Consider the following 70792-nt stretch of genomic DNA (forward strand, 5'->3'; position numbering starts at 1 on the left):
GGCGGAGCAGCAGCCGTTACTGCGGCACCCGGCGCCCCCCGGCCCGGGACCCGGGCCCGGGCCCGGCGCAGACATGCAGCGCAGCTACGACAGCTACTACTACCCCGCAGCGGGGCCCGGACCGCGGCGCGGGACCTGCGCGCTTGGCGGCAGCCTGGGCAGCCTGCCCGCCAGCCCCTTCCGCATCCCCGAGGACGACGAGTACGAGACCACGCAGGAGTGCGCGCCCCCGCCGCCGCGGCCGCGCGCGCGCGGCGCGTCCCGCAGGACGTCGGCGGGGCCCCGGCGCTGGCGCCGCTCGCGCCTCAACGGGCTGGCGGCGCAGCGCGCAAGGGCGGCGCGGGACTCGCTGTCGCTGAGCAGCGGCTCGGGGGGAGGCTCGGCCTCGGCGTCGGACGACGACGCGGACGACGCGGACGGGGCGCTGGCGGCCGAGAGCACGCCTTTCCTGGGCCTGCGCGCGGCGCACGACGCGCTGCGCTCGGACTCGCCGCCACTGTGCCCGGCGGCCGACAGTAGGACTTACTACTCCCTGGACAGCCACAGCACGCGGGCCAGCAGCAGACACAGCCGCGGGCCGCCCCCGCGGGCCAAGCAGGACTCGGCGCCACTCTAGGGCCCCGCCGCGCGCCCCTCCGCCTCGCCCGCCCCACTGTCTTTAAGGAGACCAGAGACCGCCTACTGGAGAGAAAGGAGGAAAAAATAAATAAAAATATTTTTATTTTCTATAAAAGGAAAAAAGTATAACAAAATGTTTTATTTTCATTTTAGCAAAAATTGTCTTATAATACTAGCTAACGGCAAAGACGTTTTTATAGGGAAACTATTTATATGTAACATCCTGATTTACAGCTTCGGAAAAAAAAAGAAACAACAACAAAAAAAAAGAGAGATGGGCCAATTTTTTGACTCTTTAATAGAAACCTATTTTGTGGTGCCTTTTGCTGTACGCTCATCTGGGGCTCCAGGGGAGAGGTCTTGGTTGCGGGGTGCTGGGAGTGACAGCAGGGAGAGAAGAGGCTGCGGGGTTCTGGTGGGGGCGAGGGTGGGGGGCCGTGAGCGGTTGGCCCTGAGAAAGAACTGAGGACAGAAGTAGCTTTGCTCCCAGGCAAGAGCTGGAGTTCCCGACCCCTGGGAGGAGAGGGCCAGGACCCTAGGCTTGGAGCTGGAGCTGGGGTAACTTCCAGGGGGAGATGAAGACACAGCTACCCGAATGGGGAAGCCCTGGCTACTCACAGCTGTTAGAGGAGGAGGGCAGAGAAAGGTCTCCCCAAGAGCCTGGGCCCAGGGAGGTGGCAGCTCTGCCAGGGGCCCAATGTTGGCGGCTCCTGTCCCCTACAGCCTCCAGGACGCCCCTCCATCCTCTGCAGCACCTTCGTTTACAGGTCGTCTTTTCTATTTTACACCTGCATGTCCTTTGCATTTCAGATTCTTTAGATTGGATGCATGGTCACGCTGGGACCGAGAAGAGCCACTCGACAGTGTATTCCCCTTTTAGCAATAAAGTAACACCATTTCCTTCTCACAGGCTGCCTCCCAGCCCCCAACCCACCTGTGACTTCCACTCGTCTCCGCTGCCCTCCCACCCCCAAAAACTGGGTCCACTGCTAATTTGTCAAAAAGGTAATTGTTTAAAAAAAAATCCCAAACAGAAACAAATGGGAATCCTGTCCTGAAATGTCTGAACACCTGACTGTTGACACTTGAACATTTTTATATTATAAATAAAATCAGAAATAACTCCTGTTTGACTGTGTGTGCCTAGCCCCAGATGAGGAGGGAAGTCAGAGCACGAAGTCCCGTGGTGGATGTGGATGATGCTGGCCTGGAGGTTGGAGGGGGCCAGGGCAGTCCCTGGAAGGAAGTGACCCTCTCTCCAGTCTCTCCGGCCCCAGCTCCCAGGACACACTCCAACCTTCCTCCCACTCCCAAGAATATTTACAAGGTGTCCCCCCAGCTGCTGGGGAACCTGGCCAAGGGACTGACACAAATTGCTCTGCTTCAAACTCAGCGTTGGAACTCTGGCCCAGTTCTTGCCCCGGATCTATGGGCCGGACTGAGACAACAGTTGCCGGCCTAGGTGGGTGAGGAGGGATGGGTTGTGGGGTTGGTACTAGCATAGCCGAGGCAGGGTGACCCCTGGACCCTGAGGCACGTCACAGGCAAAGTCTGGACATGCAGCGTGGCATGACAGGTACCCTCAGCTGCCAGGAGGACCACAGCTGCTGCAGCTCATAAGCCCACAGGGTGTTGCTCTTTCCCCAATTTTATACCCCCTCAGAGCCAGGCCTGTCTAAACCCGCAGCCCTGAGGGAAAGTATATGATTTCAGTATGCAGAAGGCAGATGGAGGCCCAGGGTTCAAAAGCCTTTCCCCTCATCAACTGATTTAGTAAACCAGTGTCCGGCACCGGGAACTATTCGGTTCTAGTCAGACACACGGATGTCTTCCACCCAAACAGCTGAGGTGGTTGGCATGCACACTTGCCTACGCCTGTGTGTTTGTGTGGGTGTGGGTGTGAATCCCCCTAGGATGTGTGTAGTCAGAGACCTACAGGTGGGAGGGACAGAGAGGCTGCGGGTTGACAGGGCTTCGGCATCAACAGGGCCTAAGTTCAAATTCCAGCTCTGAGCCTCCTAGCCGTGTGACGTCTCTAGGCCAGTTTCCTTGCTGGGAAATGGGTGATGTAAATACCTATTCCAAAAGGTTGCTGTGGAGATTATAAAGTACAGTGCTGATGCTGGCACGTGATAGATGCCTATTACATGGCTGATTTGATGGTGGTGATGACAATCTCCTGTGCCTTGCATCCTTGTATCACACAGCCAGAGTGACAGAAACTAGATGAGAGGGAGGCAATGGAGAAAAATAAAGAACAAACTAAAGTTATTGTATTCATTATGGGGGCGCTGGGAAAAAGTACCTGCTACAAAACATTTTAAAAAGGGAAATAATGAACTCAATCCTGCATAAACCTGCAACTCACTGGCCCTTCCCGGCCCCCTTCTGTTGATCTCATCCAGGCCCCGCTGCTGTCTCTGGGTTTGTGGTTGGCTTTAAAATTCTCTGAGAGCCAGTTATTCTTCTATGTGACCTGTGGCTTCTGTAGGATCCCAAATTCACTCCATATGAACTCTTGGGGAACCCACTGACCTTTGTCTGATCCAGCTTATTGTCCTCATGTGACCTTTCCGAGGGCTCTAGGTTGCTGTTGCCTTCTAAATTTTAGAGTCAGAAGCTACCCAATGAGAACATCAATCTCTATGTGGCCCTCAGTTGATTCTGAATGACCTCTTGGTGAACTCACTGACCTTTGCATGAGCATCAGGTATCTTCATTATATGCTCTGAATCCTATAGTACCTGCCATACGTGCCGAGAGTCCAAGGCCAGAACCTAACAGAGTTCTTTCCTCATCTGTCATTCACCCATTCATTTCACAGGTATGATTAGGACCCAGGAACACATGTGGCCAGAGAGGCCCCTTCTCCACTCTGCCTCTCAAACCTCTGCCTTGGGGAGCCTTCCCAGTGGCCTTTCAGGAAGAGTCGCAGTCCTGTCAAGCTACTTCCCTACCACCGCCCCGTCACTGGAACATATAGGATGACATTCAGGCAGCTTCTCAAGTCAGAGGCTTCGTCCCCACTTTCCCAGTTCATTCTTTTCTCTTCCAGGTCATTTTTTGGCTTCTCTTTCCAGGCCCTCCCAGAGACCCAAGTGGTAATGGTAACTGCCTGTTCTCCCCACGAAACTGTGAGCCCCACGAGGACCGGCAGTCAAACTTCCTCCCACCACCATATTCCCATCACCCCGCCCAGTGTGCAGCACACAGTTGGCCCTCGTTGAATGAGAGGATGAAGGCGCAAGAGACACCGTCCTCAAGGGGCAGCCCCCAGAAGTCCCTGAGCCCGAGGCCACTTCCCAGGACCACCAGGTGGCGCAAACCACTTATTGTATGTCACCAGTCCTGGATTTGGACAGTCCTAGAAAATGGGCATGTTGGAGACAGCAGTTGTGCGGGGTGAGGATCCATTCGAATGCAGGAATAAATATTAGAACTTTGACTTAGATTTATTTTCATCTCATCTTTTTTAAATTTCTATTTTTGTGTATGTTTTATAATGTACATGATATTTTAGTACAGTAGTACATGTATATAATTTACAAATAAATAATTATACAATTAAGGAAGTGAACTAAACATTTTTTTACTGATGGGAGGCACAACCCGTGCTCAGGAAGCACATCTGTCCACAGCTGCCAGAGCTCCTGGCTCTGCTGTCCACTCACCCACCCTCGGGAAGTGAAGAGTGGGGCACTGACCCCGAAAATCACAGGACTTCTGAGGCAGCGTGGAGAAAGTACAGAGAGCTCTTTTGTAGTGCCACATTGCGTTTTCAATTTCATTTAAGTGAACATTTACTTCCTCTGAGCAAAACGAAGGGGCCAGATGGTTTGGTTCTAAAACACACTTCAGCTGATCCAACTTAAATAATCTCAATTTAAATCACTACATCTCTCCACATAATCAAAAGCCCCTTGCCTCAAATATGAGTGGGCCTGTAAAGTTAGATACTTAGTTGCAAGCCTGGCTTATTTTATTAACTAAGTATGTTACCACTGACGCCAAATTGCTGGCCAAACTACAGTAATCTATTTAAACAATAGAGAGGATTCGCTCTTCATAGCCGCACTGAATGTGCCATCACCCCCACCCACTTGTCAGTTGGAAAAATGCAGGGCTTAAAGGTGCTAGCTAATCCGTGATCGTCAAGTGGCAAATTTCTCCACTCTTCCCAGATGCGGCCTTGGCTAAGCCTTTCTGATTCACTAGACAAATGAAAGAAATAGCAACAGAAAAACGATCAGTAACTTGTCATTCCACCTTTTCCCACGACCAAGAATTAATGGCTTCGATAACTGTCCTCCAACAAGCATCTTTGGGCTTGTTGACAAGCGGCCATTTGTGAGGCAGAGTGTCTTTTATTCCTATAGCAGTAGATCTGTCCAAGAGGCCACCTCTGGAGCTCAGAGACCTGGCAGCACCAACATAAAGACCCAAATATAAACAGGGCTGTGGTTCCATCCCACTCACACCCCAGGATATCCATGGGACAAATGGGGCGGTGCATACATGTTCTATTTTTTCCAAAAGTATCAACTGTAAGAGCAGTGTAAGTCACAGGTCAGCTGGAAGAGGGAAAAACAGGGCAAGGGAGACCAGCATTGCCTCCCCCTTCCCTCCCAGGGTGTCAGGAATGCCAGGGGGCCAGGTGCAGCCATCCTTCCTAACAGGGGAAGCTCCAAAATAGGCTTTTCCTTTATCTGATTTCATCCTCTAACTGATTTCAGTTCCGAAACCATCTTTCAGGGTTTCCTTATGTATATATTATTCTTATAGATGTACATTTGTGTCTGTATAAAAAGGAGACAGTGTGATCTCAATGGATGAAAAGAGGTGGACGCACATGTGAGTGGAGTCAACTTGACACTGAAAGGGCACAAGCCTGGGTCCCAGATTATTGTGATGTGAGGCAGGAGACCTGGGCATGGTTCTGGAGGCTGCTGGGAGGAGGGAGGAGAGGATGGTGCTGGTGGTCTGCAGACCTGCTGCTGGTCAACTCAGAGGAAGGAAGAGGAGAAAGGGTGGGGTTCCAGCTGAGACCTGGAGTCAAGACCTGCCCTCACACACAAGAAGATGAGGAGAGGAGCTTGATGAGAAGAGAAAGACCTGGGAAGACAACAGCCCTTCCAGCTTCTCCAGCGAGGTGGTGTCTAGAGCATGCACACAACTGGCCTACAAAATGAGGCTCCATGGTGGAGAGGAAAACAAAGGCCGGGGAGAGGGTCTGATGCCCAGAGATGCCCAAGGACACAAGGAGATCAACGCCACAAACGGCATCTCCATCTCCTGGGCCCACAGGTTTTCTGCACCCCTCTGGCTGCCCATCAACTGACTGGAGCTTGGTCCGAGTGGCCCCTGGCTGGAATTGTGCTCACCAACCCCACTGGGGACATCTGCCCATCCTGGGGTCTGCACATCCATGTCAGCTAAGTATCAGGCCCAGTGGCATCTTTTGTGGTTTTGCTGCCAGTCACATGGCCCTGGCTGAGGGCAGGACTTGAGTGTGTCTTCCGGAGAGAAGGGTCATCCCCTTCCAGAGTGGCCAGCCGGGCCTCAATCCGCTCCAGATCATCTGAGCCCACTTTGATTTTCACAGCCAGGAGGTGGATATAGGTCTCATAACGGCTTTTCTGGGGAAAGGCCAAACACAAGGTCAAAAGACAACAAAAGAGGAGAAAAGTATGTGCACCTTGTATGACAAAAGACTGATTTCCTCAATATGCAGAGAGCTTTCACAAATCGTTAAAAAGAAGATGAACAGTCCAATTAAAAAATAAACATGGGACATGCACATAAACTTCATTCATAATTTGAAAAATCCAAATAATTGGCAATGATTTCTTGGATATGACACAAAAAACCCAATCAACAAAAGTAAAAATACACAGATGGGACTACACCAAAATGTAAAACTTCTGTACATGAGAGGATACAGTCAACAGAATGAAAAGGCAACCTACAGAATGAGAGAAAAATGTTTGCAAGTCATATATCTGATAAGGGTCTTGTATCCAGAATATATAAAGAACTCTCAGAATGCAACAAGAGAAGACAGACAACCCAAATTTTTTAAATGGGCTTGAATCTACATTTCTCCAAAGAAAGCATACAAATGGCCAACAAGCACACGAAAAGGTGCTCAACATCATTAGTCATTAGAGAAATGCAAGTCAAAACCACAATGAGATATCAATTCACACTCTTACTACTATCAAAAGAGCAGAAAATACGTGTTGGTGAGGATACGGAGAAATAGACAGAACCCTTGTGCTCTGCTGGTGACAATGTAAATGGAGCAGCTATTATGGAAAGCTGGTGGTTTATCAAAAAGTTAAAAATAAAATTACCACATGATCCAGCAAGACCATTTCTAACTATAAACCCAAATGAGTTGAAAGCAGGGTCTTGAAGGGATATTTGTATACCCATTTTCATAGCAGCATTTTTCACAATAGCCAAAAGATGGAAGTAAGCCAAGTGTTCACTGATGGATAAACGGGTAAACAAAATATGGTGTATACATACAATGGAATATTATTCAGCCTTATCCCATTTATGCCTAGTGTTCCATTATTGGAACGTGGGAGTTATTTATATCATACTGCCCAAGGTCATCTCCAAGGTCTGATTTTTCACCAAAAAAAAAATTGCAACCTCTGACATAAATGGGTTAAAAAGAAAGGAAATTCTGACACACACTACAACATGGATGAACCTTAAGGACATTATGCTAAGTAAAATAATTCAATCACAAAAAGACAAATTGTATATGATTCCACTTAGAGCAGTCAAAATCATAGAGGCAGAGAGTAGAATGGTGATTGCCAGGGACTGAAGGGAGGGGAGAGTGGAAAGTTATTATTTAATGTGTACAGAGTTTCAGTTTGGGAAGAGGAAAAAATTCTGGAGACTGGTTACACAACAATGTGAATAGACTTAACACTGCTAACTATACACTTAAAAATGGTGAAGATGGTAAATTTTATATTACATGTCTTACTGTAATTAAAATGTTTTTAAATCCAAATTAAAATAGTAATGAGGCTGGGTGTGGTGGCTCACACCTGTAATCCCAGCACTTTGGGAGGCCAAGGTGGGTGGACCACCTGAAGTCAGGAGTTCAAGACCAGCCTGGCCAACATGGTGAAACCCCATATCTACTAAAAATACAAAAATTAGCCAGGCATAGTGGCACGTGCCTGTAATCCCAACTGTTCAGGAGGCTGAGGCAGGAGAACTGCTTAAACCCGGGAGGCAGAGATTGTAGTGAGCCAAGATTGTGCCACTGTACTCCAGCCTAGATGACAGAGTGAGATTCTATCTCAAAAAAAAAAAAAAAAAAAAGGTAATGAGATACTAATTGTTAAACCTATCAGGTTAGTGAAGTTTAAAACATATTTGCAATGCCCAGTGCTGGTGAGAGCATGGAGAAATAAGTACATTCACAAATTATTAAAGGGGTTAGAAATCAGGGCAAACATTTAAGAGGAAGGTTTGGCAGCATCTGAGGGCCTTCGTCTGAGCTTCAGCCCCTCACCCCTGTCAGGGAAGGCTGGCACCCTGGAAGGACTGGGGACTAAGGGTCAGGGGACCCTGTTCCCTGCTAGCTGCCACGTGAGCAAGCCCCTTTATCAGTAGGCTTCACCTCCCCAGTCTCACATCAGGCCAGGCAGGAAGGAGAAGGAGCAGGGCGCTGGGCTTTGCAATCCAGCCCCCCAAGGCTCACCTCGAAGGTGAGATAGTGCTCCTTCAACCGGTACTCCTCGGCCTCCTTGGACTTGATGCCCCTCTCGACTGGGTGACACCTGTGTTCGGCCAGCTCCGCAGTCAGCTGCCTCAACTTATTCTCATGAGACCGCAGTTGCTCCTCCTGGGAAGGCAAATCGTGGACTGTGACGCCTTATTCTCAGAATGTCACGGAGTGACTCAAATCCTGTTCTACCAGGAGCTGCTCCACCAGAGGGAAATGAAGGCCTAGCCAGGGTCACCAAAATGTGGTGATAGAGCCAGGCTCTGGACCCGAGGGCAGGTTCCTCCTCCCACCTCCCTTCCTCCTCTTGCTGCTCCCATCAGCATCAGCTTTCCTCGATGCCCCCTAGACACCCCACCTCAGGCTCAGGAGACAAGAGATGCTCACGCTTATATGTGGACATAGACAGTCCCTGACACAGAAACACAATGATCCCCACACACAACCCAGCTCACATGCATTCCCATGTGCACACACAAACACCCCGGACCAAGGCCAGCCTGGCCCAGCTATCCCCTGCTCCTTATGATACACGCGTTCTCTTACATTCATGCCCAGACAAACGCAATGGTCGCAGACCCAGGATCACACCTGGTGGAGTGACAGGCGGAGACACTCTCATTGATGGGCAAACGCACACACATCCCACCCACTACAGGACAGCCAGGCCCCCTGGTGCTGTGTGCTCATGCGTACATGTGTATGAGTCACCACCTGTGTGTTTACACACGTGAATGTGTGTGGTGTGTGCACATACATAGTGTACGTGCATTGCATAGGGGTTCTGGGCAGAAGCAGGAGCCCAGGAGCTCAGTGGGGAGACTTGGGACAAGGCCTAGTGGGAAAGACCACTGGCAAAGAGGAAGTGGGGGGCTTCCGCTGCCCTCTACCTCTCAAGCTCTGGGCCACCATTTCTCCTGTCCTCTCCAAAGAAGCCCTGAGAGCCTGCAGCATGGGTGACTTGGGTTTTCTAAGACTACAAATAAAACATTTAAGGATAGGTGAGGGCAGCAAAAGAGCACTGGATGAAGAGTCAGCCAGGTGTCACCTGTGTGAACTCCCTGTGACACAGTCTCTTGCATTTGTGCCCAGGTGCACACAAGGCCACCAACTCTCAGTCACATCCACAGGGATACACTAGCAGAGAGGCAGCTCCATGCCAACTGCCACAGCCACGGCCCCTGTATGACGTTCCTTGGTCTCCCCATCTGGACGTGGGGGTGGGGTGCGTGGGATGGAGAGAAGAGGTGTCCTTCTCTGGTGTCCTTCAGCCCAGAATCACCCAGCCTAGAGACAGAGCCAGGGTGGGTCTGCTGGATGGGGGCCTGGGCTGAGGATGGCAGCCTAGGGAGGCAAAATCTTGACCCAGGAGCATGTACCTGGCAGAGGCGGGTGGTGCAGGAGGGCAGCAGGGGCCGACAGAACTTCTTCATGGAGCTGACAGCAGCTGGGAAGGCCGGGGCAGAGAAGATGGCTGCCACCAGGTTGATCCTGAGGATCCAGGACAGCATTTCTTCCTTGCTCCTGGGGACAGGACGGGGAGAGGGTGCTGGCCTCTCACACAGGACTCCCTGTCCCCTACTCAGCGTCACATACCCAGCACTGGGCCTGGCACTAAGAAGGCACCAGTACCTCTAGATGAGTGGGTAAAGGGGAGAGGGAGGACGCATGGGGGCTGGATGGGCCTGGCCAGAGCTATGCAGGGAGCTCCCTTTCTATCCCAGCTCCCAGGCACACCTGGATTCTCATGTGAAAATCAAACTTCCCAGGTTCACAGCTAGAGGCCCTGGAGTGAATGGGTGGGAATGACCGTGGACTGGGGATCATCAGAGGCAATGGCAACTGGGCGACCCTCACAGTCCTCCTGCCCTCCCCCGCTGCCTGCCCAGCACTGGCACTGTGATCCTGAGGCCTCATCCACCAGCCTGTCTCCTTGCAAGCTCATGTGCACCCCAGTCTCAAGTCATAGGAAGGCGAGAGGTGGTAGAAGGACAGCCTTACAGGTTACCTGGAGGGTGCATCTTTCCCACATTTAAAGCCAAGGATGATTCATAAAGATGCCACCTGCCCCACATTTCAGACTCCAGCGCACTCGGCAGCCCCTGCAGGGCTTGTTAAACACAGTTGCTGGAGCCATCCCAGAATTTCAGGTTCAGTAGGTCTAAGGCAGGGCCAGAGAGACTGCAAGTGATGCTGAGGGGAACCACACACTGAGAACCGCTGCTTTGGGGGTCCCAGCTGTCGGTCTGGGTCATGTGGATACACATGCTCTGTTGCTGACTCACGGGAAGGAGAGGGGTTGTGTGCTGCGTCACTGCGACCCTAGGCCCCAGGTGGGAGTGAGGGGCTCCAGCTCCTACTCACGGTGCCTGGAAAAGGAATACCCTCCAGTCGGCCGTCTTAAGCTTGAGCACGTTGGACTTCTTGCTGTAGTCAGAGGCCCTGGTGGCCAGAGCGTGATGCACGCGAATGGCGTTCTTCAGGTCACCCTCCGATAGAGCTTTGTCAGGCCTGTACTCATCCTGGGTGGGGCGGGATGGGTGAGATAGGGTCACTGACCCACACCTTCCACTCTCCCCTCCCCTCACTCCTCTCTGTCTAACCCTATAGCTCCCTTAATTTTCTGTTCCTGCTGCCTCACCCACCCCAACAAGAATCCAGGCATCCCTCCCCTTACCCCGGTTTGTCCCAGAGGCCTAAACAGGCCTCACACTGAGTGTCCACTGAGCGACTAGGCACCAAGTTCTCCCAAAAACCTCCAAAGCCCTGAGTGGTCCCAAGTCTGGAGAAGGACCCAGCATGTACCTGAGTCCCAGGTCCTGCCTGGGGCCCTTGGGGTGCCACAAGGCTGGGGCGGGATGGGACTGAGCTGGCCCTTTCTGAGTAAGGTCTCTGGGGCAGTCTCTCACCTTCTGCAGGTACAGGATGGTCCCTTTGAGCACTGCGTAGAATTTCTTCCAGCCACGCCTCCCACGGGGTGCTGGGGAGGAGGGCACTAGTAGTGTGGCTGCAGCCACCCTCTGCAATCTCTCCAACCCCACCTCCCACTATATGTCCACCTGTATGTTCATCCCCAAGGAGTGGTCTGGGGCACCCCCCTCTGTGCCAGCCTCCCTCTCATGCCCCTCTTCCAGCCTGACACCCACTCCTCTTGCCATCCATGTCAGCATGAGTCTTCCGGGTCAGGATGCCGTGCTTGTAGGTGGTGGCACTGAGCGCCTGTGGGACATCCAGGAAGGGGTTGCCACCATCCAGGATTCGCGTCACCTTCTTCGTGCCTGTCCCGAACTTGTCATCCACCAGCTCAGACAGGGATTTCCTCAGCTCGTCCTCATCACTAGGGAAGTACTAGGCCTGAGCACCACCTCCAGAGAGGCCTCAGCCGTGCATCATCATGGCCTTCCCCATCAGCCTCCCATCCCGGAGCCAGGGTCACGGAGGAAGAGCAGCCCCAGGAGGCAGAGATGAAGAGATTCCAATTCCAGACCACAGATCCAGATCTCTGACCCCTCCTCTCATTTCCACTTCCGACCTCTGACCTCTGATCTTTGATTTTTGTCCTCCAAGCCCCAAATGTCACCCTTGATCACAAATGTGGAGACTTTACTGTCTCCAGGTCTCCCTCCCAGTCTTCCTTCTCCTCTCTCCATCCCAGGGAGCACTAACCGTGGCCAGACTGAAGCTGCTGCACAAACTGCACCAACATGCTGGAAGAGGGAGGCCAGCTGGTAAGACCCTGAAGTCTGGGCCCCCAGGAGAGCCCTGGCAGAAGAGTGCCAGCTCTTACCCTGTGGGGTTGGAGTTCCTGCCAATCCCTGCCTGAGGCCTCTACATGGACCTGGCTGCCCTGGGGAGCACAGCAGAGCCTTTCACAGTCTCCCCAAACAGCAAGGTCAACATCCCTCTCTCCTGTTGAGACCTACAGGTCTCGCTGCTTTTGCAGGGGAAGAAGTTAGAGGGCACTCTCACCTTCCCACTGTCAGTAACAGTCACCATCTAAACGTGGACATATTCTACAGGTTATAGGGGCCTCATGCCTCTTGTCTGCCTACTTCCCAAAGGGAAAGGAGCAGTCATCAATGGGAATTGGAACACTATCCCCATATAGAAAACCAGCTGTGAACATCATAGAACTAAAGTCACAGTTCAACCTATTCCATAACAATGCAAACATTGCACTCTTTTTCTCAATACAGAAGATGAATCCAAAGAGGAATTCAACACCAGGTGTGAGCCAGCTAGACACAGGTGTCGGGCCCTGGATTGGGAAGGATCAGCACCATGGAGAGTGGTCAGAATGACGGACCTGCACCCCCACACTCCCCCTCCCAGGAATGCAGGCTCCCCATACCTGTGCCCGCAGGCACTACTCACATGGCCCATTCCAGCTTTTCATTCTTGATGGAGTTGTAAAGGGTCTGGGAGAGGGAAAAGAGAGAGGGGGGAATTCAGGTGAAGAGTCAAAGAAACCCCCATCTACCACCAGTAACGTGGGTACAGTGAGAGATCACCTTTTCAGCCAATAGGGCAAAGTGGATGTTTGATTCATACTTATTTGTTAGATGGGTAAGTGAGTGGGTGGGTGGATGCATGGATGGGTGGTATTTAATTATGTGGTCACTTAATGTCAATCTCCCATAGGAGACTGTAAGCTTCACAAGGTCAGAGGCTGTCCATTTGTTCACTACTGAATCTCCAGTGCATAATCCAGAACTTGACATACAGCAAGTGCTCAACAGGGTAGATGAATGGATGGGAGGATGAATGGGAGGATGGGTGAGTGAATGGATGGATGGGGAAGTGGACAGGTGGAAGATGGAAGGATGGGTGGGGAAATAGGCAGGTGGATGGGTGAATGAATAGAAGATGGGTGGGTGGATAGAGGGTACATGAGGAAGATTTAGGGGTGTATGCATGAGGATATGCGTGGGCAAATGAATGTCAGGGTGTTGGGTGGATGACTGAGTAAATGATTGGGTGGATAGATTTGACGATGAATGGGTGGGTGGGTTGGTGAGTAAGTGAATGGGTGGGGAATAGGAGGTAGGGGGATGGGCGAGTAGATGTGGAGATGTTTGTCAAGGTGAGTAGACGAGGGAGTGTTTGAAGAGTACAGGGTGTCTGTGTGGGTGAAAGGTGAATGGGTGAGTGGGATGGGGACTCTCAGCAGATAATACTATGTGGGGAGTGGGAAGGAGAGATTTGGGGATATATATATATGGGTGGTGGGTGAATGGGTGGGTGTATGGGTAGGTGAATGATTGAGTGGCTGGGTGGATGCATGGGAGGATGAGTGGATGGGTGCAGAAGTGGGTAGATAGGTGAATGAGTAGATGGGGAGAAATGGATAGGTGGATAGTGGGACTGGGATTGTTTGATTCACAAATATGTTCTTAACAAATGCTTCTCAGTGGTGAAGAATATAATATAGTAAGAAGAGTGATGGAGACAATGTTCTATGGAACATTGGGGTTTGGATGGAGACCTCCGAACTCATTATTCAACTACCCCTGTAGTATTATCAGATTCTTCAAACCCACTATTTAAAAATGAAGCTGGCTGGGTGTGGTGGCTTATGCCTGTAATTTCAGCACTTTGCGAGGCTGAGGTGCGAGGATTGCTTGAGCCCAGGAGCTTGAGATCAGCCTGGGCAACAGAGTGAGACCCCCAGGCTCTACAAAAAAAAAAGATATATATATATATACACACACACACATATATATATATATATATATATATATATATATATATATATATATCGCCAGGCACAGTGGCATGCACCTATAGTCCCAGCTACTTGGGAGGCTGAGGTGGGAGAATCCTTCAAGGCCAAAAGTTCAAGGCTTCAGTGAGCCTTGATTGCATCACTGCACTCCAGTGTGGGTAACAGAATGAGATCTTGTCTCAAAAATACATACATAATAAAAATGAGCCCATCACCAACCCACCAAAAATCTGCTCCTTTTCCTCAGTTCAGAAATGACCAGACTAGAAAGGCTAGAGTTCCACCCTTCACTTCAGGTTCAAAAGAAAACTGGATTCTCTTAATTCCTGGTGATGTCGAAGGAAAGGGGGGGCTTTTCCTTGGGGTGACAATAATGATGTTTGTGGTAAAGGTGGTGGTGGCAGTTGTGGTGGGTGGCAGCTGTGATAATTGGTAGCAGTGTTGATTATTACTGTGACAGTAATGGTGATAATGGAGTACTAAAAACAAATCTCACAAAGCCTTCCCCTCTGCCTAACTTAGGGAACACAGAACAGCTAAATGTTGAGTTCGGTGGTTTCTAACTTTGTCATCATGGCCCTGCACCCTGTGTTAAGGGCCTGGAATGCCAGGATTTCAGGGGACAGAGACCTCTCTCCTCTCTATCCACACAGGGTGCAGCTAGTGGGATGGGGACTCTCAGCAGATAATACCTTCAGCAGGTCTTTGGCAAAGTCTTGGCCATCATTCAGCTGGTCCAAGTTGGCAATGAATTGTTGACAGGACATCTTCTTGCCAATGTTCTGTAATGGAGAAATGGTTCTGCCTAAGAGTAGGGAAGGAGGCTGGTGTGTTCCCCACACACCCTGCCCTGCCCAGCCAGAGGGATGAGGCAGCGTTAAGGGCAACAATGAAAATTAAATTGCATGAATTTTCTATTGTCTCCAAGAGTTTACAAAACTCTTTCTCACAGTCAGAACTGTGCTTGATTCTCAAGCATCTTGAGAGGTTGGGCTTCTTCTGCAGCCCAGGTGAAGGAGTCGGGCTGGATGAAGAGTTGTAAGAGCTGACATTTGCCAGGTGCCTACTGTGTTCCAGGTCTTGTGCTTGACATGCATTATCTTATTTATTTCTCACCCCAAGGAGAAGGTGAGGTGCCTGTTTTTATTATCCCCATTTGATAGGTAAGGAAACTGAAGTACAGGAAAGTGAAGTGGCATGCCCATGATCAAACGGCAAGGAAGTGAAAGGCCCAAGTGTGTCTGAAACCAAAGCCCGTGCTCTCACCGCTACTCCACGGTTAACTATTCCAAGGTCACTCAGCACCAGGACTTGAACCCCGGCCTCTTGGCTTCTGAAAAGAAGCTCTGCATATTCTGCCACAACTGTCTCACCCTCTCAGCTGCACAGAGGGGCAGCAAGACTTCCAAGACATAGGTGAAGTGAGGGAAAGTTTATGGGAGTCAAAAATCAATTGCCACGGACACACATGAGTGCCCCATGCTAAGCTGAGCTGAGCTGGAACAGAGAACCCAAGCAGATGGTTTCACACTCGGAGGTAGAAACAGGCAAAGAGCTGGAAATGACTAAATCCCCAAGTTCTGCCTTCTTGTTTTAACCAATGAGTAGCAGAGGGGCTCAAACCCTGCAAACCCAACACCTAATATTCATACTTCCAGACTCTCCTTGGAGTCCCCATGTCTGAGAAAACACAAACAGGATGTGAGGATCCTTCATCTTTGTGAGGATGAAGACTCTTGAATAGCAGATACTTATCACTGTAGGATTTTGTGGATTAGAGTTTGCTCTAAAGCAGTGTTTTCCAAGGTTTACCTACAGAACTCTGGTATCCCAGGAGATGGAAATAGGTATTCTCTCAAAAAGAGATTTCATAATAGAACAAGTTTATCTACATGTTTCAGAGTCTTTACCACGCTCATATGTGCTGGTCTCTCCAAGGAGAGGATCCCATGTCATTTCCCAAGTTTACTGACTTTGGCACTATTTTAGCAAAGACACTCTATTAGCATCATATGGGACATTCACACACCATAGAAATCATTCAGAAAACAATGATATAAGGCTTTATAAGTAGCTGACAAGCAAGAACTTTCTATGCTTTTCCAAATCATTCAGGAGAAAAGGTCCTATGTATGCTTTGATAAAAGTGTGTTTTGTATGTTTCTGTGTAAGTTTTACATAGATACGTGTGTGTGTACATAGATAAATATATAGCCGTGTGTGTACATTTGTAATAGATTATAAGGGCAATGTTGATAAGACTGTTGTTGAGTTCCACACAAACTGAACATTCCCCAGCCATTGGTCAGGAGCGCAAAATCAAAAAATAACAAGGCTAAGATTTCTAATCTGAGCAATATCAGACTATCTTCTTGTGAGTGAAACTTCCCAGCAGCATTGGAGGCTTTACAAAAGCAGTGAAGGCTTCAAGGGTGAGGATCCTGCAGGGGAGTGTGGAGAGGTGACCCCAGAAAGAGCAGCGTTCCTCCCTGAAGCAGCTGCTGCCTCCCAGCAGCAGCCAGGGACTGAGCAGCTAAGTGGCCTCTTAGGATTGGAGAAACGAGATTGGAGTTCAGGGTCCACCAAGGACAAGGGTCTTGGGAAGCACCCAGTCACACTTCAACAAAAAAGTTGAAATTAAGAAAGAAAATACTAAAAGAAGAAAAATTATCCCAGATGGAAATGTGGAGAAGCAGAAATGAATGAAATAACAAAAAGAATTGGTAATTCTAAATGAAAATTGACTATGTAGAGCAACAATAAAGTTTTCCAGGGAATAAAATATAGAGAGATACAATAGTTAAAAGCACGACAACAGGAGTATATAAGTTAAGAGAGCAGTAAATGGAACTAAAGTGTTTCAAGGTATTTCATTGCCCAGGAAGTGGTACAAGTACTTTATAAGTCGAGAATGCAAATTGCCAACCATAAAAGGAATTCCGAAAGAATGCACAACTAACAAGCTAACAGAGCAGGGAAATGGAATTCTAAAAAATGCTTAATCCAAAAGCAGGCAAAAGAAGAAGATAAAAGAAACAGAACAGTGGAGTCAAAGAGAAAACAAATAGTCACTTGATATACTTAAACTCAAATATATCATAATTCATTAAATGTTCAAATTAACATTATTACCGGATTTTATTTTTAAGTATATAAGAGACATGCCTTAAATATAAAAGAACAGAAATCTTTGAAAGAAAAAGTCAGAAAAGGATGTAACACATAAACACTAACAAAAGAACTCCAGTATAGCTACACTAACATCTGACAAAATAGATTTGAAGGCAAGAAGCATTACTAGACATAAAGAAGGACATGTTCATAGTGATAAAAGTGTCAATCTGCCAGAAGATATGATCATCCTAAATGTGTATACATCTAGTAGTATAGCTTCAAAATATACAAGACAAAAATTGACAGAACCAAAAGAAGACATATTCACAATCTTGGCTGGAGATTTTAACACTGTTCTCTTAGTAACAGAAAGAACAAGCCAACGAAAAATTGGCAAGAATTCTATGCAAAAAAATTAGATAATCTAGATGAAATGGACAAATTCTTAGAAATACACAAGCTACTAAAACTGGCTCAAGAAGAAATAGAAAATCTGAATAGACCTATAACAAGTAAAGAGATTGAATCAATAACTTAAAAAAAAAAAAAAAAAAGCAAGGCCAGGTGTGGTGGCTCACACCTGTAATCCCAGCACTTTGGGAAGCCAAGGTGGGAGGATCACTTGAACCCAGGAGTTGGAGACCAACCTGGGCAACATAGGGAGACCCTGTCTCTAAAAAAACAATAAAAGAAAGAGAGAAAGAGAGGAAGGAAGGAAGGAAGGAAGGAAGGAAGGAAGGAAGGAAGGAAGGAAGGAAGGAAGGAAGGAAGGGAGGGAAAGAGAAAGAAAGAAAAAAGAAAGAAAGAAAGAAAGAAAGAAAGAAAGAAAGAAAGAAAGAAAGAAAGAAAGAAAGAAAGAAAGAAAGAAAGAGAAGAAAGAAAGAAAGAAAGAAAATTAGCTGGGCATGGTGGCACATGCCTGTGGTCCCAGCTACTCAGGAAGCTGAGGTGCTTGAGCCCAGGAGGTTGAGGCTGCAGTGAGCCAGGATCACACCACTACACTTCAGCCTGGGTGACAGAGAGACCCTGTCTCAAAAGGAAAACAAAACAAAACAAAACAAAAACAAAACAACAACAACAAAAAAAAAACACTATCAAGAGATGAAAAGCAACCCACAGAGTGAGAAAAAAATAGTTGTAAATCAAGTATCTACCAAGGGTCTAGTGTCTAGGATATATAAAGAACTCTAAGAATACAACAACAAAAGACAAACAACCTAATTTTAAAACGAATGAAGGACCTGAATAGACATTTCTCCAAAGAAAATACACAAATGGCCAAAAAGTGCATGAAAAAAATGCTCAACATAACTAATTAGGGAAACACAAATCCAAACCACAATGAGATACCACTTCACATCCACTAGGATGGCTATCTTTTTTTTTTTTAAAGAAAGAAAGAAAGAAAAGGGTTGGTGAGGATGTAAAGAAATTAGAACACCCCAGCACGTTGGTGGTAGAAACGTAAAATGGTTCAGCCACTATGGAAAACAGTTGGGCACTTCCTCAAAAAGTTAAATGTAGAATTATCCTATGACCCAGCAAGTCTATCCTAGGTATATATCCCTAAAATATGAAAACAGATATTCAGACAAAAACTTGTACACGAATGTTCACAGCCGTACTATTCACAATCACTGAAAGATGGAAATGACCCAAATATCCATCAAGAGATGAACAGATAAACAAAATGTGACATATCCATACAATGGAATATTATTAAGCCATGAAAAATGAACCACCAATAGATGCTACGACATGAATGAACCTTGAAAACATGCTAAATGAAAGACGCCAGTCACAACAGGCCACATATTGTGTGATCCTACTCATATGAAACATCTACAATAGGCAAATTCACAGAGACAGAAAGCAAATTAGCATTAGCCAGGGGCCAGGTGGAGGAGGAAATGGGGTATGACTGCTAATGGGTATGGGGTTTCCTTCTGGTGTGATGAAGATGTTCAGAAACTAGACAGTAGTGACGATTGCACGCCATTATGAATGTACTTAGTGCCACTAAATTGTAAGCTTTAAAATAGTTAAAATGGTAAGTTTCATAACAAGAAAATAAATCAGTAAGAATATACATGATTTTTACAACACATATAGGCACCTTATTGGCACATATAGAACATTATAACCAACAACCACAGAATATATTCTTTTCAAGTCCACATGAAACATTCACTAGAATTGACCTTTCTCAGGACCAAAAAGCAAGACTCATGCAAAGAAGTGAAATTATACTGGGTAAGTTATCTGCTTTAAAATATAATACTTATAATGACAGTCAGGCAAAAAGACATGCACCCGGATCATCTGAAAGCCCAAGGGAGGTCCATGATTTGGGGCCTCTGAATTCCCAGTTCCACCCTTCCCTCCCACCCCATTTGGATCTACAGGGCTTCCCAGTCTTTCCTGAGCCCTTGGACTTCTTCCCATAGCCTCTGTCTCTGAGCAGAGGAAAGTCACAGCGGGTACAACCACCGCCCCATCCCAAGGCCTGGATCCTGGCACTCTAGGGCCAGGGCGACCATCTCCTCAAACTCATCTCCTTGCCCAGAGTAGAGGCTGGATGGGTACAGGGTGATGCCCAGGCCATCGTCCAGGTAGTAAAACTGTGTCACTGCCTTTGCCCCAGAGGAGCCAGGCCTTTTCCCACAAGTCTGACTTCCATGCACAGCCCTGAGGTCAGAACAATGCTAGCCTGTCTTTAAGGCTCATTCCAGAAGCAGGATGAGGTGGGCCAAACAGACGTCATCCTTCAGGAGGAGGGGAGGGGCTGACCAAAGGTCCTATGGGCAGAAAAACCCTTGCCACTATTTGCAAATCTAGGCTAAACCTTAATTATACTTGGTATTCCCTTAAGGTTATTGTGTGAGGCTCTGTCACCATCTGAGAATGGGCAGACCCCTGCAGACCTCAGGATAGCATCCAAACCCTGGCCTGTTCCTCCAGCCCTCCACCATCCAGCCCAAACGCACCTTGCCAGAAACTCCCACTGTTGCCACTCTTCAAGCAACACAAGGTTGGAGAGAAATTAAGCTATTCCTGAAAAATAACTAAACTTTGTTTCAGCTTGAGCTCTCCTGGAATGACTTCTCCCACCTACCCCTCCCTCTCTGTTTGCCTCAACCCTGGTGGTTCTCCCTCCCTTACCCCAGCCTTCAGTCAACTCACCAATGCCATAGGCTGTGCAACAAAAATGCCTCTGGAATTTCTCTCCTGGTCTCCATCTCCAATTCTAACCCACATTGCCATCTTCTCATGGCTGGAGCTTGCAAATCACCATTCCCTGACATCCCCCACTCAGTGCATCCCAGACTCATTTGCTGACCAGTCATCACCCATCATCACCAGCACTGGCATCATCTCCAAAACCCCCATTTCAAATACAACTCCTGACCCCCATCTCCTGCTCTTCCACCTCCCCCATTCTTTAAAACCCTCACTCCAACAACCCTTTGATCCTCTGTTGAGATCTGATATAGTTTGGCCCTGTGTCCCCACTCAAATCACATCTTGAACTGTAATCCCCATATGTCAAGGGAGGAAGGTGATTGGATCATGGGGGTGGTTTCCCCCATGCTGTTCTCGTGATAGTGAGTGAGTTCTCAGGAGATCTGATGGTTTTACAAGTGTTTGGAAGTTCCTCCTACATTCTTCTCTCCTGCCACCTCATGAAGAAGATGTCTGCTTTCCCTTCCGCCATGACTGTAAGTTTCCTGAGGCCTCCCCAGCCATGTGGAACTGTGAGTCAATGAAGTCTCTTTCCTTTACAAATTACCCAGTCTCAGGGATGTTCTTTCTAGCAGTGTGAAAATGGACTAATACAAGATCCAAAGGTCCTCACTTTCTTTTGTATCCAGTTTAGATTCCAGGCCCCATTGGTAACCACTTCCCTGCAAACATCTCTCTTGCCCCTTTCTGTTTCTGTCATATTTGCCCAGAAAAAGCCCAGCACTGACTAAACCCAGCTGATTTCCTATACTGTACCTGTATCCAAGTCTAACCAAATACACTTGCAGGACACACAGCTATGCTGGTCCTATTTTACGTCTATGACCACAGCCACATGGGCATGGAGACTCCTGACACTGCCACAGGTCCTGTGTTTGCTCTCCATCCTCCATGAACATGGCACACTTTTCCTTTCCATTAAAAGCCTCAAAGTCTCTGTAGTAGACACTGTGGCTCACTCTCTCCAAAACCCCTTTCCCATTATGTATCAGCAATGAGGTGTGGGTGGGGAAGAATGACCCCACCTTCTAGCCCTGGGCTAGGCCCTGGATCACCTCATTCCTCTTGCCACAGAGATTGATTTGGGTAACCTAGGCTTTTTCCAGTTGTCCCATGGTATTCCCTGGGCCAAAGAGACTAGTTCAGAAAATGGCATATGCCCCATCTGGGGCCAATGGTATTTTATAGCCACTTTCTGGGAGCTTCTGTGGTAGAAGCCCTCCTGACTCCAGCTCCTAAGAAGACACTTCAGATACCAACTCTCTCCAGCAAGCAGAGAAGTACGGCTGTGAGATCTGGAATTGCTGCATCTATCGGGCCTGCGTAGGGGAAGCCAGGCTTGGGATGAGGCTGACATCACTGTCAGAAGAAAATGACAAGAAATTAGATCACCTCTTAACTGGAGGCAAGGCTGAATCTAATCCACCCTGGACCCTGCCTGACTCTACACTTTTCAAACAGTAAGTAGCTGCCATTTTTAAAGCTAGTGGTGTTACATTTCTGTGACCTTAACTAAACCCATCCTGACTGGTCAGCCCCCATCCCATCTTCACTCTGAGCTCAGGACCTCATCTCATGCTTCGTGGTAGAAGTAGAAGCTGTCAGAAGCCCCTCATCTCATCGCCAGAGCTACCAAGCCTACTGCAGCACCTCCACTTTCTGCCTCGCTTTCTTATGAACATGGGAGATGGGTCAACATTCCCCACTCCCATTTAAGGCCACTCCCTACCTGTGCTCTGCTTCTCATCTCGAGGGAAGCTTCCACTGTCCCTTATCTCTCCTGCAGTGGCAGCGTCTTGTCTGCTGGGTTGATCCTGGTGGCACGCGCACAAGGTTGGGCTGTTTTAACATCAGACTTGACTGCTGGCTCCTATCAGTCCCCCACGCAAGGCCAAACATCTTAAGAGCTGTCTATGGCCACCACACCCTCACCTCCTGAACTCATCTTGCCCACTTCAACCTGGCATCTGTCCTCTCCACTCCACCTAAGGTGCTCTTATAAAGGCCTCCAATGACCTTGACCATCCCATCCATGACCGCTCCAATCCCAATGGTCACTCTCGTGCCATCACCTTACTTGACCTCACGGCAGCCTTTTCTACAGTTGGTCACTCACTCCCTTCTCCTCGAAATGCTGTCTTGTCTGGGCTTCAGAGATGCCACACACTCATGGGTTTCCTCCAACCTCCCTGGATGCGTTGCAGTCTCTCCCACTCCTCAGCCTTGCCTCTACATAACGCTGAGCCCCAGGACTTGGCCATCAGTGTGTTCTCTCTGCAGGGACATGGCAATCAGCCATTCCCATAGCTTTGAATTCTACCCCACCCCCATCTCTGTCCAGCCCATGTGTCTGCACCGGGCCCAGACTCATCCATGTCACCGCCTCCTTGGCCTCCTCTCATTGATGTCCAGAGGCATCTCAAACACAGTTCAAAAGTGGGACTCGAGTCCGCCTCTCCCATTCACCACCACCCCCACACAGAAGTTTCTTCCCCATCTCAGGAAACGGCACCCCCAGCTAGCCAGATGCCAAAGCCACCCTTGCTCCTCTCTTTCACTGACCAACCCCATCAGCAAGTCCTGTGAGACTCAGTCCTGAAAGGTCTCCCTTGTCAGTCCCTTCTACCCATGCTACCATCATCTCCCATCTGCACATAAACAAACACCTCTAAGGAAACAGTTCTGCAGCTCCTTAAAAAATTAAACACAGAACAACCAGATATATGAACCAGCAAGTCCACTCCGAGGTAGAAACCCCAAAGAACTGAAAACAGGTGTTCAAACAAAAGCTTGTGCACGAATGTTCACAGCAGCACCATTCCCAACAGCCACAAGACGGCAGCCCTGCTGGCCCCATTGCCTGAAATGCACAGTCCTAGATCTTTCAATGGGTCGGCTTCCACTGATCCAGGTCTCTGCCCAAACCTTGCAGTCTTTCCCTGACCCCTAGTCCGGACCCCATCATGCCTTCCTGTGTATGCCCTTCACAGAGCCAGCACAACTTGTAACCGCTTGTTCACTTCTGTGTTGTCCACTTCCTGTAACAGGTGGGGCTCCCTTTCCTGTCTTGTTCATGGAATACAGAAGGTGCTCAGAAGACAGGGTTGTTGTTGAGCCTCCAACCTCAAGGGTCCCAGCGCCCCTCCTACACAAAGCCTCCCCCGTTCCTCGACCAGACTGCACCCATCTCAGGGGCATGCCTATAGCCTGATACCCCTTTACTGCCTCCTGTTCTGACCAGAACTCTTTCTGTGGGCACTAGCAGGGCCCCTGTTCTCGAGATCCCCACAACCCACCAGGCCTCAGTCCCTACTTGATTAGTGACAGGGGGAGGGGAGGAGGCAAGGGGAAAAGTGCAAAGCGTCAGGTGCTCTGAAGAACTCCCAGTAACTGCAACCGCCAGGCCTTGCCCACGAGCTTTACTTCATATTCTTTATACACTGGCACTTTATCATGGGGAAACTGATGTGCAGTGAAGTAAATAACTTGCCTCAGGCCACACAGCCTTCGTGTGGAGCAACAGAGAACACAGCCTCGGAGCCCACGCTCCTAATCTCTGAGCAGGACCACGCAAAGAGAGAGACGTCTCTACTAAAAATACAAAAGCTTAGCCAGGCGTGGTGGCAGGTGCCTGTAGTCCCAGCTACTCAGGAGGCTGAGGCAGGAGAATGTGTTGAACCCAGGAGGCGGAGCTTGCAGTGAGCTGAGATCGCGCCACTGCACTCCAGCCTGGGCGACAGAGTGAGACTCCGTCTCAAAAAAAAAAAAAAGAGAGAGAAGAAAGCCTCAGTGTCTGTCTGCTGCAAACATGAACAGTCTTCCCAGTCCACTTCTAATCTATGAAGTCCTGACGTTTCTCCTCAGCTGTGGCATCAATGTGGGACCACGCCAGCTAAGGCCCACCAAGCTCCGGGGTGCTCTTGGCCCAGGGTTCACTACACAGTGGCTGCCACCCTCCTTAGCAGCTCTTAGCCATAGGGAGGGGCAACCAGGGCTTGGCCCAGGAGAAACAGCCCTGAGATTGACCACAGGCCCAGCCAGGGGTGGGGACAGGGAGTGAGGGGCCTGTTGAGTGCTCCTTTTAAAGCAGACTAGCAACACCTGCTCTTTGTCAATAAACAAAGGGCACAGTCTGGGGGAACAGCAGCAGGCTCATGGACTTTGGCGCTCAGTGACATTCATGTGGAATGCGTCTTCTCTCTTGTTCCACACTCAGGTTGCAGGCCCAGGTGGACTTAGCAAAAGCTGTCACATATTTGCTCTTCCTGACACAGGGACCGAGGTTCTAGCCCTCCCAGGCCAGGTGCCCCAGTGCACCCATGAGCCCAGGCTGCCAGCAGACTGGGCCTTCACAATCTCACCCTCCAGGGGCCTGCAGGCTGGGTCTTCCAGCTTGCCCTTGGTTCAGTGTTCACAGTAATGAGGAATACTATTGTTCTTTTTATGTAACAAAATTCTACATAATAAAATTCCTACTAGGCGCCAGACCCTGCCCCTTGGTACCATGTATATTACATCTCTCAGTCCTGCCCATGACACTGCAGGGAGATCATTATTCCCACCTCCTGGATGTGAAACCTGAGGCTCAGAGAGGGCCAGTGCTTGCCCAGGGTCACACAGCTACCACGTGGAGGCAAGAGTGGAATCTGAAGTTGGGTCTATCCCAGCTCTTTCTTTCACCCCAAAATCCCCGAGATTTCCTGGTTAACTCACTGACCTGTTGTCCCCATGAGTCACTGAGACATTCTCTACCTAGCAGGGGATTCTGACAACCCTGGGTGAACAATGATGGGGCAGTGATTGGGTGGAGCCAGATGGTGATGGGGGACACAGAAGGACGACATGGTGATGGGGGCCTCAGCACACAGGGCATGCACACCACTAGCTACACTTACCACCTGCGAGGGCAAGAGAGCCCAGAGAGGGGTTCCGGAGCAGACAGAGGAAAGAAGAAGGAGTTATTGAGTCATGAGAAGCGCTGAGACAGCCTGGGGCCTGGACCAGACAGTCTCACAGCCTGGGTGTTCACTGCTTGGCCTGGTCGGGGCTAGGGGGTTGGGAGGGGTTGCCCTGGGCATGGTATTTCAATGCAGCTGCATTCAGACTTGTGGGACAGGGGCAGAAAGGGCACATGATCTCTTAGCATGGACAAGGGGCACATATTTGTGGCTCATCTTAAATTCCCATGACCCAGCTGCTCTCACTGGCATACTTGGGGGTGGGGACTCAGGCAGATCACACGTGGATGAAACTAGGGCGGGGCCAAATCTAGAAGCCAAGCTGCCCAACCCCCAGGCCTTCAAAAAGAAGCCTGGCCACTGAGTGAGAGGTCTCAAGAAGGGACCGGGATCAACACAAGGTGGGTCCCTGAGAGAACATGTGACACCCCCACCTCCACCTCCCCAACTCACGTGGCCGTGCAGGTCCGTGTTGAGCAGCATCAGGGCACAGGTGAGTGTGTGGATCCCATCTGAGTCAGAGACGTGGCATGCTCAGTGCGAGGATCCAACCTCTTCCCACCCCGTCTCCCGACAGAACCCACCAGGAGGCCTTGGACACCGGGTGAAGCCAGCCGCCTGCCAAACGCACCTCAGGGGCCAGGGCCTGCATGATGCTCCTGGTCTGCCCCCATTTGCAGGGCCCAGGTGTCTTGCCTGCCCCAGGAGTCTGACCACCCTGGACCCACTCTGGCCCGGACTTCTGCCTCCTGTGGCCAAATTCACCTTGAACCTCAGACCTAGGAATGGCTCTGAGCCCCCAGCCCTGCCCCTGCATTGACCTGTGTCTCTCCCAATGATGAGCCTCGTCCCCCAGTTCCTGAGATGTGGGCCCATCTATTGGGCAAGTCCTGTCCCTAAGAGGACCCCAACCTAGACCCCCACCACACCGGGACAGCCACCACACCAACAGTCAGCACCATGACAGGGACCACAGAGAAGGGAGAGCCACAGAGCTGAATCCCGAGGCTGGAGGGACTTCCAGGCAGTGGGGAGGAGAACAGGCAAGACTGCGCTTTGCTCAGCAGGCAGACGTATGCCATAGCTTATTCAATTAGCATTCATTGAGCACCTACTGCATGCCAGAGAGGACAAACCATCTGGGCCTGGCAACAGGACCAAAGTGCTGGGTGGACCAGGGTGGGAGGGGGCCAGGGCCTGGCTGAGTGGGTGGGGAGGGTTGGGCAGAGTGGGTGGGGGCCATACCTTCCGAGGTGCTGTCATCAGGGTTGCACTGGCAGTACCGGCGGGAGAAGTGTGTGAGGACTCGCTCACGCTCTTGTGTCTCCCCCATCAGTGGGAAGGCCTTCAAGAATGTTCTGGAAGGCAATTCAAAGCTGCTGAGGGCAGTCTGAGTCCTCACCCAGGGTAAGACCACCGCCCCACACACACCACACACCCACCCTAGGGGGCCAGGGCTCCATTGCCCCATTCTCTGGGTCTGGATGCTCTCTCCAGCCCGGGAGGCCCTGGCTCCCAGGACGGCCACTCTGGAGTGCTGAGGCCAGGGGCCCTGGTAAACTTTAGAGTTTCAGTCCTCATCACCCTCCAGGGACCTTCTGGAAGTAGGCAGAGGACAGATGGTGAAGAACAAAGAAGAGCACCTCAGCACCTGCTCTTCTTCAGGGTGGACGCCCACTCCTTGCTCCTTCCCCTACGGCCAGGCCCTGTCCATGCCTGCCCTTCAGAATGCTCCTCCTCAGTCATCCTCCCTCTTTCATGTGCCACCAGCTGAGCCCAGGCCCAACCCTGATCCCCCCACTCCTCCCTCACCCCAAGAATGAGTTGTCACCAAGTCCTGATGGTTTGTTCTTCAACCTCGACCTTAATCCTCCTCCTCTGCCACCACCCTTATCATGTGCCCAGGTCAACGGGGCCACCCCTGCACCCACTACCTCCTCCCCGCAGACACCAATTTGTCTTTCTAAATACCCACGCAGGCAGGACTTACTGCTGCTTAAAATCCATCACTGGGCCAGGTGCGGTGGCTCGCACCTATAATCCCAGCATTTTGGGAGGCTGAGGTGGGCAGATCACCCAAGGTCAGGAGTTCAAGACCAGCCTGGCCAACATGGTGAAACCCTGTCTCTACTAAAAATACAAAAATTAGCCAGGTATGCTGGCACGTGCCTGTAATCCAAGCTACTCAGGAGGTTGAGGAAAGAGAATCACTTGAACCCAGGAGGCAGAGGTTGCAGTGAGCCAAGGTCATGCCATTGCACTCCAGCCTGGGCAACAATGTAAGATTCCATCTCAAAAAAAAAAAAAAAAAACCCCGTGACTCCTTGGCACCCTCAGAATAGCACCCAGGCTCCTCAGGTCATGGCCACATTCGCTGCCCAGACTACCCTCCTGTGCCTCTAATCTCACACCCACCTGCTACCTTCACACCCTGGACAGAACAGGCATTTCACTAGTCAGTGCCTCAGAGCAGGCCAGGCCTCCGGGACACCCTTCCTTCCTCGGCTGGGCAGCTCTGAATCTCCCTCAAGGCCCAATTCAAAGGTCATTCCCTTGGGAAGGGAGATTGCAGGCTGAGGCCATTGGTGTCTCCATCAGTCTTGGGTTCAGGAGATGGTTTGTTCTTAATTTTGCTATAGTTGATTTCATTTTGGCCCAGAATGACTGCAATGCCCACTTTGTTTTACCCTCTCTCATGCCACCTCCTAAGGCACCCTGGGACCTGCAAGCCGTGTCTTAGCCAGCCCTTACCCTTTGAGGCGCCTCAAGGCATCCAAAACTGCAGAGTATTCTCAAAATCCAATCCCAAGCAACCAACTGCTGCATAATAGCACTGCCCTGTCTGACAGCTCGCTGCCCTTCTCTCCCTATCTCTCTTGCTTCCTGTTCTCTTCTCCCATCTGTCCCCCAGCCTGGCCCCTCCCCTCTTCTCACATTCCTCCAGGACTTTCTCTAAACCTCCCCCATTCCAACCTTAGCCTGTTTTACCTCTGAGCCATCCATCCCAGCTCCTACTCCCCAGCCCAAACTCCCCTTCCCTGGACACTCTGCCTCAAGCCCCAACCAAGTGCCACGACCACCAAACTCTTGGGCTGTCCCTAGGGGCAGCCCCACCACTGCCCACCCTCCCCCACATCTTGGCACCACCAGCCCTTTTACTCTACCCTCTGTGCAACTTCTCACACCGACCTTTCCCCTCTGCCCAACCTCATGCTTGTTCTCTCCCACCTGACCCTCTTCAGAAGCCTACATGCTTGCAGTGCCTGCACAATTGAGCCTCAGTATTGGGCTGGCATACAAGGCACTCAGTCCAACACCTATACCTCTGATCATGAGCTGACCCCACTGAACAACTTCCGCAACCAATCTTCCTCATTCTACTGCAATCTTTACAACTCAGCTCAGGATACAGTAGCCTGCTGAACACTAACACTTCCACTGAAAACAATAAAACCATGGGTTTTCTTAAGCTATTGGAAATATTGCTGAGGCAGCAAAGACCAAAAGGGCCAAGATTCTGGAGAGGAGAGAACTGCGGAAAGGTAGTTTGAGCTTCTGTGGCTGCTTTTTCCCTAGGGGAATTGCTGATTATGGGCACAGGCAAGAGGCAGGGCATTGGGTGGCTTCAAGAGGCTGGAGACTTCAGGGGCTGTAAACACATGGCCACTTTTCCCTTTGAGATAGTTGCTGAATTTCAGAGATATAAAAGATACAGGCCGGGCGCGGTGGCTCATGCCTGTAATCCCAGCACTTCGAGAGGCCGAGGCAGGCGGATCACGAGGTCAGGAGATCGAGACCATCCTGGCTAACATGGTGAAACCCTGGCTCTAATAAAAATACAAAAAATTAGCCAGGCGTGGTGGCAGGTACCTGTAGTCCCATCTACTCTGGAGGCTGAGGCAGGAGAAAGGTGTGAATCCAGGAGGCGGAGCTTGCAGTGAGTGGAGATCATGCCACTGCACTCCAGCCTGGGCAACAGAGCAAGACTCTGTCTCAAAAAAAAAAAGATACAAAAGGCAGGAAGCAAAAAGCCTAAGCAGAAATCCTCTGAGAAGTAGAGGGAATTTTTTTTTTATTGAAGAGGGGGAAGTGTTGCTGCACTGAGAAGACAAAATTAGGCTTCTGAGCCAAGAAAGGGGTTTGCCCAACTGAACACACAAGACTCCCAGTAGAAAACTCTGAGGACCTCTACCCTATGATCAGAGCACACCCTGAGCCATAGCAAACTTCAGTGCAAGGATTAGGACTGCATCCCCACACGCCTTCTAACTGCCTAGCAAAGGACAACGTAAACCCTCACTGGAGGAATATAGAATAATCTAGAAGCACTACAATTCTTTTTTTTTTTTTTTTTTTTTTTTGAGACGGAGTCTCGCTGTGTCTCCCAGACTGGAGTGCAGTGGCACGATCTCAGCTCACCGCAAGCTCCACCTCCCAGGTTGACGCCATTCTCCTGCCCCAGCCTCCCGAGTAGCTGTTCAAAAAAGAGAGGGAAAATAATGGAAAAGATGGATAATTCACCCAGAGAATTAGAATCTATTTTTTAATTTTTTTAATAAAATGGAAATTCTAGAAATGGAAAATATAACATAAATTCAAAACTCAGTAAATGAGTTCGAAACCCATTTATGCCTATTGTGCCATTATCAGAACGTTTAGCGTGTGGGAGTTATTTATATCCTACTGCTTAAGGTCATCACCAAGGTCTGATTTTGTAATTCAGAAAACTGCAACCTCAGGCATAAATGGGTTAATGACACATTAGAAACAGAAAAGGGTAAGCGAAGTGAAGTGAAAACAGGTCAGCCGAAAATATCCCAACAGAAGCAAAGAAAAAAGAATGGAAATTACTTTTTTTGTACGTGGGTTTTGTTTGTTTGTTTGTTTGTTTCTTTGAGATAGGGTTTCACTCTGTCACCCAGGTTGGAGTGCAGTGGTACAGTCATGGCTCACTACAGCCTCAACCTCCCCAGGCTCAGGTGATCTTCCCACCTAAGCCTCCTGAGGAGCCGGGACAACAGGCCTGCACCACCGTGCCTGGCTAGTTTTTCTACTTTTTGTAGAGACTTGGCCTCCCTATGCTGTCCAGGCTGGTCTGGAACTCCTGGCCTCAGGTAATCTTCTGGCCTCGGCCTCCCAAAATGCTGGGACTTCCCAAAGTGCTGGGATTACAGGTATGAGCCACCGTGTCCGGCCAGAAATTACATTTTTTAAAGTGTAAGAGACACGTGGAACACAGTCAAAAGGTCTAACGTGCATGAATCACCCCACCCCTTAGCTCAAAGATGCTTCCATCTCTCCTAGGGCCTGGTCAGTATCTGCCCAGTTGGCCCCTGCCGCCAGAGCCTACTAGATACTACAAGGCTGCAACCATCCATTCTACCCTCCAGCTCCTAGGAACCTGCAATTGGCCCTCCTGAGGTCTACTCCCTAGGTCCTAAACCAATATCGTTGAGATCAAATCCCATTTTACCATCTCCTCCCTCGATGACTGTGAGGAAGTCTCTTTATCCCTCTGGCCCATAGTTTCTTCATGTGAAAAACATGAATGATAGTGCCTACCTTACCGGGGTACGGAGGATGCAGTAAGCAAGGTGAGTAAAGACCTAGAGGATCTGGCAGGCAGGAAGTGCTCAATACAGGCAAGTCCTGAGCCTCCTTTCTTCTCCTAGAGTCACAACTACATTTCCACCCTCACATCCTAACAGCTACTACAAAGTGGGCACTCACTAAACTACTGGGCCGCTGCTGCTCCTGTGGCCCCTTCCCCACAGCCTCACCAGGGGGTCAAAAGACTTGCCCAAGGTTGTACAGCAAGTTTATGGTAGAGCTGGCATAAGCATCCAGATGTGCAGCCTGTACCACTTGTGGGCACTGCCCATCCCAGCCCCACTGACCTGAGTGCTCGGTCCAGAGTCAAGCCCGAGAAGTCGAAGAAACTGAGGTACTCCCCGGCCACCAGTCTGCTAAACTCGTTGCTGCCAGGAGAGTATGGGATGTCTGTTAGAAGCAGGGTCCAGCGCAAGGATGACAGAATCATAGGCATTACTTGGGGAGTGGGGCCCAGGGTACCCGGACCCACTCACCCCCAAGACCTGCTCAACCCCTAGGCTACTGGCCAGTTGGGCCATAACATTCAACCTTGGTCTGGGGGTGTCAGGAAGGCTTCATTCCTTCCTGGGGGAGGTAATGTCTCAGTCAACACAAGCAATTACATGCTAACCAGGCAAAGGAAGTAGGGGTGGGATGATGCAGTGTCCCCAGGGAGGAAACTGTATGGCATGTCCAAGAAGCTACCAGCAGGGCCATGTGGCCAGAACCTAAAGAACAGGAAGTGGGGCAGCAAGTGATGAGGAGGGGACCAGGGGAAGGACCAGGACTTGATTCAGAAGGGTTAAAGCAGGGATGGGCAGTCTGTATTTTGGAATGCACTACTTGCTAAGTGGAGACCAACAGGAGGACTGCCGTAGTTGTCCAGATAGAGATAGATGGGATGGGGAGAAGAGAGATTTAGGGGGCAGAACCCACAAGACACAGAGATGGAATGGACATGGGGCATGACCAAGAAGGTGGTCCCCTGCGGGAGATGTCAGACTTCAGGACCAGGCATCCATGTGAGAGTCATCAATCCACAGCTGTTCAGTAACAGCTCAGGGTGGGGCTGAGCCCATGCAACAGGAGAGGGCACAGACAGGCTGGCTGGCCCAGAGCCCCAAATTGGGTTGGGAACCCAGGAGGGAGCCAGCAAGAAGGCTGAGAAACAGCAGCCAGAGGTGGGGTGTGTTGTCCTGCAGGCCAACCAAGACAGTATTTCAAGAAGACTGGCATGAGGAATTCTTGTCAAAAACTAGAACAAATTTCTACCTGATTCTAATTAAGCCTGGAGCTCACTGCCCATTTGCAGGACCCATGGGAAATAGAGAAACATGTTAAATAACAGCATGTGGATACCACATCTGAACCGTGGAACATTCTTTAGGACAAGTGGCTTGGTTTCTTCAACAAATACTCAGCATTTAAGAAGGGAGGAGCACTGCTGAACTGCTGAACTGTTGTTGATTCAAAGAGACTTAACAGACCAATCAGCCAAGTGCGATGTGTGGACCCTGTTTGAATCTTGATTTCAATAAACCAACATTTTTGAGACAATCAGAGAAAATTAAACACAGTCTGAATGTTGGAGAGATTAAGAATTTTTTGTTCATTTTGTTAGAAATTATAATAGAATCATGATTATGTACAAAAAGATCCTTATCAGTTGGAGATACATACTAAAGTATTTATAAATCAAATGATAGAGTGTCTGAAATATGCATTACAATCTTCCAGCACATGAGAAAAAAGCTGTGGGTCATCGATGAAATGAGAATGAAGAAATAGTAACTTTGAAACCCAGTAATGGGTATATAGAGGTTTGATATTTTTTTCTCTGCTTTTGTGTTTGTTGAAATTTTCATAATAAAAAGTTTAATTAAAGAAAAAGAAATAAATGGCCAGTCTCACGGAAGCTGCTGAAGGCGCTAAGGTGAGGCTCGGGGAGCAGCCACCAGATTCAAAAACACAAGGCCACCAGTGACGTTGGCACAAGAGGTTTCTGAAGTCGGTGTTGGGGGGGGAAACCAGTGTGGAGGGGCTGAGTGTGGAGAAAGAAAGGGGATAGAGGCCACCCCGGGCAGAAAACCCAAGAATTTTGGCTAGAGGAGGAAGTGGGGCTGAGAAACAATTTTTGTTTTTCAGATGGGAGAGACTTGAGCACAATTAGCTGCTGGAAGGAGTGGTTGAAAAGATGGGAGAGGGCAGGGGCAGGCCACCAAGAAGGCTCCTGAAAGGATGGCGTTAGGTTTGGGGGTCCAGTCCAGCAGAAGAGGTGAGGACAACTGAATTGTGATTTCTGGGCTGGTGCGGTTGTCAGGGACCCGGTGCAGGAGCAGCGTGGAGGCTGCGGAGGGTGGAGAGAGAAGTGGAGGGAGAGAGAAGAGGAGGGAGAAGAGGAGGATCCAGGACCTGAGCTGCCCTCAGGGTGTCCTGAGGCCTAAAGCCTGCATGTCACCTCCCCCTCATGGGCAAGGGTCTGGACTGTCTCCCAGCCCTGTGAGCAGTGCTGCAGGGCTAGGCCTGCTCCTGCACAGCTCAGAGCTTTAATGCGGATCCTGGGAAGCACTCCAGGTAAAAGGGCCAGAGGCAGGTGGCAGGTGAGCACACCAGTGGTCAGAGGTGCGCAGGATATGCCGGCAGACTTCCTCGGTCCTGCAATCCCGCCTGTCCCCTGGTCCCCCTTGGGGCTCTCATCTAGCCAGTTCCCTCTGCACCCGGTCTGAAGGCCAGGGTGTGGGCTTTGGGGGCTTCAGCCCCTTCAGCTGGTCCCAGTAGACAGTAGTGCTTAATGAAAGCCAGGAGCCCTTTCCTGAGCTCTGGGTCCCAGAGGTGTCCCCCGAGGCCCAGGTTCTCCTCTCTCCCTGGCCCCATTAACTGGGCCCAGCTGCTGCCGGCTTCTCTGTCCTCATATTCATGGTGGCCCCATAACCACATCCTACATCCCTCACCCTCAGCCCCGAGGGGCCGCCCGCCACCACCCCTCCCCAAGAGCATCAGCCTCGCCCAAGCAGCCCAGAAAGGAAACAGATTTAGGGCGAGGCCAGGAATGAGGACAGTGGCGGGAGGAGGTGTCCTCGGGGAACTGTTGGGAGCCACCCCCCAGCACAAGGCACCCCTGAAGAAGGTCACCCTTGAGGCTGAGGAAGACACGAGGTTTGCCCGGGGTTGGGGGCGGGGGAGACCACACTCACTTCTTGCCCAGCTGCCGGGCCACATCGCAGCGCTGGAAGCCCTCAAGGTGGTAGAGGCGGCGTGCCAGCCGACGAGCAGCTTCACTGACCCCCTGGCACCCGTTGGCCAGTGGGTCTGAGCTACCAGGCTCCAACCCCTCCGAGCTGCTGAGCTCAGAGTCTGAGTCTGACAGGCCATCCTTCAGGCTGGGGTCACTGCAGATGGAAGGTGGGTGGAGGAGTAGGGTCAGAGGCCCAGGGTCAAAGGCCCTGGAGGAGGCTGGGAGGTTTCCCCAGGCCACTGCAAACCATGTAGGGGCCAGAATAGGGAAAGAAGCTCCACCGCAGCAGGAGGGAATGAAATCAGACTTTCAGAAGAGCCTCTCAAGTGAACTCACAGCATAGTTCCCTGACTCCCCACTTCCACCGGGGCTGAGAAGGCCTGGAAGAGCAGAATGAAACCTCAGGACGCAGGGTGGGAAGTCTGGATGCAGAGGGTGGACCAGGTGACCTTGAAGAGGGCGTGCTGACTCTGGATACTGAGTCACTCTAATCTGCTTTGCCCACTCTGGGTCTCAGTCTCCCTATCTGCTCAGTGGTTCTCCCAGCTCCCAGCCTGGGCCCTGCCTCACCTGGCTGAGTTCAGCAACTTGTCTGTGTCCTCCTCGTCATCATCCTCGTCCCCCACTGGGCCCTGGGGGCCATCTTCATGGAATCCATTGGGCATGGCCATGAGAGACAGGCGGCTTAGGACGTTCTCAGAGCGGCTGCTGGAGATAGAGCGCCGCAGGGGGCTGCCCAGCTCCCCATCACCACCAGCTGCCCCCATGTCCCCCTCAAACCCCATGTCCCCAATGCCCAGCCCAGCCCCTGGCTCAGGGCTGTCATGAGCCCGCTGCTGGATGAGGGGTGTGAGGGGGGCCTCGAAGCTGACGCAGCTGTCACTCTCATCGGTGAGGCTCAGCCCATCTAGGGAGTCGAGGCTGCTGTACTGGGTGCCCCGCAGCAGCTCTGACTCCAGAATCTTCTCAAACGTGGCACTGAAGCCATCCCGCACATCTGGCTCCCCGGGACCATCCAACCTGTGGGATGCAAGGAGCCAGTCACCATCCTGCCAAGGTATCCCCAATACAGGTGCTGGTGACTGCACTCATCTGTGCCTGGGAGCCCACTAGGGGCACATCACCCCCCATCCTATTCACTTATCCCTTCAGCCAATACTGACTGAGCACAGGTGCCAGACACCGGGCTGGGTACTGGGAATACTGCAGGGAAAAGAGCAGACCTGGGGCCGGGGCCATAGTGGGCATCAGATATGTGTCTAAATGAATGAATGTAAGGCCTCATCCCCCAGCCCGGCATAGAGGGCTGCTTCCTCCAGGCTCTCAAAGCAATGTGAACATTTTCCTATCACAACCAGTGTCACACTGGGTCATAGTTTTGCTCTTCCCACAACCTGGGAGGTTCTTAGCTCAACCAAACACATCCCAGCTGTCAGGTCTGGCCTCATTGCCACCTCCTCAGAGACAGCAGGGGAGACAGGCCCACAGCACACTGGCCTCCTGCTCCGGATCTGTTTATTTGCTCCTCAGACCTTCCCGGCATGTAAGAGTCTGTCTTTTCTCCTGTTTACTGTATGTTCCCCAGCTCCAGAACAAAAGCTTTGCAAAGCCAGGGAGCATCCCCACACATAGTAGGTGCTCGGAACATCTAGCTGAACAATGTGCTGGGTGAATGAAAATGTGCTTTTCAGCCCCATGGCCCCACCCAAGCTTTCCAAGCCCTTGCAGGACCCTGTGCTGTCCCCCAAAAGAGGCCTTTGCACTGGCTGTTCCCTCTGCCCAAAGTGTTCTTCCCCAGCTAAAACCCTCCTTCCACATCCCTTTCTCAGTGAGGACTGCCCAGACCTCCCAATCTAAACCATAAGCTGCCTCCAAACACCCCAGCCCCTTTTTTCCTACTTTTTCTTCCCCAAAGCACTTATCTCCTTCCAACATACTATATAAGTATTCATCGTTTTAATATTTATCATCGGTCTCCCCACTAGACTACAAGCTCCATGAGAGCAAGGGGTTAGTATGTTTTGTTCATCTCCAGCACCTGGAAGACAGCATCGCACACAGATGAAGTGAGGAGGCTGGGAAGATTCTTATCCACCAGAGACACAAGCAGGTACCCAGGGAAGGAAGGAGAGAAAGACTGAGAGAGTAAGACCATGAGAGGGGGACAAGAAAGAGACAGAGGAAAGGGATACGAGAGGACAACAGAGACAGAACGTGAGAGAGATAAAGAAAGAGCTAGACAGACAAGGATAGAGATGGAAGATACAGCCAGCAACAGGAAGAGACACAAGGAAAAAACACAGCAGGCTGAGCCAGGCCCATTTCAGATCAACCGAGGCCCATGATGGGCAAAGAAGCACGCCCCTCCCTCTGCATCAGCCTCCCCTGAGGCTCTGGTCATGCCCTACTTTCCCCCAGCCCCTGCTGCGTAGCAGAGACTGAGTTGTATTTGGAGGAGTGGGAAGTGCCCCTGCCCCTCAAACATCTCCTTGGCCCCCCAGTGCCTAAGATTCTGTGCCAGTATGCTTCCTGGAGAAGGCACTCCCACTCCAGCCCCAGCAGGAGCTGAGACTGCAGCCTCATTAGGCTCTCTCCTGCCAAGGAACAAAGTGAGGAGGGGGACAGAAATCTAAAAGGCGCAGAATGCCTGGCAGGGGCTGGGGTAGAAGTTTCCTCTACTGACCTCTGGAAGGAAAGGAGGGGAAAGAAGGTCCATTGCTCTGGCCACCAGGGCAAATACCCAAAGTCAGCCCAGTAAAGACACCTCTGCCAAGCCTGTGCTGGGCACTAGAGACATCCAAACAAGACAGAGCCCTGCCTGCGGGGAGCTCTCAGCCCAGGGTCAGAGCCACCAAAGGACCCCCCATCTCCCACCTCCTCATGCAACTGAGCAAGCCTGAGGGGTGGCCCTGATGGGAGCTTGAAGACCATCAATCCAATCTCCAAGCCTCCAACTGCCCCCAGCCTCGCCATCCCAAGTAAAGATGCCACCTCAATACAGTGTGCTCTAAGAAGCCCCAGTTCCCTGCCCCCACCCCGCTGCCAGCTATGGGGCTGCCCTAGACCCTGCCTGGATGGAAACACGCTTATGGCCATGGCACACCCAGTGACACAGACACGCAACCCCACATACTCACATTCCTGCCCACGAAGACCTAGAGACACTTATCCCTACATAACATGTACATGCGCCCAAATGTGCAGCCACAAATGTCCAGGCCGGGGCACCAACACTCCCCGCCTACAGCCACCATCCCCTTGCATACCAACACGTTCACACATCCCTGTGCACACACAACATGCAGGGCAAGCACGCACTCATGCCCCCACACACAGTCACACACTACCCGTACACTGCCTGTTCAGGCCAGAGCCTGCAGCTATGCACACTAAGACTTCTAAATGCCTTCTTTTCTCAGCCCACCCTGGTGCCTTCTAGACATTTCTCTGTCCCTTCCCTGCTCTGCTTGTCCAACACACCCCCAAAACTCCAGGTCTCTCCACCATCTGCTGAGGACAATAGAAATTGGGCTGTAACTCCAACAAGCAGGACTGAAGTAAGATCCCTGGTAGAACTTCCTGACGATTACTGCAGGTGAGAGTAGCTGAGAGGGATTAAAGCCCAAAGCCTGCTTTCCCGGAGTCAGCTGAAGGATTTGGGAGAGTCTCATTTCAAGGAAGCAGAGGGATGAACCAGATTACTTTTCACATTGGGCATTTTAAAAGGACTTAGAATTCAAATGCCCAGCCTGGGATGGAGGGAGGGCAGCACTCCCCGCCCCCCGCAACCCACATAGAAGCAGCTCATGATGGTACAACCTTCAGCCCCCCAGTCTGCTGGCCTTTGAGTTCTCCATCAAAGTCAGTCTGTGGTTCTGACAAATCACAGACTGAGAGCAGCTCTGTTCTTTCAAAACACCCAGAATCTGGGCAAAAGAGGGATATGAAATCCCCATTTTATGTATGAGAAACACAAGAACCAGAGAAACGAAGTGGCTAGGCCCAGGCCACACAAAAACAGAGTAGCCAAATGTGGTGAGCTCCCATAGCAAGACATCCACTCACCCCAGCTGAGGATCCTCAGCATCTGGGCAGAGGCTCCTAGAAGCATCATCTCCCTCTGCCAGCACGCCAGCCCTCCAGGGCCTGGACCCTGTTGAATCTTCCAGAATGTTCAAGTCTGGCCCCAGGGCTAGGCCGTTGGTGAGAGAGAGGCCAAGGCTGAGGCCACGGAAGACCATGTCTGGGTCCTTCGTGGGTTCCTCAGTGTCCGCTGGGGTGCCCCTTCGCTCATGCCCTGGGCTGCAGAGGCTGCTGTTCAGGCCCTCACTGGCCATTCCATTCCGGACCCCCGGATCCTCCTCAGGCTCCGGGCTGGGGTCATGGGTGGCATCGCCTTCCTCAGGCACTGCAGATAAGAGTTTGTCTTCCTCCATGGCAGCCACCGCTTCCGCCTGTCCTGGCTGCTCCTGGGACTCCTCTAGACCTGGCAGTGGGTGGAGAGAGGAAGAACCAGTCAGATGGGGCTGGGGCTGGGGGGCACCTGAAGTCCAGCAGGACCAGTGGCAGAGCAGCCTGCCTGAAAGTGGGAGATGGCCGAGACGATCTCCTCGGGGCCCTCTGGCTGGAGTGTGGGTTTGGGCCATGGTGCCCTCACTGCCTCGTCCAAGCAGCCACCTCACCTCACCCTTGACCCTGGCCAGCCCACTGTGCCCTAGTCCCTGCCCTTCCTGTTACCTTTTGTGTCTCTGCTGTGCCCGCCAGAGTTCACCAAAGCCCTCTGAGGAAGATCCAAGTGGGGAGGAAGTGGAGAAGGGTCCAGCAGGGCCCCCTCTCATTCCTGCTGGTGAGTGATGGTGACAAACCACAGACTGACAGCAGCCGGTCCCCTAGCCTCTTCCCGCGTTCTTGCCCTGGCTCCAGGAGCCAGAGATGAGACAACCTTACCTTTGTGGTTAATGGAGGGAACTGGGCTGGGAGGCTGTCTTCAAGGAGGAGTTCAGAGAGGAGGCAAGGAAGTCAACAGACGCAGCCTAATTGGAGCAGGGCCCACCCCAGAAGCCAAAGTGAAGCCTGGAGACAGCCAGGGATAGCCCAGCGTGGGGCGCTGTCCAGGGTGCTGGGCGGGCGGCGCCACCCGGGAGCCTCTCAGAGCCCAGGCTGCCTCCACCACACACACAGCCCAGAGCCCCAGTTGTCTGGGAGGAAGGGGGAGGCCTGGGGTTCCCCTCCACTCCCGGACCCCTATCAGAGCTCGCCCACCTGCAAGGAAGGACTCATGAGGAGACCGCCAAGGGGCACTCTGGGGAGAGCACTGGAAGGAGAGTCAGGCCCTGCTCTGCCCAACTCCCTGCATGACCTCGTTTGAGTCCAGGTCAGGCCTCCTCACTGGCCTGTCCAGGCCAGCCCCACTCCCCTCTGGGTCTGTTTCTCATCTGTAAAATGAGGAGACCCATTTACCCATCATCTTCACCTCCACTGTTTCAAACGGGTTGGGACCAGCCCACATTTCCCAGAGGCTTCCTGCCCAACCTAATCCCAGATGGAGAGGGCAGATGTAATGTGTAACAGGCTGTGTTCTGGCTTTCTCCTCCTCCCCTCTCTGCCCCTGGCCCCACCTAGGCTAGGCTAACCCCCTCCCCAAGTGTCCTCTGCCAGTGGGGACACAGATCAGCCCCTCCAAATGCCCTGGAGAGAAGCAGGAATCTGGGCCATTTCTCCCAGTTCTGGCTGGGCCACTTCCTTCCTCCCCTTGTTGGGCCTTGGCTACCACTCTGCTCTGGAGAGGGATGCCGGGGGTTCAGGAGAGGCTGCAAGAGAGGGACTGGCCGGCCTTCTGGGCTGCAGCAGAATGAGCTGCAGGGGCAACAACAGGGATATAAGTGAGCTCAAACTTCCTATACTTGCCTGGTCATAAACACCACCTGAGGGACTTGGTACAATGCAGATTACCAGGCCCTATCCCAGACCTCCAGAACCAGAAGCTACAGGGAAGGGGTATGGTCCTCTGTGATTCTTATAACGAGGCAAGTATGGGAACACTGAGGTAGGCTCCAAAAGAAAAGTCCCACTTAAAGAACAAGAGCCTGGGGAGGGAAGTGGGTCCTCTTCTCAGGAATTCTGGGCCCTTGTGGGAAGCTCAGCCACCACAATCCAGTTAAGATTATTTAACCTGGGTTTTCAAATATGGAGCAGAAAAGAGGAGGGCAGAACAGACAGACCTGGGACCCCCGCCCACTTACACTGACCCTCACCTCCTAGAATTTTGATGACTGCATAAGGGAGATTTTTACTTTAAAGAAAAAAAAAAAAGCCCACAGACTTTTAAACATCTGAAGAGCTAGGCTCTAAAATATCTGGGCCCTGATCCTAGGACATCGGGGACCTCTAGAGGTTGAGCACTGAGTAAGGAATTCTTTCTGGTCTGCCCTAAATCCCTGCTGCTGTAGTTGCTATTTCAATCCGTTCCCTCTGGTTGTATACTCAGAGGAGGAAAAACAAGAAGTCACCTTCTCAACTGAGACTCAACTGAGGGTGGGGGGAGGGGGGACAGTTAGAAAGGAAAAAGAAGTGGGGGCTTTTGGCCTGCTGCCTGAGTTTCAGTCCTCTGACCTGCTTTCTAGCCCAGGGGCCTGGATGAGCATTGGCTTGAGCCCACCACCTTGAGTCAGGGCTCTGCCTAAGCCTCCATGAAACCTGAGGTTTAAGAGTATCAGCAGCTTCACTTGATGCTTAGCCTACACCAGCACCAAAGCTAGAATTGTGGACAGATTGAGGACCTCTTGGGAGACCCCCTCCACCCCACCCCCAACTTCCAGCAGCTGCCTCAGGCTAGCTCCAGCCCTACCTGCCCTGCTATGTCCTGCTTTAGCAGGGAGCAGGATGGAGGTCCTGCCAACACCAGGCACTGGGCCATGTCCTTTGTTTCTGGAGGTGGGCAGACAAGGGGCAGCATTGAGTTCTACTCTGGGCGGGGGGCCCAGAGTCCCTGCCTGGACTGCAGACCAGCTGAGCCCAGAAGTAGCTGAGCCAGAACCCCCTCTCTTGCTGAGTCCAAGGCAGGGCAGCATAGAGGGGAGGTTTTAGAGCAGAGGTGTAAGACTATGCCCCATGTGCTCACTTTGAACCGTTGTGTGTCCTGGGACTCATCATTGCTCCCTCTTGCCTTTGTGAGCCAACCTACAGAGTGGGAGTATCACCTCTGTTCTCCCCCAGGGCCAGTGGGAAACTTAATGTCATGAACACTGAGAGAGCTAAGGTCCAAGGAAGGGCAAACTCACCACAAGGTTAAGGATGAAAGGCAGCTGTGCTCCACTCTTTCTACCACCATATTTGACAAATGAGGAAGGCTGAGGCACAGAACCCAGAAAGGCTTTGCCTGAGGTCCCACAGCGTAGCTGTCTCTAGAACCCAGGAGTAGCCTCCCTCTGCAGTTAGATGGGCTGAAGACGCAGAATGAGCCCCCAGTTTCCCAGGACCCCCGCCAAAACCTCCCAGGAGATCAAGGGCCCAAACCCTCAACCAAGAGAGTTGGCCCAAAGCAGTGGCCCTTCCCACCTCCAGTCCTGCTGGCGAGAGCAGGGGAGCGGGCGCAGCTGGGCCACTGGGCACACATCCCAAGGAGACGCCTGCAAATGACAGGCTGACATTGGCCAAGATCCCCCACAGCCTCTCTTGGCCTGATCCAAGTCCCTCTCCGGACAGGGGCTCCCACTAGCCTCAGCCCTTGGAATGACCTTGGGCTCAGCAGCCTCTTTTCAGCACCAGCTGAGGTGGGTCCTGTAATGATAGTGGAACCCTGGCTCAGCCAACTGCCAGGGCTGAGTGCACTTCCTGGGTCTCAGCTCTCCTGAACAACTCTGTCCCCCTCCCCACTCTCCCTGTGGCAGCTGGAGGGAGTTGCAAAAACACAAACCTCCCTCCCTCCTCATAGTCCTCTAACCATCTCTCTTAGATTAGAATCCAGTCTCCCCAGCATGGCCTGAAAAGGTCCTGCAGGAGCTGGTTCTGCTGCCCTCTATCCCATGCCCCCAGGCTCTCCCACATCAGCCACAATGGCCTTCTTTCTGCTCCCCGAGTTCATTCCCACCTCAGGGCCTTTGCACCAGCTATACCCTTGGCCTAGAATGCTCTTTCCCTAGATCTTTAAAAGAGCCTCTTCTGCCACTCAGGGCTCAACTCCAACACTGCCTCCTGAGAGAGGCCCTCTCTGACCCCTGGCACTCCATCACACTCCTCCATGGAGCACCATAGCAGTCAGTAGAACTGAAGCTCCCTTTTCTATGTGTTCACTGATTCCCTGCCCATCTCTGTACTAGGATGTAAGTTCAGTGAGGGTGGGGACTATGTCATGTTCACGGCTGTCTCCTCAGAGTCCATTGCAATGCTTGGCACACAGTAGGCACTTTAAAAGTATTTGTTAGATGAATAACAAGGATTATCATCATGCCTATTTGTGGCAGAGGCTAAGAGAGGTTGAGGAACTGCTCAGAGTCACAAAGCTGGAAAGCAGCAAGGCTGAGATTCTGATGGAATGCTAGACTGTCAAAGAAATAATCTTACAGACCCTTTTTATGGTGGGATCCAAGCCAGGGACTGTGGGAAACCCAAGGACAGGGCTGGAGGTGGGGGCCCACCAGGGAGGGCTCCAGGGGCCAGCACGCTCTGTAAGACACAGGGGCAAGTGCATGGGTGCAGGACCTGAAAGCAGACATACAATGCAGGCATGGGTTGGCACATGCACACATGCCCAGACACACACGCACGTGCACACACATGCACACACATGTGCGTGCACACACATGCACACATACGCACATACATGCACACACGCGCGCGCACACACGTAACACACGCAGACACACATGCACACACACATGCGCGCACACACATGCACACACACACAGACACACACACGCACACAGACACACACACGCACATGCACACACAGAGGGAACTGGGCAGCCGCTAATGAGGCAATCCCCCTGATTTGCCTGGAAAGGTGGACAAGGCACCGGCAGTCCTAGGGGCAAGGTTAAGGGCAGTAAGATCTACATCATCGGGCATCCAGGTCAAAACCATCCTGAGTATGCAGAAGGAACTGGGATCAGAGAAAATTGTTCTGGAATGTATGTCAGTGTGGTGGCAAGGCTGAGACCACAGCTGACCCAGGGAAGCAAATCTAGGAGCACCAGGACCCTCATTTTGCTTCCAGTGGGCTAGGGGAAGTTGGGCACAAAAAAACCCCTCTTTGGCCTCATGTCCCCACGTGCACCATCGATCCCTAACCAGTTCCAAGTCCTGGACCTCTTTGTACACTTGATGGAGGATCCTGCCCCGGAAATCTCACAAATGTGTGCAATATTTAGAGTATATCTGGAAAGGCTCAAAGCCCCCTATCCATCCTTAATTCCATACCCTAACCTGGACGATCTCCAAGGACCTGCCGTCTGACATTGGATACTTGGAGAGAGTTCCATGAGGGCTACTTGGCAAAGAAAACTTTCTTGGACCTATTCTCTGCCCCCTGGAAACCCACCCTGAACACCCCCATTGGCTCACTACTCTTCCCCAAAATCCCTACCCAAAATTCCCTAGACCACCCAGATTTTAGCACATGAGCTAGCATCTTCAGACACACAAACACATGTGAACACACATGAACATACATGACACGCACAGACACTTAAAGGATGATCAGTGCAAACAGGTGGCATGTAGGGAGTGTTCATAACAGACCCTGAACAACTATGCCCCCACTCCGCCATGGGGCCTAGGATGGCCAGGCCTAGACTGCTCCAGGGCTCCACAGGACCTGCTAGGCCACTGGCAGCATGGGCAGTAGGGTGCTGCCAGGAAGAGCCCTCAGCTGGGCCCCCCTTACCATGCTCCCTTGTAGCCTCTGCCAACCAAGAGGCCTGGAGTTAAGGATCTTCCCACCTTCAAGAGCTCCAGGCCCCCTCCCTAAGCCCAGGCCAGCCTCCTCCACTTCCCAACTGCCCAGGGAGATGCCCAGGATAATTTGGAAGGGATGCCCACCCAGGAGCCTCGGGAACTTCCCAGATGCCACATCCCAAAATGACCCCAAACCCTCTTAACCCACTTGGTCTTCCCAGCTTGGACCGCCTTGTGCTGCAAGGGCCTCAGACTGGGACAGTCCAGGAGAGAGCGGGTCAGTGCCCCTACCTGTGTGTTCAGAAAGACCTGGCTCCAAATCCAAGCTCTGCTACCCACGAGCTGTGTGACTTCAGGAAAACTGCCCACCTCTCTGAGCTCGGTGTCCTCCTCCATAAATGGGGGATGCCGACAGCATTTGTCCTCTCAAGGCACCTGTGAGGACTAAAGGAGATGGCATGTGTTCAGTGCTCAAGGGAGGGCTGCTGCCTCCCAAAACCTTCTAGGGGTTGCAAGGAACCAAGCTGGCTACCCCCAGAGGGGCCATGCCCGGGACAGCAGCACACAGCACAGGCCATTCAGCGGGCACCCAGTGGATATTCGTCCTTGGCAGCTGTCAGAGAAAGTTCTGAGGCAAGGGCTTCAGAAGCCCAGCCTGAGGGTAGAGGCAAATGAAAGACTCCCGTGGGGCCAGGAGGGGGACCAGAGAGGGCACCCTCTCCCTTTCTCAAGGCAGCTGAGGTCCCTACTGTCCTACCCTCCTAACATCCTCACCCAAGGCCAGGTTCACTCCTATCTTTCCATCTCAGGACACACAAATGTAGGGCAAGGGCCAGGAACCTATGCCCCCTTTAAAGATGCCCATCACCTTTCAGGTAATGCCAGTCTGGAGTGATAACCAACCCCCACCTGCTTTCCTTCTCTCAGTGTGACCACCAGGGAACCAGCCCTTGCCTTGGGTTCATGTTCTCATGGCCAGGCAAGCAGAAGCCCCCGGGCTGCATGCACAATGGCATCTTAACCTGCGTGTGCTCTGCTGGGATTCTCAGGGGCCCTTGGGGCTCGCTCCACAAAGGTCATTCCTGGACATCTCCCAGCTTGCTTCTCTCCCCAACCCTCCAGCCAACTGGTACCTTCATTTGCTTAGCATTTGCATACATCTGCATGCTGGTTGAAGAGCCCTTAACACTAATGAAATCCACAATGTCTGCTGTCAAATTTCAAATCATGTTTACAGCTGGTGACTCTATGCCCAACTGACTTCCCTACGGGGTGAACCCTCAGTTATCAGGAACCACAAAGGACTAAGGTGTCTTGGTCAAGAGAGTCCACAGGCAGAATGACCACTGGGCCACCTTCCTCCAACTTCAGAGGGCACTGGACTCACACTGCTTCAATCCACAGGCTCATGGAGCCCACAGGCTAATATGAGCCTGTGGGTTGAAAGTTGAATCCTGAGAGCTACAATGGACTGACCAAGTGCAAATCCTCCCAACCAGCCCAGCCTCGGATACAACACCTGGGCAAAGGCAGACCTGAGAGAGCTCCACCTCTGAGCAGCTCCCCATAGTCCGCCTCAACAGCCAAGAGACAGAAACCAAGAAGCTTCCTCCTCGCTTCTCTCTGCCCGGTTTTCACATATCCTACACCCTCTAGGTCCTCACATTCTCTGTCCATGCCTCCCCAACTCCTCTCCTTCTCTGCCTCCCCCACTGTGACCTTCCTCCCCACCCCCTCCCCAATCTCTGTGTTATATAGCTTCTCTTCATCTCTCCCGAGCCGAGTCCTCCCTTCCTCTCCCTCCTCTTCCCTGTCCAGTCTTGTCTCCTCTTTAGGACTTCAGCTCAGGGTCTGCAGGTTGTGGCCTCCTTGATGAAAATACAACAGCATGTGGTACGAAGTAAGCGTGTGTGAAAGGGGCTGTGCTGGGCCATTTCACTGTCACCTCCTCTCTCTTGCCCATGGCCCACTGAAGGGAAGTCAGGCACTCTAAAGCCTCACTCATCCACGGGCTGTACATGGGGCAGTAGAGAGAGAGGGGACCCAAGAGTGACGCCAATATTTGTGCCCTGAACAACTAGAAGGATGGAGTTACCACTCAAGAAGGGAAACTGGGTGGAGCAGGTTTGGGGAGGAAAATAAGGGCAAGTTGAGGGGGGGTTCCTGGCAGACAGGAAAGTTGAGATGCTGTATTGGCTACTAGAGCTCGGGGGAGAGGTTGAGACTTGGGATTTAAATTTGGAAGCTGGCAGCACATAGGTGGTACTTAAAGCCACAAGACTGGATGGGATCTGTACGGAGGAGTGGAGATAGGGGAGAGAGCCTGTGCAGGGCAAGTGCTGGGGCACCCTGATATCAAGAGGTGGGAGGGGGAGAAGAGGAACCAGCAAAGGAGGCTGACAAGGAGCAATCCACAAGGTAGGAGGAAAACAGAAGAATGGGTGTCCTGGAATCCAAGGAAGATATTTCAAGGAAGAGGAAGACTGGACGTGTCAAATGCTGCCAATAAGCCTGAGAATTGACCACTGGGTGCAGCGACAGGAACATTACTGATAACCTTGAGAGGAGAGGTCAGCGGAGTGGAGTCCAATAAGAGTGGAGTCAAGAGAGAGGGGAGGAGAGGATGTGGAGACAATGAGTCTAGACAACCCTTCTGGAAGTTTCTCTGCAAAGGGGATGAGAGAGATGCAGCGGTAGCTGGCTGGAGAACACAAGAGACCTTTTTTTTTTTTTTTTTTTTTTTTAGTGGGTGTCTCTCTGTCCTCTAGGGTGGGGTGGAGGGGCGCAATCTCAGCTCACTGCCACCTCTGCCCCCTGGGTTCAAGCAACTCTCCTGCCTCAGCCTCCCAAGTAGCTGGGATTACAGGTGCCCACAACCATGCCCGGCTAATTTTTGTATTTTTAGTAGAGACAGAATTTCATCGTGTTGGCCAGGCTGGTCTTGAACTCCTGACCTCAGGTGATCCACCTATCTCAGCCTCCCAAAGTGATGGGATTACAGGTGTGAGCCACCATGCCCAGCCAGAACCATTTTTAAGATAAAAGAAATAACAGCAAGATACCTGCTGATGGGATGCTCTAGCAAAGAGGAGGACCCAATAATGCAGGCAGGGGCCCTGCCGGAGTGATGTTCTCAAGCAGACACAAGGGGCCAGGATCTCTGCACAAGTGGAGGGGTGGCCTTAACCAGGAGCAGGAACGCTTTGCCCACAGAGACAGAAGAAAGCAGAACAGTGAGTGCAGACACTGGCAGACAGTGAGTATGGCGCTGGGAGCCTCAGGACGCTCTGACTGCTTATATTTTCTCAAAGATTATCCGCTGAAAGGAAGGGTGGGAGAGGCGGGCGGGTGAGGGTAGAAGAGCAAATGATGACCGGGTGCAGTGGCTTATGCCCATAATCCCAGCACTTTGGGAAGCCCAGGAGGGCAGCCAAGGAGGGTGGATCACTTGAGGTCAGGAGTTCAAGACCAGCTCTGGCAACATAGTGAGACCCCATCTCTACACATAGACACACACACACACACACACACAGAGCAAGTGTGAAAGAGTCATCTAGCATAGGGGAGAGGCAACAACCTCAGAACCTGTGCTGTGCCTGGTGGACTGCACTAAGGACCCACCTGAAGTTCAGAGTTCATGCGCTTGGACTGAAAGTAAGAACAGTCAGGGCAGTGGTTTTGCTCAGCCCCATTCAGCTGCATGTGCAGGAGTGGGGTAGGCCAGGCACTGGATTTAACCAGGGCTGGGGTTTTGCCAAGCAAATGTGAAGAGGCAAAATGAAGTAAGGGAATTGGGGTCTGCAAGTTAGCGACAGGATTATCCTGGCTTCCACATGGGCAACTGCCATCTGAGCTGGCCTAGCCCTGCTCAGGCCCCTCCCCTGCTGGTGCCTGAAGCCCACCATCCATCCTCTGCTGTGGGCTATGTGTGGCTCTTCTTTCTGCCCACATCTCAAAATGAGCTTCTGCAAGGGGGCCACAGTTGGGGCCACCAAATGAGCTTCCCACACACCATTCCTCTGGCCTGGAAAGCCCCTCAGACCTCATACACTCAAAACCTCCATCTCCCTTCCCAAGCCACTACATGAACTCATCCTTCCCACTCTCCCCACCTCCAGTCAGACACAAGGGCCTGTCCATTCTGATTCCTAAATCTCTCCCAGCTCCATCCCCTTCTCACATCCCCCACCAGCAACACCCTCCCAGCAGGGCCACCAAACCACACAACTCCACTCCCTCTATGTGCCACAGGCAGCAGCCCCAATCCAGTCCCCCGTGTCTTGTGCCGGGCACTGCCACAGCCTCCTGGCTGGTCTCTTTCCCATGTGCTGGCCCAGTCAGCCCCACTCCATCCTCCTCAGAGTGCCTTTCCAGCACTCCAGACTGCCTCATCATCCCCTCTTCAAAACTCTTCAATGGTTTTGAAGTGCCCTTGGGGAAAAGGCCAACCCCTCAGCCCACATTCCAGGCTAGCTGTAGCCTGGGCCTGCCTTCCTGTCTGGCCCCCCCATGCTCTCTCCCCTTGCTGTGCCTCTCACTACTTTCTCTGGGCCTCCCCTCTCCCGTACCAGCAGTACCTGTCTGAGTTGTGGTTCCCCCATCCCCAACCCTGAGGTTTCGAGCTCCCTGAAAGTTTGTGTCTGCTTCTCTATTCTCCAGCATCTGGTCTGATGTAGGGGTTCAGTCAGATTTGCTGACCTGGTGCGCAGATTACCAGGTAGATGAAGCTTCTGGAGGTAGGGAAGGGGGAGGAACAGAACTGAAATACAGGGACCCCTGAGCCAAGTGACCTAACTTACTACCACCTACTACCGGACAAGCTAATAACAGGTGCCTCCCGATATCATGCACTGATAAGGACATGACATCATCTATGGGATATTCTTGCCCAAAAATGGTTAACTTGACTCTAATCACGAGCAAGCAAGAAGACAAATCCAGAATGTGAGATATACCACAAGGCTTCAAAATTCACAATGTCATAAAAAATTTTTCAAAAAAGCCAGGGATTCATCCAGATTGGAATACTAAAGAGCCATAACAACTAAATGCTATGTATGTTCCATGATCAAATTTAAAAAAAAAAAAAAAAAAAACAGCTATAAAGGACTTTACTGAGACAATTAGAGAAATTTAAATATGGACGACATGTTAGGTTAAATTGGATGATTACTAAACTTCTGGAGTATGATAACAATATATTCTCTTTGTAGAAAAATGTCCCTGTCTCAGGAAATTCATACTGAAGTATTTAGAAGTGAAGTGTTATAATGTTGGCAATTTACTTTCAAAAGGTTGAGAGAGAGAGAAAGAGAGAGAGAGAGAGAGAAACAAATGTGGCATAATGTTAACAATTGGCAAATCTAGGTCTCTAGGTGAAGGGTATGTAGGTGGGTATTCACCATACTATCAGCTTTGACAAGATAAAAAGTAAGGTGGGAGAAGGAAGGGAGTGGAGGGAGACATTCCGAAGAGAGGAGCTCAGGGGTTGGGATTTTGGGGCAGGAGTCGGAGGAGAGGACGTTCCTTCCCCAGGGCAGCCCACAAACCTGAGCAAGAAGAGCTGTGGGCCAGCCCTGGGCTGGACGCTTGAGTTACCCCAGGCCAGGCAGGCACAGCACTGGAGTGGCTCACCAGCTGAAAAGGGGGCCAGACCCTGAGGAAGCGGACTCACCTGTGGGTAAACCGGCTTAGAGGGACAAGGAAAACAAGCCCGCCCCAGGGAGACTAGGGCAGGAACATGGGCTCCTCCCCCTCCATTGAGCTGTGGCAAGGAGCCAGGTCTGGCCCCAAGCCCACCCAACTCCCCCAAACACCCCTCGAGGGGCGACAGCCTAAGTGTATCCTCCTGTTCAGAGAGCCAGTCTAAATACGGAGCCTCAGACATAAGATGCCGCTCAAAACAGATTTTCCTGGAAAAGACCATCTGGCAAAGGAGGTCTAGAGCATCGTCTGTCACGAGAGGCAGTGTTGATCTCCTGCAAGCCAATGTCCGGAATGGGAATGCCTTGATCCCGCCTCCCTAGGAAACTCCAGCTTAGTGCTTGTTTTTCCCAAGATCATCCCCTTGCCCAGATGGACAGGCACTCTATCCCACCTCCCACCTCCCTTCTAAGTTGTATCTCCAGGGAAGAAGAGGAGAGGATGGGGACACAGATCTGAGTATCAGACAGTTCTGGCAAAGTGCAAATCCTTACTCTGCCACTTACTAACCAGGTGACTTTGAACAAGCAACTCTACCACAAAATGGGAATAAGGGTAGTGCCTCCCTCTAAAGACTGTTATGAGGGTACTTAGCACACATGCTCCATATATGGAAGTTGGGTGAAGTAATGCCCCCCAGCCACTCTCTCTCTCAGTCCTGTCTACAGCAGGAAGTCATTCTTTCCAGCTATCTTTGCTCTCTCCCTTTAGGGAAGACCCTGGGAGGCACTATTGGTCAGGTCTGCTTGTGAAACATGCACCCCATAGTTGTCAGGCCAGGACAAGCTGCAGGAGGGAGGCCTCTCAGGGCATCCCTGGGCTGCAGGGTGCAATTCACCCAAGCATTGAGACTTCAATCTCGCAAGAGGCACCAGTGAGGGAGGCCTTTCAAGGACAATCCAGTCATCCTCCTTTAGCTGAGCCACACCCACCTACTCACCCCACTGGGTGGGAATATTTTGGGGGCTCTGGCCGAACTCTAGGGACCTGCTATGTTTCCACCAGGACCAAACTTTGCAGTAGCCCCACTCAAAAGCCACTGCTTCCCAGCATATATTGGGAAAAGGGGTTGCTGGGAGGACAGCAGGTACACTTTACTGATTCGGAGATCGCAGGCCCCAGAACTTGTAGCTTCCCTGGAAGACTGGTTCCTAACCTCCTGGGGAGAGGGTGGAAGAATGACAGAATGACTGCATCTGCCCTGGGCCACAGGTTGGGTTTGGAGGCATTCCCAGCCCAGTGACCCTCCCACCCCCAACCACCATTAAGCAGCTCTTGTTTGTAGGATCTAGAAAAAGGAACTGGGGAACCCAGGAAAGTCCAAACCCAGGCTGCCCACCTGCCCTGGCCAAACCCTGAGCCCTCTCCCTGATCCCCAACAAGCTCAGCCTGGCCTATCCCCAGGCTGCCAGGAGTCTTAGGCCCTCTTCCATTGTGACTGCTGCTTCTGCTCCCTGTTCTCTTCCTGGCCCCCCAAGATGGCCCCAAGACAAAGGGGTGGGCTATGCAAAAACAATGCCCCCAGTGATCATTCCAGGGAGTCCCTGCATTCTCTAGGAATATCTGAATGCCTCCTCCCAGGAGGGGGCCCGCTGGGCAGGGTGGTCCCCAATCTGGACTCCCTCTGCACCCAGCCCCAGCAGCCCGCTCCTGGGACCCCTCCCTCCCGCTGCCGCCTCGGCCATTATGTGCCTCCTCAGCCCTGCCTGCCACGCCCCCGTGCGAGCCCCCGCTCTAGCTGCAGAACCGAGGAGGCCTGGCCGCCAAGCCGGGCTGTCAAAGTTGGGAAACTGGAAACAGAAATAAATCCTCAAAGCTGCAGCCTCGTGAAGGTGGCTGCCGGCAGGCCCCGGTACCCAACGCCCCGATCCCCGGCCACCAAGCTGCCACTGGCACCCCCCACGCACACGCGTACCCCGAGATTATACAAAAGCGGGGAGAGGGTAGTGGGCCGCGGAGCCGAGAGACAATCGGGCCGGCAGCCCCCACCCTCCCTCAGGCTGGGTTCGGGCTTTCCCGCGGCGCCTCCTCTCCCCGGCCCAGACCCGGCCAGCCCGGGCTTCCTCTCTCGGCCCCATCTCCATGACAACCGTATCCTTCTGATGCTCCAGACGCCGCGGAATTGATCTGGAAATGTAGCTTTGTTAGCGGACCCGGGCGGGCACCGAGGGCGAGGGCGGCGCCCCCCACCCCGCACGCGGCCCCCTCCCCGGCCGCTCCCACCCCAGCCTGGCCGCCAGCGGGTAGGATTGGGTCCCGGAGCCTCGCGGCCCCACTCACCGCTGCTGGTCCCCGCCGCGGGTCCGGCCTCTCACGGCGGGGCCATCGGAGGCCGCCGGGCTGCCCGTCCCGCCCCGCCGCCGCCGGTCGGAGCTGCCCGCGCCCGCCCGCGTCCCTTCAGGTGCCGGAGCCGCGGTGTGGAGAGGCTGAGCGAGGGGGACGGACGGCAGGAGGGAGGGAGCGGAGCCGTGAGCTGGAGGAGGAGGAGGAGGAGGGAGGAGCGGGAAGGGCGGGGAAGGGCGGGGGCACTGCGGGCGCGCGAGCGGCGGGCGCGGAGCCGGGAGGGGAGCACGGCCCCCAGCCCTGTCCGCCCGCCGCGCAGTGCTCGCCCCGGGACCCCAAGGGTGCCGGGGAGGGCGCCGCCCACCCTGTCCCGCCCTGCCCCGCGCGGGCCCTTTAAGAAAGCGGGGGAGGGGAGCGCCCGAGGTTCCGCCCCCTCCTAGCCCCGCCGGGCCCCTGCCGTCCTCGAACCCCCTGCCAGATCCAACCACCTCCGCCCCCCAGGCAGGACCCTCCGGCCTAGAACCTGAGCCCTCGGGACCCGCCAGGCCCTGGAGGTGGAGGGGGCGGGTCCTTGTTCAGGGAGTGACCCCTGCCCCCCAACTCCCTGACACACACTCCAGCCCCCGGGAGACCCCACCAAGAGAGGAGCAGGGAGTGCCGGGGACCAAGGTGAAGGATCTCAGAGAGTGAGACTGAGCCCCTGAGACCTAGAGACAGACGGACGGGAGGGAGACCTGGGCTGTGGGGTGAGAAGGAGCCTCGGGACAGAGTGGGAGGGGAGGAGGCTGGAGAGAGGAGAAAGAGACAAAGGAGAAAGACCCTGAGGGAGGCAGGAGGTGAGGCGTGGGTCCAACCAAGAATCCACATCCCAGTGCCAGGTCAAGGGGAAGCCTCCCTGGGCAGATATAAGGAGACAGAGAGAGACAGAGGGTGCCCTGGGTGGAGGAAACCATCTCCCAAGGCACCTGTCCCATGGTGTCTCCCCAAGGGCAAATCAAGGCCCTGAAGCCCCCCTCTCAGCCCAGGACTCTAACTGAAGAAGAGGGTTGACTGGCTGTACCTGGGCTTGCCATTAAGAACTTCCTGGCTGTGAGGCACCTGGAGAGTAAGAGTCCGCCTCTCAGAGAGGTGTTAAAGGGCCCCCAGGCCCTTTAACCAGATCCCTGTTAAAAGGCCCACAGGGATCTAAGGAGGGGGTAGCAGGCCCAGTGCGTGGGAGAAGGGAAATCAGGATAGAGTCAGGCCTGGCCACTGGAGGCCACTTTCTACCCCCTCCCCTACTCCAGCCCCTGGGGGGTCACCACACCCAGTTGCTTCCATCTCCAGACCTCAGCAGATGATCCACACTCTGCCCAGTGGGGCCTTGATCCTGCTGCGCTCGGTGAACTCCTACTGAACCCTCAAATTCCTCCTTAAATGCCCCTTCCCCCATGAAGGCTTCTCTGACCTTCTTTCCACCCATGAACACACAGACATGGACTCTTCTTAGAGAGCAGGAAGAGGATTTGCTGACCTCTTAGGGTGGCAGTAATTGGAGGTGTGGGGTCTGAGCTGTGTGTAGTCTCCCTCCCTTCAAGCTGGGCAACAGTAGGAGCTGTGACTTCATCAAACATGGTGACACCGCTGACAGCCAAGCATCTACCAAGTGCTGTTCATGTGTCATATTTAATTCTCAAAACAATCTCAAAACATCTCAAAACCCATTTTACAGATGAGAAAACTGAGACTTGAAGAGCATAAGTCACTTGCTCACAGTCCCAGAAGGTCTAAATCTGTGAGCACAGCTGGTCAATTAAGAGGGCACTCAGACCACATCCTTCACTGCCCATCAAACCCTAGGACATTACCACAGAGCCCAGAAACAAGCCAGCCACTCTCTGTGCAGGTGCCCAGGATCTTAAAGGGCACAGAGGGAGCCTGGCTTCCCTGCTGTCCTGCATTCTGCCCCCCTGCCCTCTGCTACCTGTAGGTAGAGAAGGGTGGCGACCAGCAGGAGCTGTGGAGGGAAGTGCACGTGGCAGGGCTTGGATACCACACTTCTCCCCCTTCCCACCCATGCCTTCAAGTCACAGCTGGACCACCATTCTGGGCTCCTACTTCCTCATCTGCCCAACGAGGATGGTAACAGGCCCCCTCTTGTGTGGCTAGGATGGGACCGAAAGAGCTAATGTGCTCAAGACCTGGCACACAGATGCACTCAATGGGCCATGGCTGTTCCAGCTGTAATGATGACTTACTCACGGAATGCATTATTTAATTGTTGTCCACTGGATGGACTCTGAGCCCCTTGAAAGGGTTCACAGTGTATCCTCAGCATCTAACTCTCAGCATGGCTTAATAAATTACGTGGAAGGAAAGAACAGGGAAAGAGGAAAGGTAGACACAGCTGTCTCTCCAGCTAACCTGCACTGGGCTGGCACACAGAACCTAGTTTCTGCCCCCTGGATCTGTCCCCTGTCCTTTGTAGCTCTGGGAGCCTGTGGCAGGGGCAAGGAGACCCAGGTTCTAGTCCAGTCCCCCCACCCCACACTTCCTAGCTGTGTGGCTATGGGCAGCTGTACCCTTTACTGAACCTTCCTTTCCCCTCTGTCAAGTGGGACTAGCTCCCAAGAGCTCAGAGGGCTGCCAGAAGGCCACAGGTGGGCTCTGTGTGAGTGTTCCGGATGCAATGGACACTGGAGAGGGGAGTATTGTACTGTTCCTTGTGGCTACCTTTGCCTTCTGAAAGACAGCAGGGTCAGGCTGGGAATGGTGGCTCACGCCGGTAATCCCAGCACTTTGGGAGGCCAAAGCGGGCTGGATCACTTGAGGTCAAGAGTTCGAGAACAGCCTGACCAACATAGTGAAACCCCCATCTCTACTAAAAATACAAAAATTAGCCGGGCTTGGTGATGCATACCTGTAATCCCAGCTACTCTGGAGGCTGAGGCAAGAGAATTGCTTGAACCCGGGAGGCAGAGGTTGCAGTGAACCAAGATCGTGCCACTACATTCCAGCCTGGGTGACAGAGCAAGACTCAGTCAAAAGAATAGGAAAGAAAGAAAGAGAGAGAGAGAAAGGGAAGGAAGGAAAGAAGGAAGGAAGGAAGGAAGGAAAGGAAGGAAGGAAGGAAGGAAGGAAGGAAAGGAGGGAGGGATGGAAGGAAAGGGAGGAAAGGAAGGAAGAAAAAAGAAAAGAAGAGAAAAGGAAAGAAAAGAAAAAGGAAGACAGCAGGGTCAGCATCCCCCTACCCAGGAGCCAGAATAGACTGTGTTTCCCCCATTCCTCAAGGGAAAGAAGAATGGGCAGCTTCTCCCTGTTCCTCCAAGTGACCTGCCTTTCCTCCCCTACTCCGCCTGCTCACCTGAGGGGGTCTCACAAGAAGCAGGTGCCAAGGCTGGACCAAAGACCCTTGCACACGGAGGGGCCTTTTCCCATGGTTTACCGCCTGGCCCTTGACCGGTCCCCAGGGAGGATGAAAGTTATGGGGGTGCCCGGCTGCACTGGGCATGGTCAGCACCTTGGGCAGGGACAGAGGGATCCTCCAATTGGAGGGACTCCTTTGGGTCCAACCCACGAGAGGCTTGACTCAGAGGCCGCTAAAATACCCAATTCTCCCATCTTCCAGCTGGAAGACTGAGGCCCATGAGGGGCGCCTGGGTAGGGATTCCCCAGGCCAATCCCAGAGAGCTCAATGAGCACCTACTGTGTTCACAGCTGTTATAACCTGCCCCTGTCCCCAGCACCCCTACAACCCCAAGATGAAGGCCCCAATTCACCAATTCTATGTCCCCTCTCCTGACACTTCCCACTTCAAATTTGATGTCCTAGGACCCCTCCCACACTCATACCCCCTCAACCATTTCTACTGACGCCGCTTTGCTTAGGCAGGCTCTCTGCCTGGGATGCCTTCCCCTTCACGCATCCTCATTTGGCTAATTACTTTCCACTCCCCAGCTACCATCCCATTTCTCTTTACCTGTTATGGCAAAGCTCCTTGAAAAAGTTGTCCATGCCGGCTGTCTCCCATTCCTCTCTCTCGAAGGAACTCCAGTCTGGCTCTTATCTCCCTATACAGTCCACTGACACCACTCATCAAAGTCACCAACACAGTTGCTGAGTACAGATGTGCAGGTTGGGCACTGCACAAGGGTGCTAGGGTACACAAAGGATGGAGAGGTAGCTAAAACCCAACCTGCTCTCCTTTCACCATGCTGTGTGTCCTGATGCAAGGCTGTATCTGTCAGGGGAAGAGATGCCTTTTTCTTTCTCCTTTTTTTTTTTTTTTTTTTTGAGCGAGATGGTCTCAGGCCAGCATAGTGCAGTGGCACAATCATGGCTCACTGCAACCCTGAGTACAGTGTTAGCTGTGGGTTTTTCATAAATGCCCTTTATCATGTTGAGTTAATTCCCTTCTATTCCTAGTTTGTTGGGTGGGTTTCTTTGTTTTTGTTTTTGTTCTGTTCTGTTTTGTTTTTTGTTTTTCTTTTAGAGACAGGAATACCTAGGCTGGAGTGCAGTGGCATGATCTCAGCTCAGTGCAGCCTTGACTTCCCAGGCTCAAGCGATCCTCCCATCTCAGCCTCCCCAGTAGCTAGGACTGCAAGCATGCACCACTACACCAGCTCATTTTTATACTTTTTGTAGAGATGGAGTTTCGCCATGTTGCCCAGGCTGGTCTTGACTTCCTGGGCTCAAGCGATCCTCCTGCCTCGGCCTCCCAAAGTGCTGGGATTACAGGTGAGAGCCATTGTGCAGAGCACCTTTTTCTTTACAGCAAGGTATCCACCTTCTGTGTGCCTGTGTAGCCAGGTCCACCTGGAATGGCCACCATTTTCTTTCTTTCTTTTTTTTTTTTTTTTTGAGATGGAGTTTCACTTTTGTTGCCCAGGCCGGAGTGCAATGGCGCAATTTTGGTTCACTGCAACCCCCACCTCCTGGGTTCAAGTGATTTTCCTGCTTCAGTCTCCGGAGTAGCTGGGATTACAGGCGCCCCCGCCCCAACCCAACCACCCACACCCAGCTAATTTTTTGTATTTTTAGTAGAGACAGGGTTTCATCATGTTGGCCAGGCTGGTCTCGAACACCTGACCTCAGGACACCCACCTCAGCCTCCCAAAGTGCTGGGATTACAGGCATGAACCACAGCACCCAGCCATGGCCACCATTTTCTAAAGTTTGTACTCGGTGCTAGACTGTGGCCTGATGCTCAGTGACTGCCATGATGCTAAATCCAAAAGTCCATTCACAGGCCTGGTCTTAGCTTCCTGACAGCATCTGACACCGTCCATCCCCCCTTCCTCCTTGACATGCTTTCCTCCCTTGACTTCCAGGACTCCTTACTGCCATGTTTTTCCTCCTGCCTCTCTGGCTGCACCTTTTCATCTTCCTTTGCTGGTTTCTCCGCCCCTCTCTGACCTCTAATGCCAGAGCTCCCAGGGCTCAGTCCTTAGTCTTCTCCATCTCACTCTTGCCCATGATGACCCCAGCCCAGCTTTAAAGCCCAGCTAAACCCTGAAGCTTCTGGGTGTGTGATTCTCCAACCTGGACCTTTCCACCTGAGGTCAGACTCTAATACCCAAGTGCTGATCTGAAGTTGCCACCAGGATATCCCAAAAGCAGTTCCATCTTAACCCAACCCAAACTGACCTCCTCTTCCTCTTTGCAGTAAACATCACGACCACAAGGCTAGGCTGGTCTCGAATTCCTGGGCTCAAGTAATCCTCCTGCCATGGCCTCCCAAAGTGCTGGGATTACAGGCATGAGCCACCGCACCCAGACTCAAACCAAGTCTTTATACAGGCCACAAAATCCCATAAGATCTGGCCCCCACCACTCCTCTGACCTCATTCTCCTGCAGACACACCGGCCCCCTCCCTGTTCCTCCAAAGCACCGGGCACACTCCCACCTCAGTGCCCGTGCTGCTCTCTGCCTAAAACACTCCTCCCCCTGGTATCCGCACCACCCACCCCCACTTCCTTCAGCTCTCTGTTCCAATGTCAGCTTTTCTGACCACTCTACTAAAATACTACCCCCTTCCTCATCCACATCTCCCATTTCCCCACCTTCTTTTCCTCCTTAACACGTATTTATATACCACATGCTTGTCTTTTCTGGGAATGGTCTGTGTCCCCACCGCTGCTGCCATCACTAGGCCGTAGGTTCCATGAAGGTAAGAATTTTCCTCTCTCCCTTGTAGATTCCCGGGGGGGCTGGAACAGCACCAGGCACCCAGTGGGCATTTAGTGAAGCACTCATATAATGAGTGCCCACTATTCCTAGTTTGTTGAGTGGGTTTCTTTTTGTTTTTGTCTTGTTTTGTTTTTTGTTTTGCTTTTAGAGACATGAATACCCAGGCTGGAGTGCAGGGTACATGATTTCGGCTCACTACAGCCTTGACCTCCCAGGCTCTAGCGATCCTTCCTTAATAAAGGAAGAAGTCAGCTGTAAATATTAGAAGGGCTTTGAAACACACAAACAAACAAAACCTGGTGTGTGACTGCAGCTGGCTGGTGGGTAGGGCTACTTCAGCCAGGTGTTCAGTCAGGGAAGGCCTCTCTGAGGAGGTGCCCCCAGGCCGGGCAGGTCGACCTCCATCACAGCACATGTCACACTGTGTCGTGACTGTCTGGACTGGACACTCCATGAGGGCAAGGACCCTGCACACTCCGGCTGTCCCCAGCTCCTCCCTGAGCCCACGGCCTGCATAAAGTTGGTATCCAAAGAGTGACGAACCAAAGAATGAATGAATGAGTGAGTAGCCAGGGACAAACGCACGCCTGGACAGCAACCCTGACGGGCCCACAGTAGGGAAACCGTGCAGTCGGGAGCCGGGGCAGGGAGCCACAGAGGCCTGGGGAGGATCCCTGGAGCCCCAGGTCTGGTCTGCAAATGAGGACAACGTGACCCACCACTCCCATGTTAGCCAGGAGAGACCGTGGGGAGGACTCCAACTCCTTGCTCACTGGACAGCCCTGGCAGTGGGGGCCAGCAAAGTTGAGGTAAGGGGCCAGTCACCTGGAGGAGAGCAAGGCCACAGGCTGGAGAAAGAGAGATTGCCCAAGCTCTGCGAGCTGCCTGTGCAATCCCTCCCCCAGCAGACGAGCCCTGGCCAGTATGGGGCCAGGGCTGGTGGACAAAGCCCCACAGGAGTGCCAGGGACTTGCAGTGCCGAGAGCCAGCCGGCCGTCGGCCCAAGGCACAGGCAGAGCCTGGCCCAGAACGGCATCTAAGGGCTTTTGTGGGCCTCCGGGAGCCTGTCCAGGAGAGTCCCGGGAACTGGCTGGGGTGGTATGGGGTGGGCAGCCCGCGCTTCCGGAGGTCCAGCTGGCCGTCCGGGCCTGGGTTGATCGGGGTGAGGGGGAGAAGCCCCTTGTGCCCCCCCAGTCTCTACCCTAGTGGAGGTCACCCCACCCTGTCCCAGGAATTCGCACTGCTAGAATTAGAGGGGCCAGCCCGTCCCATCACCCGCACTGAGGCCCAGGGAGCAGGGCACGCGGCGCCTTTAGGGTTGACTTCGGCTTAAAACTGACCCTCCCCTTAACCCACGCGTTCCTCCAAGAAGCTGGGCGGGAGACAGGAGGGCAAGCCTTTTTCCAAAATGAAGGGACACGGGACATGTCGAGTCCTGCCCAGGGAGGAGCGGCCAAGCCGGGAAGGTTCCCGCAGGGCGAGCTCCGGCTGGGGGAGGCGGGCCAGGCCTGGGGGCGGGTTGTCGAGGGGGCGTGGGGGTGCTCTCCGCCTCCCTCTGCTGGCCAGACGCAGAATTTCCAGAGCCCCTGTGTCCCAGCGCCCAGCACTGCCCGGAGTCCTCGGCGAAGCGCAGCCCCGCTCGCCCGAACTCCGAAAGGAAGCGAATACAGGTCATATGGGTCATCTCCCTGCCGCAGCACCAGGCCCAGCGACACCCCGAGTCCAGCCGCAGGCACTCAAAAATCATCCTCCGCGTCGGGATCCCGCCAGTGCTGGAAGTCTCCTATCCGCTCCAACCCGGATGTTTCCTCAACTTTGCCTAGACTGTCTCCGAAGGCCGTGGCGTTACACAACACGGATGGAAAACAGGCTCCCCAACTATCCCATAGTGACCCAGACCCCCTCTTCCTTGTGCCAGAGACCACCGAAAATTGAGGGGAGTTCACGTACGGGTCCCCGGACAGCGGGAAAGGTCAGGGTCTAACTGGCTGAGATCCAAGAGGCCGCCCCGCCCAGCCCCTCCCGGCCCTAGAAAGGCAGCGACGGAGGCTCTTTTGGGGTCGGGGCGCCACCTGCTGGTGTTTATGGAAACTGCACCCGCGCCACCAGGCGGACTCCCTAGCTGGGAGAGAACACCAATAAACCCTGGTCATGGCCGCTGACTGCTGCTTAGAGTGTTCTGTGAGCCAGGCTGGTGCTGAGTTCTTGGCACACATGACCTCATTTCACTCTTACAGCACTCCTATGAAGTGGACATGATTGCCGTTTTACCTATGAGGAATGAGGACACTAGCTCAGAAAGTTCAGAGCACCCCTAGTAAGTGGCCCCCCTTCCTGGTATGTGCTGGAACTGGGCTTTCTGTTGCACTGGGGCGTGGGGGTGGAGTGGGGGGAGGAACTCAGGAATGAGCTCTAGGAAGGTCTCCCCGTTCCTACTCTCACCCCAAGCTTGGGCAGAATCCATCTCAGCTTAGCCTGCAACTCAGGCATGGTAGGAGCCCTCGGGCTTGTTTGCCCCATTCATGCCCATGTCCTTCTCCGCTGACAGCTTGAGAGCACTTCTAGGACAAGGCCAAGGCAATCTGTTTTCATGCCACCTCCATCCAGCACTAAGTGAGTGCCCTCAGCCTCTCTCACTTGTGATGACTACTGGGGCCACACAGCCCACACACCCTGCAGGCCCCAGCCAGCCGCTCCTCACTCCCGGTTCGGGAGCTCGGGGAGGTGTACTGTAAGTGGTTGTGCGAGTGACAGAATCCCAACTCAAACTGATCAGTGAAATGGGGCCTCTCTCAGTGGAAAGTCAAGTTCAGGAGTAGGTCAGGCAGTACAGAAGAGGCTCTCAAATGTGGTCTTTCTCCACATCTGTAGCCCAGTGTTCCTCTGCATTGCCTTCATTTCCAGGCAGGCTCTTCCAAAAACAAGTCAAGATGGCTAAGGCAGGTCTGAGCTTATGTCCAGCTTTGAGGGAAGAAGCCATCCCCATCCCAACAGTGCAGCACAAGCGGAAGTCTCAGGACTCAGTCTCATCGGCTCAGTCTGGGCAACACGGCGAAATGTGGAATGCTCCCAGCCCCGAACCAATCACTGAGTCACCAAGAGTCACTGCCCCTTTGAAGTGAAGCCTGGAGTCGGCCTCAGGTCATCCACCACATGGACTGAGTGATGGTGGGTGTGGATTTGTCCCAAAGGAAAACGGGGGAACGTTTCAGGAGAATGGGGACAGCTGCTGCACAGCCAACAACTCTAACGTCCATGACACTTGGGCATACCAGAAAGTCACCTTTTCTTGACCCTAACCCATTTTAAAAATTTATTTATTTTTAATAAAGCGAAGTGGGGTCTTGCTCTGTCCCCAGGCTGGAGTGCAGTAGCAGTGATCTTTGTTCGCTGCAGTCTCAACCTCCTGGGCTCAGGTGAGCCTCCCTCCTCTCCGCCTCCTGTGTAGCTGGGACTACAGGTGCCCGCCACGACACCTGGCTAATTTTTGTATTTTTTGTAGAGACGGGGTTTCACCATGTTGCTCAAGCTGACCTCAAACTCCTGGGCTCAAGAGAACCTCCTGTCTCAGCCTCCAGAAGTGCTGGGACGCCAGGCGTGAGCCACGGCGCCCAGGCTATTTATTTATTTTGAGACAGGGTCTCACTCTGTCACCCAGGCTACAGTGCAGTGGTGTGATCACAGTTCACTGTAACCTCAAACTCTTGGGTTCAAGGGATCCTCCTGCCTCAGCCTCTCACGTAGCTGGGACCATGGGTATACGCCACCACTCCTGGCTAATTTTTAAATTCTGTGTAGAGACAGGGTCTCCCTGTGTTGCCCAGGCTGGTCTCAAACTTCTGACCTCAGGTAATCTTCATACCTCAGCCTTCCAGAGTGCTGAGATTACAGGCATGAGCCACTGCACCCAGCATCTAACCCACTTTTAGATTGGAGACCCCTTCCCACATTATCATACTTGCTTCCTTCCTTCATTCAACAAATATATATTGAGTCCCTACATGTACCAAACACTATTCTAGGTAATCCATATCAGTAAACAAAAAAACACAAAAGTCCTTGCCCTCCTGAATCATGCTTCCAATAGGGGTGGGAGGAGAGAAGAAACAAACATAATAAATAAGTGAAGTATATAATATTATAGACAGTGACGAGCACCACAGGGAAAATAGGCCATCAGGAAGGTGATGAGGGCCGGGCACAGTGGCCCATACCTGTAATCCCAGCACTTTGGGACGCCAAGGCAGGCGGATCGCCTGAGGTCAGGAGTTCAAGAGTAGCCTGGCCAACATGGTGACACCCCGTCTCTTTTAAAAATACAAAAATTAGCCAGACATGGTGGTGCGTTCCTATAGTCCCAGCTACTAGGGAGGCTGAGGTGGGAAGATTGCTTAAACCCAGCAGGCAGAGGTTGCCGAGATAGCACCACTGCACTCCAGCCTGGGCAGCAGAGCAGACCCTGCCTCAAAAAAAAAAAAAAGAAAAGGAAAAAGAAAGAAAGAAAGAATAAAAGAAAGGAAGGGAAGAGAAGGGAAGGGAAGGGGATGAGGAAGGTAGACAGGGTGAGAGGTGTTCCCACTTTAAATAGAGTGTCATCAATAGGCACTTTGAAAGGATGAAGTTGAACAAAGACAAGAAAGAGGTAGGCTGAGCTAGGTGGCTCATGCCTGTAATCCCAGCACTTTGGGAGGCTGAAGCGGGCAGATCACCTGAGCTCAGGAGTTTGAGATCAGCCTGGCCAACATGGTAAAGCCTGTCTCTACTAAAAATATAAAAATAATTCACCAGGCATGGTGGTACGCGCCTGTAATCCCAGCTACTCAGGAGGCTGAAGCAGGAAAATCATTTGAACCCAGGAGGCAGAGGTTGCAGTGAGCCAGATCACGCCATTGCACTCCAGCCTGGGCGACAGAGCAAGACTCCGTCTCAGAAAAAAAGGAGGGGGGAATTTGTCATGTAGACATATGGCAGGGGAGATTTCCAGGAAGGAAGAAAAGCCAGTGCAAAGGCCTTGGGGTGGGAATTTGTGGGGCATGTTCATGGACCAGCAAGGAGCAAAGGGAACAGGGAAGGATGTAGGAGGTGAGAGCAGGGAGGGAGCAGGGGCCAGATGATGGAGGGCCTTGTAGGCCATGATGAGGACTTTGGCTTTGACTCTAAGTGACATCAGGAGCCACCGAAGGTTTGGGCCAGAGAACTGATTTGATCTGACTTATATTTTTAAAGTATCCCTCTGGCTGCTGTGTTGGGGATAGACTGGAGAGATCAGGGCCAAACCCAGTTAGGAGGCCATCGAGATGTCAATTAGCAATCTAAGCAGAGATGTCAGAGTGGCAGACAGAAAAGTCTAAGTGAAGATACACACTGGGGATGAGTGGGTGAGGTCACCACAGGAGTCAGAGAGGGGCGTGTCACAGGACCAAGAATGGACCCCTGAGGCCCTCCCACATTAACAGCTGGGGGAGGCCAGCGCAATGGCTTACACCTGTAATCCCACCACTTTGGGAGGCAGAGGCAGGTGGATCGCTTGAGGTCAGGAGTTCAAGACCAGCCTGGGCAACATGGCAAAAATCCATCTCTGCAAAAAATACAAAAATTAGCCAGTGTGGTGGTGCATGCCTATAGTTCCAGCTACTTGGGAGGCTAGGGTGGGAGGATCACTTGAACCCAGGAGGTCGGGGCTGCAGTGAGCTGAAATCATGCCACTGCACTCCAGCGAGGGCAACAGAACAAGACCCTGTTAAAAAAAAAAAAAAAAAAAGGCCGGGCACGGTGGCTCACGCCTGTAATCCCAGCACTTTGGGAGGCCGAGACAGGCGGATCACGAGGTCAGAAGATTGAGACCATCCTGGCTAACACGGTGAAACCCCGTCTTTACTAAAAATACAAAAAAATTAGCCGGGCGTAGTGGCAGGTGCCTGGGCGACTAAGCAAGCAAGACTCCATCTCAAAAAAAAAAAAAAAAGAGCTAGCAGAAGGGGAAAGGGGAGAAACAAGAAGAGGGACTGAGAAAAAGCATCCATGCAGAGAGGCAGAGGAAAAGCAAGAAATCCTGTAAGCCAAACAAAGAGACAATATCAAGGAGAAACGAGACTGAGCAAGTCAGATGCTGCCGATGAAATCAAGTGAAAAGAGGGCTGAAAATCTCCCTTGACTTTAGCAGCATGGAGGTCACTGGGGACCTTGACAAGAGCCATTTTTGTGGAAAAGACTGAGGAGAACCCAACAGCAGGGTTATGAAATAACAGTTAACAAGCAGCCTGGGCAACACAGCAATACCCTGTCTACAATTCACAAACTTCAGAGCAGCACTACTTATGACGGCCGAGAGGTAGAAAGAACCCGGTGTCCATCGACAGATGAATGGGTTAACAATAGGCGCTACATCGTACAATGGAGCATCGGCCTTAAAAAGAAAGGAAACCCTGACACCTGCTACAACATGGACGAATCTGTTTTGAGACAGGGTGTTGTTCTGTTGTCCGGGCTGGAGTCCAGTGGTACAAGCACAGCTCATTGTGGCCTTCAGCTCCTGGGCTCAAGCGATCCTTCTGCCTTAGCCTCATAAGTGGCTGAGACTGCAAGTACGCACCACCCTGCCCAGCTAGTTTTGTTTTTTGTTTTTTTGTTTTATTTTGTTTTTTGTTTTTTGTTTTTATTTTATTTTTTTATTTTTGTGGAGACAAGCATCTTACTATGTTGACCAAGCTGACCTTGAACCCCTGGGCTCAAGCGATCCTCCCACCTCCACCTCCCAAAGTGCTGGGATTACAGGTGTGACTGTGCCCAGCCAGATTAATCTTGAAAATGTTAGGCTAAGTGAAATAACTCAGATACGAAAGAACAAATACTGTGTGATTTCATTTATATGAAATATCTAGACAAGGCAAATCATAGAGACAGAAAGTAGGATAGACATGACCAGAGGCAGTGGTGAGTTCCCATCTAATGGATGGAGTTTTTGTTTGTGATGATGAAAAAGTTCTGTAAATATACTACATACTAGTGATGATTATATGACATTTTGAGGGTACCTAATGTCACTGAATTATACACTTAAAAATGATTGAAATGGGCCGGGCGCGGTGGCTCACACCTGTAATCCCAGCACTTTGGGAGGCTGAGGCGGGCAGATCATGAGGTCAGGAGATCAAGATGATCCTGTCTAACTCGGTGAAACCCCGTCTCTACTAAAAATACAAAAAATTAGCCGGATGTGGTGGCGGGCGCCTGTAGTCCCAGCTACTTGGGAGGCTGAGGCAGAATTGCTTGAACCTGGGAGGCGGAGTTTGCAGTGAGCCGAGATCACGCCACTGTACTCCAACCTGAGCTACAGAGTGAGACTCTGTCTCAAACAAACAAACAAAAAAACTAGTCAGGCCCAGCGCAGTGGCTCACACCTGTAATCCCAGCATTTTGGGAGGCCAAAATGGGCAGATCTCCTGAGGTCAGGAGTTTGAGACCAGCCTGGTCAACATGGCAAAACGTCATCTTTACTAAAAATATAAAAATTAGCCGGGCATGGTGGTGGGCACCTGTAATTCCAGCTATTAGGGAGGCTGAGGCAGGAAAATCACTTGAACCCAGGAGGCGGAGGTTACAGTAAGCCAAGATTGTACCACTGTACTCCAGCCTGGGCAACAAGAGTGAAACTCCGTCTCAAAGACAAACAAATAAACAAACGAAAAAACTAGATAACAGGCATTTATTGAGCACCTAATACATGCTAGATACTGGACTGAAACCTAAGGCCTATGAAAGGCCCTGTGAAGGGCCACTGGGAGCCTACGTGGGCTCAGTACTGCCCCAGCCCCACCTTCTGGCCCCCTTGTTTTCTTGGGCCCCTGGGCAGGTAAATCCAGGCAGGCAATTATTATGATATGAAATGCTGTGTGTGTGCGATTTCAGAGAGATATATGATGAGGCTGGGCACAGTGGCTCACGCCTGTAATCCCAGCATTTTGGGAGGCCAAGACAGGCGGATCGCGAGGTCAGGAGTTCAAGACCAGCCTGACCAACATGGTGAAACCCTGTCTCTGCTAAAAATAAAAAAAAATTAGCCAGGCGTGGTGGCAGGCACCTGTAGTCCCAGCTATTTGGGAGGCTGAGGCAGGAGAATGGCGTGAACCTGGGAGGCAGAGCTTGCAGTGAGCCGAGATCGTGCCACTGCACTCCAGCCTGGGCGACAGAGCAAGACTGCGTCTCAAAAAAAAAAAAAAAAAAAAAAAAAAAGAGAGAGAGAGAGATGTGATGAATGCTGTCCTGAGACTACGGTGAAGAGCCATGGCTGGATCCCAGTTTTATAACCTTGCAGCTGGTCAAGTAATCACTGTCAAGAATTCTGGACAAATAGAATAAGGCACGTGCAAAAGGAGATCTCTAGAGGCTCCATCCTTGGCCCTGGACTTCTCTGGTCCATGGGGTTTTTGTTTTGTTTTGTTTTGTTTTTTTAACCAATAATTTGAACAAAGAATTAGAGGCATGCTTAATGTGTTTTTCAAGGACTGGAAGATGAAAGGGGATGGCATCAGAAGCTGAAAAGAGGCAACAGAGTGAATGGTTAAGACCACAATGTCTGAATCTGAACTACCTGGGTTCTAATCTCACCATTTATGACTGAGTCAACCTCTTCTTTGTGCCTCAATTTCCTCATCTCTAAAATGGGGATAATAGTAGCTCCTTCACAGGATTCTCCCAAAGTCTGAATGAGTTAACCAAGGGTCTGGACATGGGCGCATATATGAAAGTTTGCTACTCTCATCATTAACAGGACTGGCTGGAGGCCGAATTCAAAACCAACAAGATGGAATTTAATGAGGACAGCCAGGTATGGTGGCTCACACCTGTAATCCCAGCACTTTGGGAGGCCGAGGCTGGTGGATCATTTGAGACCAGGAGTTCAAGATCAGTCTGGCCAACAAGGTGAAACCCTGTCTTTACTAAAGATACAAAAATTAGTCGGGCATGGTGGTGCACACCTGTAATCCCAGCTACTTGGGAGGCTGAGGCAGGAGAATTGCTTGAACCCAGGAGGCAGAGGTTGCAGTGAGCCAAGATCACGCCACTGCACCCCAGCCTGGGCAATAGAGTGACAGCATGTCTCAAAAAAATTAAAAAAAGAAAAAAGAAATTTAATGAGGACAAATGAAAAAGACAACATTCAGGTTCCAACAAAGCAATTATACAAGTTCAGGGTCAAGGAGAGCTGGCTGAGCATTCATCCATTCATCTGTCCATGAGAAACAGCCTGAGGTATACAGTTGATTGCCAGGTCAACTGCAGCCAACCCTGTCGTCGTGACCTTAACTGGTATCTGCCAAGGTGCAGCATCTGACACCGAGGAGGTGACAACCCCTTTCGGTTCTGAGCTGAGAACTCAGTGGTAGAGTGTAAAATGTTGGTGGGAGTGGGAGTGTAAAATGGTAGAACTGCTTTGTCGATAGGTCAAGCAGTTTCTTAGACAACCAAACATGTGCCCATCCTATGAAGCAGCATTTCCACTCAAGTCCCCAAGAAAAAAATGAAACCATATATTTACACAAAGATTGTACAACAATTTCATAGCAGCTTTATTTACCATGGTTCCAAAACTAGAAACAACCCAGATGTCTGTCAAGAAGCAAATGGATTAACAAACTATTACACGTCCATACAATGGAATCCTACTCAACAATAAAAAGGAACAAACTACTGATATATGCAACAACAGCATGAAGCTCCAGAACATTATGCTGAATGAAACCAGCCAGGTAAAAAGAGTAGATACTGCATAATTCCATGATTATGACGTTCTAGGATGAGCAAAACTAAGCGATGGTGGAAAGAAATCAGAACAATGGGGGCAACCGGAAACTAGGAAACTTTTTGGGTGATGGAAATATTCCATATCTTGATCGAGATGGGCTTATACAAATATATGATATGCATTTGTTAAAACTCAATAAATGGTATACTTAAGTTTGTGCATTTCATTGTATAAAAATTTTGCCTTCATAGAACAAAGAACCATACATAAGCATTGAACTCTAGTTCATGATAAACATGTTGAAGTGTTTGGGGGTCAAAGTGTACTGATAGCTGTAACTTGCTCTAATATACATTCAAAAAAGATGACTTGATGGATGGAGGAGGGATGCATAGATAATGACAAGACAAAGATGGCACTAACATAAATTAGAAAACCCGGGAGTGGGTGGCTACGTAGGTGTTCACTGTAAAATTTGTTCAACTTTTTTGTATGTTTGAAATTTTCACAATAAAACGTGGAGAAAAAGACAGCCAAAAGCCTACAAATTGGGTGCAGTGTACACTGCTTAGGTGATGGGTGCACCAAAATCTCACAATCACCACTAAAGAACTTACTCAGGTAACTAAACACCACCTGTTCCCCAATAACCTATGGAAATAAAAAAAATTAATAAATAAATTGAAAGACAACTGATGGCTAAGGCCTGGGGAAATCAGCACAGGCCCACAGCTGTCAGCAGTTAGGAGGCAAATGCAGTGCCACCTTTTCGGAAGCAATTTGTCAACATGCACCAAAAGCCTTAAAAATGTTTCTGTTCGGCTCACGCCTGTAATCCCAGCACTTTGGGAGGCTGAGGCGGACGGATCACAAGGTCAGGAGATCGAGACCACGGTGAAACCCCGTCTCTACTAAAAATACAAAAAATGAGCCGGACGTGGTGGCGGGTGCCTGTAGTCCCAGCTACTCAGGAGGCTGAGGCAGGAGAATGGCGTGGACCTGGGAGGCGGAGCTTGCAATGAACCAAGATCACGCCACTGCACGCCAGCCTGGGGGACAGAGTGAGACTCCATCTCAAAAATAAATAAATAAATAAATAAAAGTTTCTGTTCTATAACCCAACTTTTTCTTTCTTTCTTTCTTTCTTTCTTTCTTTTTTTCTTTTTTCTTTTGTTGAGACATCAGCTTGCTTGGTCATCTGGGCTGGAGTGCAAGGGCGCTATCATGGCTCACTGCAGCCTCGACCTCCTGGGTTCAAGCGATCCACCCACCTCAGCCTCCCAAGTAGCTGGGACTACAGACACATGCCACCACACCCAGCTAATTATTTGTATTTTTTAGTAGAGATGGGTTTTTGTCAAGTTGCCAGGCTCAAGATCTCAAACTCCTGGGCTCAAGTGATCCTTGGCCTCCCAAAGTGCTAGTATCACAGGCATAAGTCACCACACCTGGCCCTCATTGCTAGGGATTGATCCGAAGAAAATGAAGATGGGGCCGGGCGCGGTGGCTCAAGCCTGTGATCCCAGCACTTTGGGAGGCCGAGACGGGCAGATCACGAGGTCAGGAGATCGAGACCATCCTGGCTACCACGGTGAAACCCCCATCTCTACTAAAAACTACAAAAAGCTAGCCGGGCGATGTGGCGGCGCCTGTAGTCCCAGCTACCCGGGAGGCTGAGGCAGGAGAATGGCGTGAACCTGGGAGGTGGATGCTTGCAGTGAGCTGAGATCCGGCCACAGCACTCCAGCCGGGGTGACAGAGCGAGACTCCATCTCAAAAAAAAAAAAAAAAAGAAAAGAAAATGAAGATGGATGTGGGCAAAGATACAGCTACAAGGATGTTCATTACGATATTGATTATAATGGCAAAAAGTTGTAAACAACTTAAATGTCCTAAAATAGGGTATTGGTTAAAGAAACTGTGGTGTCTTTATGCACTGGAGTATTATGTCATTAAAATGATGCATCACAAATATTTGCTGAAATGGAAAGACATTCTCTGTCTATACAGTTAAGAAGGAAGCAGAGCCTCTGGAGTCATCGTTCTCTTGACTAGAGACCCCATCCCATGACATAGGCTACTGAATGTACCACCCCCTGTCCCAAGACTTAGAGTTCTTGGGGGGCCTTAATGTCCCTTTATTGTGACTAGCTGTTTTCCTATTTTCATGACATTCTCCGCTTCCCATCTGCCTTGTACTTCTTGCGCACTGTCCCATTTCCCCCTGCACTGTCCCTTGGGAACCACACTTATTCCTTCACACCTTGAGTGCCACTAATTGGGCATACAACTTTGACTGACATTTGCGGTGAAGGCATAACTGGACCTTGTGTGGGACTTTCCTAGGGGGTCAGCACTGAAGTCCTCGCTTCTTCATTCTGAAAGAGGCCCCGCCCATGGGGGCCTGGGTTTGCCTTGCTCCCAGGCTCTAGGAGGAGGAAGGTAGTAGAGACTGAGAGGGAATGGTTCTTAGGAGCCTGTCGGGAGGGCAGTGCTTCAGCAAATGCTCCCACATTTCTTTTTTTTATTTGTCTGTTTTTGAAACAGGATCTCCTTCTGTCACCCAGGCTGCAGTACAGTGGGTCTATCATGGCTCACTGCAGCCTCAACCTCCTGAGCTCAAGCAATCCTCCTTCCTCAGCCTCCCGGGTAGCTGGGAACACAGGTGCATACCACCACACACAGTTAATTTTTGTATTTTTGTAGAGATGAGGTCTGGCCATGTTGCCCAGACTCATCTTGAACTCCTGAGCT

At 51.7% G+C, this 70792-nt stretch overlaps 2 protein-coding genes across 6 annotated transcripts in view; one reads left to right on the forward strand and one right to left on the reverse strand.

Annotated features, from left to right (window-relative positions):
* LOC111528367 (pro-neuregulin-2, membrane-bound isoform) overlaps positions 1 to 1748 on the forward strand; it is a 197494-nt gene extending 195746 nt beyond the window's left edge. For 4 of the 5 annotated variants that reach the window (XM_023195049.2, XM_023195061.2, XM_023195051.2 and 1 more), the window contains one exon: positions 1 to 727. This exon is cut by the window's left edge and continues 150 nt beyond it. In XM_023195049.2, coding sequence (XP_023050817.1) covers positions 1 to 616 — 616 coding nt within the window. In that variant the 3' untranslated portion in view covers positions 617 to 727. The other variant, XM_023195078.1, reaches the window with a different exon arrangement.
* Positions 1749 to 6050: 4302 nt separating this feature from the next.
* Positions 6051 to 38677, reverse strand: LOC113224867 (PH and SEC7 domain-containing protein 2-like). The gene is made up of 14 exons (XM_026454489.1): positions 38307 to 38677; positions 34812 to 35261; positions 34201 to 34395; positions 31312 to 31392; positions 26660 to 26772; positions 25868 to 25926; positions 14792 to 14881; positions 12749 to 12792; positions 11521 to 11711; positions 11284 to 11354; positions 10739 to 10896; positions 9754 to 9898; positions 8351 to 8494; positions 6051 to 6254 (listed from the first exon to the last, which is right to left on the reverse strand). Exons 1-14 carry the CDS (start codon positions 38675 to 38677, stop codon positions 6051 to 6053), a joined length of 2316 nt encoding a protein of 771 aa, XP_026310274.1.
* Positions 38678 to 70792: the final 32115 nt, after the last annotated feature.

This window comes from Piliocolobus tephrosceles, chromosome 4, assembly GCF_002776525.5.
Source record: "Piliocolobus tephrosceles isolate RC106 chromosome 4, ASM277652v3, whole genome shotgun sequence".
NCBI classification, from domain to species: Eukaryota; Metazoa; Chordata; class Mammalia; order Primates; family Cercopithecidae; genus Piliocolobus; species Piliocolobus tephrosceles.

Bases quoted from the DNA above. Each gene is read 5' to 3' on its own strand.
- LOC113224867 (XM_026454489.1), bottom strand. From the start codon at position 38,677: ATGGAGGAAGACAAACTCTTATCTGCAGTGCCTGAGGAAGGCGATGCC. The intron at 34,396-34,811 runs GTGAGGCAGGGC...TTCCATCTGCAG, and splicing joins AAGTTGCTGAACTCAGCCAG to TGACCCCAGCCTGAAGGATG. The intron at 6,255-8,350 runs GTGAGCCTTGGG...GCCTTTCCCCAG, and splicing joins AGCACTATCTCACCTTCGAG to AAAAGCCGTTATGAGACCTA.